The 71,813-nt window shown below is 43.2% G+C and overlaps 4 protein-coding genes across 4 annotated transcripts in view; 2 read left to right on the top strand and 2 right to left on the bottom strand.

The window, feature by feature from the left end:
- LOC138966051 (ribonucleoside-diphosphate reductase small chain-like) overlaps positions 1–9,687 on the top strand; it is a 17,127-nt gene extending 7,440 nt beyond the window's left edge. The window contains exons 6-8 of the mRNA XM_070338141.1: positions 1–144; positions 7,924–8,142; positions 8,659–9,687. The exon at positions 1–144 is cut by the window's left edge and continues 85 nt beyond it. Of these exons, the coding sequence (XP_070194242.1) occupies positions 1–144; positions 7,924–8,142; positions 8,659–8,817 (522 nt within the window). The 3' untranslated portion in view covers positions 8,818–9,687. The remainder of the gene's footprint in view (positions 145–7,923; positions 8,143–8,658) is intronic.
- A 14,567-nt stretch (positions 9,688–24,254) lies between these two features.
- Positions 24,255–41,332, bottom strand: LOC138966067 (E3 ubiquitin-protein ligase RNF144A-like). The gene is made up of 9 exons (XM_070338156.1): positions 41,228–41,332; positions 35,272–35,465; positions 33,695–33,799; positions 33,161–33,221; positions 32,595–32,719; positions 27,331–27,425; positions 25,514–25,643; positions 24,868–24,957; positions 24,255–24,628 (listed from the first exon to the last, which is right to left on the bottom strand). Exons 2-9 carry the CDS (start codon positions 35,407–35,409, stop codon positions 24,485–24,487), a joined length of 888 nt encoding a protein of 295 aa, XP_070194257.1. The 5' UTR covers positions 35,410–35,465; positions 41,228–41,332; the 3' UTR covers positions 24,255–24,484.
- A 961-nt stretch (positions 41,333–42,293) lies between these two features.
- LOC138966050 (protein DEK-like) lies at positions 42,294–55,417 on the top strand. The gene is made up of 12 exons (XM_070338140.1): positions 42,294–42,376; positions 43,497–43,725; positions 44,582–44,737; positions 45,495–45,571; positions 47,067–47,161; positions 47,884–48,026; positions 48,919–49,175; positions 50,011–50,131; positions 51,450–51,523; positions 51,764–51,847; positions 52,534–52,602; positions 53,047–55,417. The coding sequence occupies exons 1-12, from the start codon at positions 42,323–42,325 to the stop codon at positions 53,056–53,058; spliced, it is 1,371 nt and encodes a 456-aa protein (XP_070194241.1). The 5' UTR covers positions 42,294–42,322; the 3' UTR covers positions 53,059–55,417.
- Positions 55,418–59,838: 4,421 nt separating this feature from the next.
- LOC138965973 (uncharacterized) lies at positions 59,839–61,222 on the bottom strand. Its single transcript, XM_070338058.1, has 2 exons — positions 61,003–61,222; positions 59,839–60,425 (listed from the first exon to the last, which is right to left on the bottom strand). Exons 1-2 carry the CDS (start codon positions 61,220–61,222, stop codon positions 59,839–59,841), a joined length of 807 nt encoding a protein of 268 aa, XP_070194159.1.
- Positions 61,223–71,813: the final 10,591 nt, after the last annotated feature.

Genomic DNA, 71,813 nt, shown 5'->3' with positions numbered 1-71,813 from the left:
GCTCTCTACGGTGAGCGAGTGGTGGCCTTCGCTGCAGTGGAGGGGATCTTCTTCTCTGGGTCTTTTGCCGCCATCTTCTGGCTGAAGAAGCGAGGAATCATGCCTGGACTCACCTTTAGCAATGAGCTCATCAGCAGAGATGAGGTGAGTTTGACTTTGATGGATTCGTTTAGTGTTCTGGATTTTGGGGAGGAGCTTGTCATTTGGGGCCCTAGCAGGCTTCCCCGTATTTGAATTCGGTGGGTGATTGTGAACTGCCAACGGAAGCGTTTGCTTTCATGGATGTCGGGTATAGGCAAATGTCAAGCATTATTTCAGATTCCTCAAGGGCGGCTCTTTCCATTCCAGTGTGGACTTGCTTTGCCGTTGTTAGCGTGCCATGTACAAGTCTTACCTTGTATCGTAGTCATTTAATATCATATTCTTACTCCGAATCACATTAGCATTGAGTCACCTGAGATGCTTATCACTGAAAAACGCTTACCCGGCTAAAGAATTTAAAGGGAAGCAACCCCATCACCAAAACGAAAGTGAAAGTAGCTTTGGTAATGGGCCAGTACACCGGGAGTTACCTCCCATACGGGTGTATGCCACGTCACTTCCTCTAGGAACACGTGCCTATTATCATACGTCTTTTTCACCTCGGAGAGGACGGTTCACTTTTTGACGCTCTGTGGCTGACCTTGTGTGTTTGAGTGACACCCGCCGGCCACGTTACCCAGCTTGTCTGCTCGCCTTGCCTACAGTTTGGTGAGCTCGTTCCCGTTTGTTGTTGGTTGTTTGCGCTGTTTCGTTACTGTACGTTGTCCGTTTTTTACGGACTTGTGTGTCAGTGACTTGCGTGTTTCGCCATTTTGTTGTGTGAGTTAGTTAGCTAACTCGTGTGACTTTGCTAGTAGCTCTGCGTGCCCTCTTTCTGTTTGGGCAAGTGTAGCTTTAGTATTTTGTTAACGCGTAAGCGTGTGTGTTTACTGTGTTTTCAGTCGTTTTGACTTACGTTTCAGTAAATCTTTTTACTTTGCCACGTGTTGTTGACGTTTGTGTCAGTGTCTTGCGTGTCGCCATTTTGTTGTGTGAGTTAGTTTTCTAGCTCGTGTGACTTTGTTTGTAGCTCTCCGTGCCTCTGCTTGTGGGGCAAGTTTAGCTATAGTATTTTGTTAACGCATTAGTGCGTGTGTTTACTGAATTTTCCAGTCGTTTAGACTTATGTTTCAGTAAATTTTTTCGCGTTGCCACGTGTTGTTGTCAACATGTCTGATTCAGACAAGCGCCGTGGCAAGTCGGACCCCAAGGGGAAAATTAAGGCTAAGTCTTCCTCTTCCAAAGCAACGTTACTTGTTACAGACCAAGAGCGTAACACTTTGTTGGCTGTACCAATTTTGGCGCCTAGCGCTGTTACTACTTCTGCTTCTTTTGCGGCGCCTAGCGCTACTGTTACTTCTGCACCTGTCTCTACATCGGAGACTTCGTCTTCTTTGTTAGCACCTGGACAAGGTGCGTTGGTTTCCTCTCTGTTAAAGTCACTGGTTCCAGAAATCCGCAGCTTGGTGCAGGCAGAATTTCAGCGTTCCGTCGCCAGCAGTTCGGCGTTTCCGGCATCTGGCAGTGACGTCCGGGCATTGGCTTCCGTGTCTTTGTCCTCCACTTCCGGCTTGGAGCAGCGTCCTCCCTCTTCAGCGTCGGTTGGTAAGCAGAGCTGGTCCGATAGCCCTCGTGAGGCGCCTGGACGTTCTCCTTCGGGGGACAGCTCTTTCGCATCGGGTCACGACCGATACCTTGCTGATCTTTCATTTCCGGCGATAACCTACGAGGCCCCGGACTTGTTCGAACAGCGGCGGCAGTCGGTTTCGACTGCCGCATTTCCGGCACTTGCCGGAAGTGATGATCCGTCCGCTCCGGCACGCTACGGCGGTCGCGGCAGGATGGAGTATTCACTGACTTCCGGTCCTTCCGGATCGCGAAGTCAACCAGTGCAGTCTTCACTTCCGCATTTTGCGGTTCCGTTGACTACACTTCCGGTTTCGGCCGGAAACGCTTCTTCCTCTTCTGGTGGTTCCTTCCGGATACCAGATAGTGGATTACAGCGTGCGCCTTCCGGCTTTCAAGCGCCTAGGCTTGAGCAGGCATCACTCCACTCAGTCGGGGGAGTGACGTCAGCTCATCCAGCTCCGGTTTTTGCGGATGGTCGTCCTGCTTACCCTTTACCTTCACAGGGTTTTGGGCGGCAGGATGACGTTAGTGCTCAGGCTTTTCCGGTTTCCGGTTTGCCAGGGCATGCTTCTGCTTCCGGAACTGGTGACTTCGGTCATGGTTCCACGTGTGACTATTCTGATGCTCCATCAGTGGTCAGCGAGGAGTCGCGGGGCGTGTTTCCGTCGAAGCTCAAGTCTGTTCTTGACGTCGCGGCGGAAGTAACGTCTCGTTATTTTCCTGAAGGGGTGGTGGCTGCGGACTCTTCCGCATCATTCGTTCCTTCTGCCATGGCGGACTTCCGGCCGGCACAGGAGGATGTTTCTTCCTTCCGGTTCGCCGAGTCTCCGTCAGTGGCTTACCAACTTTTGCATTCACTGGTTCGTCCAGCACATGCGGGGAGTGGTATTCGGCCAGTGCCTGTTCCGTTACTGCTTCCTTTTGGTCCAGTTCCGGAATCAGCTCAGCAGTGGGTGGCTTCAGCTGCCCAAGCCTCTTCCTTCGTGCCTACGGCCAATAGGAAGCTTGGCATGCCCAATCAGAGCCAGAATTGGCTGGCGTCTTTTGCACTCCCTAGGGCTACCCTTCCGGTTTCCCGGGAATTGCTGCCTCTTCTGACTAAACCGATCAAGCGTGATTCGGTTTTGCCGGTTTCTGAGGCTTCCCTCCTCTCTGCTGAGGAGGTTGGACGTCGGCAGATCGAACTGTCCTCCATTGCGGAGACTCTCGTTCGGGCTCTGTCTCGGGCATTGACCGATTCGCTAGTTCCTTTCACTCTCAGTGAAGAACAGAATGCGGACGATGTCTCTGCGCTTTTGACCGCATTGGCCAAGGTCAATGAGGAACAATTGCGTCTTTCCTCCCTGCAGTACACCCAAGCGGTACTCTGCAGGAGGGATCTCTTCCTCTCGCAGTCCCAATTCACGGAGCTGGCTACTAGGGAGACCTTGAGAGTCTCCCCGGTCTCAGAGGAGTCTCTCTTCTGTCCGCTGGCACTGGATGCCAGACAGAAGGAGATTCAGTCAAACAAGGACAGTCAGTTCCTTGACTACACTCTGAAGGGGGTGAAACAGTCTCAGCCTTCTAAACAGAAGCAGGCTCAGACATCGTCTAACCCCAAGCCAGCTCAGAAGCGGCAGGCTTCGCCGGCCGCTCGTGGTGGGAAGAAGAGGACGGCATCGGGGAGGGGGCGTGGCGGCTCTGGAAGTAAGCCACACCCCCAATGAAGCGCTCCCGATCTCACCTCCCTCCCGCCCTCCACCTTGGTGATGGCGGGAGGCCCCTCCCGGGCACTTTCTCGTTGGATGTCGGTAGTAGACAGCCAATGGATTGTGGGAGTGGTGAGTTCGGGCTTCCGTCTACTCTGGCGGGAGGAAAAGGCGCCTCTTACCCGAGTGCCTCCGCGGTTCAAGCCCCCCTTCTCGCAGGAAGCACGTTCCGTCTTGCAGTCGGAAATTGCCTCCCTGGAGCAGAAGGGCGCGGTGGAGAGAGTTCGGGTCCACAGCTCCCTGGGATTTTACGGGCGTCTGGTCGCTGTTCCCAAAGCATCAGGAGGATGGCGTCCCGTGTTGGATTTATCTCTCCTCAATACTTTCTTGAGGGAGATAAAATTCAAGATGGAGACGCCAGCCTCTGTCCGAGACTCTCTCCGCCCAGGAGACTGGGTGACCTCGATCGATCTCACGGACGCATACTTTCACATTCTTATGCATCCGACCGACCGGAAATGGCTTCGTTTCCGGTGGGGAGATCAGATCTACCAGTTTCGCGCACTCCCTTTCGGGCTGTCTCTCGCACCGTGGATTTTCACCATGGTGGTGAGACAGGTCTGTGCACTGGTGAGGTCCCAGGGTATCCGTCTGCGGGCTTATCTGGACGACTGGCTCATCATGAACCAGTCCCAGAGCGGCTGTTCGCAGGATACCCTGACGGTTCTTCGAGAATCCAACTGGTTGGGGTTCTCGTTCAACCGGGTAAAGTCGGAGCTGACCCCGTCACAGACATTCACTTATCTGGGGATGTCTTTCGACACGGTCGCTTGGACTGTCCAGCCTTCTCAGAGAAGGGTGGACAAGCTCCAAGCTCAGATTCGCTCCACTTTACCTCTCCTGATGGCTTCCATCCGCTCGCTCGCCTCCATCTTGGGGCAGATGGAGTCTATGGCTCTTCTGGTTTCACTGGGCCGGGTCCACAAATGTCCGCTTCAGTTCGCGCTGAAGCCGTTTGTGGACTCTCCTCTGGTGGACTGGGACGCCCTCATCCCTTTGCAGGGATGGTTCCAGTCTGCGACCCTTCCGTGGTTGCACACGGAGTGGGTCTGCAGAGGTGTTCCGATCGTCGTGCCCCTCCCCGACCTGGACCTCTTTACAGATGCGTCCAGGGAGGGTTGGGGGGCACATACAGATCTTCAGACTCCTCCCTTTCCGTTACTCAGCCGAGTAATCCGGAAAGCGGAGATGGAGGAGCCGGCCCTTCTTCTTCTGGTCGCTCCTCTGTGGCCGTCGCAGGTCTGGTTTCCAGATCTTCTTCGGCTTGCCCAAGGGCCCCCCATTCCTCTCGCACTCGTGCGAGGGGAACTAGTGCAGCCCCGAACAGGCATTCCACACGAGGAGCCCAGTCTTCTGAAGCTTCACGTGTGGAAGTTGTTCGGGACTCGCTGAAGCGCTCTGGGGCGTCGTCTTTGACTCTGGACTTGGTGGCTCGCTCGCATAGAGCGTCCACCTCTTCAGTTTATGCTCCCCACTGGAAGGCATGGACTGCCTGGTGTTCAGCTAGAGGGGTGAGTTCGGTGGCTCCGCGCTCTATTCAGGTCGCTAACCACCTCTCTTTCATGTCTTCACAGGGCGCCTCAGTCTCCTCGTTGAGGGTCCGGCGCTCCGCTATCTCGGCGACTCTTCAGCAGATTGGTCGTTCTGTTCGAGTCGGGGGCGTTATAGCTGCAGTCATTAAAGGGGCTGCTCTTAAGGAAGCTAAAGCTCGTTTGCCCGCTCCCAAGTGGGACTTGTTTTTAATCCTGGAATTCCTTCGTTCTGCGGATTTTGAGCCTTTAAGCGAGGCCAGTCTGTTCAATGTCACTCGCAAAGCGCTGTTTCTCCTTTTGTTGGCTACGGCCCGACGGGGTAGCGAGGTCCACGCCCTGTCGGGTCAGCCTGGAGATATCTCCTTTGAGCCGGACGGTTCCGCATCTTTGCGTTTCCGGCCTGATTTCCTGGCCAAGAATCAGTCTCCGGGGCAGGCCTCTCCGCTGGTTAGAGTTAGGGCTCTGACCAGCGCGTTGGCCCCGGGTGACCCCGATTCGGTCAATTGCCCTGTGAGGGCACTTCGTCTGTACTTAGCCCGGACTCAGCCGATTCGGTCTAGTTCTCAGAAGTTGTTGTTTATCTCTCTCCTTACTAGGCGCGAGAAAGATTTGTCGAAGGTAACGTTGGCCCGGTGGGTGTCCTCGCTCATCAAGCAGGCTTATGAGTGGAGGCGCACAAAGAGGGGGGGGGGGGTTATGCCCTCCTTGCCACTTGACTCGGCCCGAGCCCATGAGACGAGGGCGTGGGCATCCTCTCTGGCAGTTCTGCGCTCCAGACGTCTAGAGGAGGTGCTGACAACTGCGTATTGGCGTTCCGAAGATGTTTTCATAAACTTTTATCTTCGGGACGTCACAGCTCTTCGACAGGATGGCTCCAGAGGCCTTCCAGCGCTCATAGCAGCAGGCCAGTTCCTGTCCAGAACTTGATGGTGAGTTTTGATTCATTTCTAGCCCACCGCCTTGTTGATGTTATCTGCTAATGTGATTCGGAGTAAGAATATGATATTAAATGGAAAATTTCCTAAATAAATTATCATTTAATTAATATACTTACCCGAATCACATACTGTATTCCCTCCCACCTGCCCCGCTTATGGTTTTAAGATTTTTTAAAGCCGTATGATAATAGGCACGTGTTCCTAGAGGAAGTGACGTGGCATACACCCGTATGGGAGGTAACTCCCGGTGTACTGGCCCATTACCAAAGCTACTTTCACTTTCGTTTTGGTGATGGGGTTGCTTCCCTTTAAATTCTTTAGCCGGGTAAGCGTTTTTCAGTGATAAGCATCTCAGGTGACTCAATGCTAATGTGATTCGGGTAAGTATATTAATTAAATGATAATTTATTTAGGAAATTTTCCATTTGTATTCAAGGACAAGGTTTGCATACAGTGCCTTGAAGTCAACAATTTTTTTATCAATCTATACTTTTTCATATCCACATCTCCTGGATAGGTTACCAGTCTTGCCCTAGTTTTTTGTGATCATAGCTAGTCAAACTTTTTCTCTGACCGATAACATCCTGAAGAAGGCAGTTTGCTGATATTGAATAAGAAAATATTTAACCTGGTTACTGATCAGGGCCTAGCATTGTAAGCCGTTCGGCGTATTTTACGCCGAAATAACATTTCCAGTACGCGGAACTCGATTTGGTGTACGCCGTAATGCAAAAACCTGTTATTCCCAAACGGTAAACCCAAACAGTCCCAGCTTTCGTTTTGTGCGCCGTTCGGTTCAATTCTCAATCGGTTTGACAGTTTGCTTGAGCAAGCACTTCCTCTGGCATCGCGCGAGCATGCTTTGTGCCGGTGTTTTGTGGCTCTAGACTTGATATAATATCTCGAAGCGACATTGTTGAACGTGGTCAGCCATTCAGTGACAAAGAATCCAGGTATTCCTGGAAGTGGGAATGGCTGGATTTCGTTTGGAAGGCAAGTCAGAATAAGTAATGTGCCGATACGGACCATGGCTCCGAAAGGTTGCTATTTCTGGCAAAGCATACTGTCAGTTGTGCCGGAAAGATATATTACGCGAACAAGGGCTTCGCAAGGCCAAGCAGTTCAAACTTGAATCTTAAAAACAATAAGCCAAGAAGGATCATCTCACAACATAGATCTGCTAAAGACATTGCCAGTGTGTAAAATTTTTTAACAACTTCAGTTTGTTCTCTGTGTATAGTTTTCAATATTTTCAACTTATATTAGGCCCCCCCCCCCAAAAAAAAAAAGGTGTGGTTATGGTAACATAGCCAAAAAAAATAGGGTAGGTAGGTAGGCAATCACTTTTTTTTTTTTTATACTTTTTTTTCTAATGTGTACAATTTAAACCTACTTGACAGGGAAATAAGTGTGCGACTCGGGCGCTTTCGCTTTCATTGCGTTTTTTGCACTCGGTTTTTTTGTTTTTTTTTTTTTTTGTTGACAAATGTAATAAAAAGTTATAGGATCGGCCCCTAAAAATAGGGTAGGTCGGGTTACCGTAACCACACATATTTTTTTTTTAGGCCTTAAGCAAAGGAGGGACATGCTTTATGCCCGAGACTGTGTATAGTTTTCAACAACTTTAAGACAAGGAGTGACATTGCTGACATTGAGTGACATTGTGTTTGTTTGAAGAAGGTAAGCATTTTTAGGCCAAATAACACAAGATTGTCCGTTTTCTTGTTTTCTGTCTGTGTTTAGCTTGTTGGTGAAGGCATAATTTAGTTGCTGCAATCTTCTTTGGGGGGGGAGGGGGGGGGGGGGGGGGGGGGGGTCATTTTAGGTAAAAAATCTTCAAATTCGGGGGCTTTGCCCCCCGAACCCCCACTGGGGGCCTCCTGCGGCCCCCAGACCCCCGCCTTTGTAAGCTGAACTCACTTTTTCCAATGCTAGGCCCTGTACTTATGTGTCCACTTTTTGTTTAAATCTTTCCCTAATGTTGTTTGTGTGCAGGGTCTCCACTGTGACTTTGCCTGCCTGATGTTCAAGCACCTTTCCCGCAAGCCCTCTCAGGACCAGGTCTACACCATTATCAAGGATGCCGTGCGCATCGAGCAGACATTCCTCACAGAGGCTCTCCCCTGCAATCTGATCGGCATGAACTGTGAGCTGATGAAGCAATACATCGAGTTTGTGGCAGACAGGCTACTCGTGGAGCTGGGGTGTGACAAGGTGAGCTTTTGGTTCCATTGCGATAAACAATTATGAGTTAGCAAATTTAGTATGATTGCTTTTGCTGCCCTGCAGATAGGAGGTATGTTGCAGCCCAAGGCTGAAGAGGGGATGAAGCAATATTATTTCATGTTCACCTGAGACATCTCATGCACTAAAGAATATTGAGCTAGTCATGGAGTTTGGTTGCTAAAAGTGGTCTCTGACATTGTCTTTTTGATGAATGGCAAGGTGCACTAGTGTATGATTATTTTTGTGTTTGAGAACCCCCTATCTTTGTTTTGTGTTTTTGATTTAATATCTTTTATTGCAACATGAACAAACTTGTACAATGTAGTACAACTGTTCTGTATTTCATTTAAATCTTGTTGCTCGCTGGCCTTTGTGCTGATTTAGTTCTGTGTTCAATGTAAACCTGGTTGCTGGCTGGCCTTTGTGCTGATTTAGTTCTGTGTTCAATGTAAACCTGGTTGCTGGCTGGCCTTTGTGCTGATTTAGTTCTGTCTCCCTGTGCAGGTGTACAGCTCTGAGAATCCCTTTGACTTCATGGAACACATCTCACTAGAGGGCAAGACAAACTTCTTTGAGAAGCGAGTGGGCGAGTACCAGCGCATGGGGGTGATGGGCGACAAGAAAGAGGATGGCCACACATTCACGCTTGATGCCGACTTCTGATCCAGCCAACAACTGTTGATTTCTGTGTGCAATTACCATCAATGAGACCTCCCATTGGGAAATCATGAATTCCTGGTTTGAACACTTATTTCCTGATGGATTTCCTGAGTTTTCAGTCTCCTAGATGGGGAGATAGCTGGAATTACTGGACAATAGGAAACATCTAGATCACCCAGTTCTTGATTGATGAGATTATCCGGTTTCATCCTTACAGCTGAAATGTGTGGCTGTTGCAGACCTCTAACGCCATTGGTTGTTTTAACGTCCACATAGATTGATTTTACCGTCCATTGCTTTTCAAGGGATTTCGTGTATACTCGTTGCAAAACATCTGCACTGCTTTAAATCTTCGTGTGCTCATTTTTACCTTAAGACACCTGTTGTGTCGTCAACGATGGTTCATCTTGGCATGCTCATTTTTACTGAAAGTTGAAAAGCATTGCACTCAGCACGGCTGGTGTTGCAAGCTGATCTTGGTATGCTCATTTTAATTGGAAGTTGAAAGAAATGTTTAAGCCCTGTTCATTTCCAAAGGGTATTTACTTGATCACATTTGTCATTTTATTAGTTCATAGCTAGATTGTTGCCTTTTTAGATGATCAGTGCAAAAATTGGCCTCAGTTTTATTGAGACAGGAATGTTATTGATCAATAATGGTGGTTCACTCGCTATTGCCTCGAACGTGTGAATGTGTTGAATGAAATAAGTGAATGACATGGAGATGTTTAAATGTCTGTTATGTGTTGGACTCTAGCTGCTATGTATCTAATCTGTATGGTCCTCAAAGTGTTATTGTGCATTACTTTTAACTTATTTAACTTTTTTTAATAATGCATAAATTAGTGTTTAATAAAATGTATTTTATGACAATTGATTTGTTGGTGTTTATTTGTCACTTTGTGCATGGACACTCTCTGGGAAGCTTTGCTGTTCTTCACTCATTTCCCTTCATCAATCAGGCATGGGAATTATCTACCAAAAGGCAAATTTTTTTTTCCCCCGCCAAAAAAGCAAGTGTCCACCAAAAAAATAATAGGGGAGGCAAAAATGGTTCTAAAAACTAATATAATGGCAAACTTGGAGCTAAGATTACACCAGTTGGGTTCTTTGGAGAGAAAAAAATTCCGCCCAAACCCCCCTAGCAGGGCTAGGTGTATCGCGCAGTTGACTTTGCTATTACTTACACATGTTCAGCCTTTTTTACTTTTTTCAATTCCCATGCCTGATCAATTCATGTGTTGCACCTTTCACTTGTACTGAACTGACGTGTACCCGTGGCGTAAGTATAGCTTTTAGAAGCAAAGCCAGTCGAAAGGTAAATTAATAGTGATGTCAAACAAATGCAAAGGTTCACAACCCACATCTTGGTCCAGACTATAGTTCACATTACATCATTTATTTGTTTACAAACATCTTTAAAAATGGGATGGTGTTAGAGGATTACATGAAATCTTGATCAAAAACTCCCCCAATGGTTTAAGAAATACGGACTATAAAAGCACTGAAGGTTAAAAGTTCTTACACTCAAAATGCCTTAGCTTGCCACCCACTCGCTTCAAGTGACATTTCTGTTTAGTCCTCGTCTATTGCGGCATCCACCTGCACAAATATAGCAGGGCGCTGATACTGGGTCCACATAAAGTGAAACTCGAGAACAATTCTTGCACCTGAATAACCACACTACCTGGGGCAGGGATATAGCTCGGTCGGTAGCGCGCTGAGTTTGTATCCAGTTGGCCGCTGTCGGCGTGAGTTCGGCGAGAGATTTATTTCTCGGAGTCAACTTTGTGTGCTGACTCTCCTCGGTGTCCGAACACCCCCGTGTGTACACGCAAGCCAAGTGCGCACGAAAAAGATCCTGTAATCCATGTCCGAGTTCGGTGGGTTATAGAAACACAAAAATACCCAGCATGCTTTCCCCGAAAGCGGCGTATGGCGGGGTAAAAACAGTCATACACGTAAAATTCCACTCGTGCAAAAAACACGTAGTGTACGTGGGAGTTTCAGCCCACGAACACAGAAGACCACACTACCTAAAAATACTGATAGCCCTTGGGATTTCTGTAAACAGTGGAACCCCCTTTGGCTGGTTGTCGCGCTACTTTACGTATACTGTCACCTGGTTGTCGCGCTACTTTACGTATACTGTCACCTGGTTGTCGCGCTACTTTACGTATACTGTCACCTGGTTGTCGCGCTACTTTACGTATACTGTCACCTGGTTGTCGCGCTACTTTACGTATACTGTCACCTGGTTGTCACGCTACTTTACGTATACTGTCACCTGGTTGTCACGCTACTTTACGTATACTGTCACCTGGTTGTCACGCTACTTTACGTATACTGTCACCTGGTTGTCGCGCTACTTTACGTATACTGTCACCTGGTTGTCGCGCTACTTTACGTATACTGTCACCTGGTTGTCGCGCTACTTTACGTATACTGTCACCTGGTTGTCGCGCTACTTTACGTATACTGTCACCTGGTTGTCGCGCTACTTTACGTATACTGTCACCTGGTTGTCGCGCTACTTTACGTATACTGTCACCTGGTTGTCGCGCTACTTTACGTATACTGTCACCTGGTTGTCGCGCTACTTTACGTATACTGTCACCTGGTTGTCGCGCTACTTTACGTATACTGTCACCTGGTTGTCGCGCTACTTTACGTATACTGTCACCTGGTTGTCGCGCTACTTTACGTATACTGTCACCTGGTTGTCGCGCTACTTTACGTATACTGTCACCTGGTTGTCGCGCTACTTTACGTATACTGTCACCTGGTTGTCGCGCTACTTTACGTATACTGTCACCTGGTTGTCGCGCTACTTTACGTATACTGTCACCTGGTTGTCGCGCTACTTTACGTATACTGTCACCTGGTTGTCGCGCTACTTTACGTATACTGTCACCTGGTTGTCGCGCTACTTTACGTATACTGTCACCTGGTTGTCGCGCTACTTTACGTATACTGTCACCTGGTTGTCGCGCTACTTTACGTATACTGTCACCTGGTTGTCGCGCTACTTTACGTATACTGTCACCTGGTTGTCGCGCTACTTTACGTATACTGTCACCTGGTTGCCGCGCTACTTTACGTATACTGTCACCTGGTTGTCACGCTACTTTACGTATACTGTCACCTGGTTGTCACGCTACTTTACGTATACTGTCACCTGGTTGTCACGCTACTTTACGTATACTGTCACCTGGTTGTCGCGCTACTTTACGTATACTGTCACCTGGTTGTCACGACATATGTTACGCTACTGGCTCAGTCTGTTTGGTCGGTTCCGATTACCTCCCATGGATGCGAAAACCTATATGACCGTTTTTCTTCATTTTTCTCTGTTAATTCACCAGTGGCTATGGAACGTGTTTCAGAATTGTACCAGTGTAAGGGTTCAGATTTCCAATTTAAGTCTCCCTCTTTTTTAAGATGCTGTTTTCTTTGATTTTTTGTTTTATAACCTGTGAATGAACCCCCTCTTTCAAGACTAGCTCCGTTTTAAGACCTGAGGTTTTTCAGGTAGGTTCCTATGTACACTATATTCGATCGCATGTTTTTTTGTATTATTTCCCTCAGACCCGTCCTGTCTTTCAGTATTCACTGGCTTTCTGCCAGTTGCACCCATGAATGAGGGTCAATAAAAGTTCTAGGGTCCGTCAGGGAAACATTGATTATTTTTCTGGCCTTAAAGCACACACTCGCACTCTCCCTGAATAAAAATGTGCACTTTTTTTTTGCAAACTTGCATTATTGATTTAATTTCATATATATATGGACAGCCCAAACACGCAAGAAAAATAAAGTACAGTTGTAAATTATCACAGGAAATAAATAAACACTATCAACGGAAAAGTACTTGCCACCAAAACAATAAATTAAATATTTGAGGTGTAAGATAAATATATAGTTTGAAAATGACTCGACTCTTGGCAATATTTCTATTCTTTGTTAAATAACATCTGTTACATATGCAGGAATAGCTATTTTTCATCAAAGCACATTTAAGTCGTACTCAAGTAAATGTAAATTCCTGAACAGAAACGGAAGAATATCTGAGGATGGTTTTTTTGCCTGTGAGAACCCAACTTTGTATCATTCACTATTTGTCAACCTTGTCGACATTTTCATTATTTATCATTGGTTAAGATTACAAAAGACAAAGTTCGCAAATCTCACTAAACTTTTGCTCTTAATTCCAAAACCAAACAATTCTCAATTTTCAGATCATAAAGTGGGGTGGGGAGGACTTGTTATAAGAAATATATTGTTAAGCTGAGAGTGATTCTTTAACAAATGTATGAATCTCCCATAAAATTGCGTATTAATTCAGTTCAGTTGCAAGTTCCCTTAACCACCAACATACTGACAACACCTACACGTGACTGTTTAAAAAATAAAGCATTTAACTAAATTCACCAAAAATATAGTAACATTAACAACCCAAGTACTACAATAATATTCAAAAGTGACAAAATAAAGCAATTCTTTATTTGGTGTTTAACGTCGTTTTCAACCACGAAGGTTATATCGCAACGGGAAAAGGGGGGAGATGGGATAGAGCCATTTGTCAATTGTTTCTTGTTCACAAAAGCACTAATCAAAAATTTGCTCCAGGGGCTTGCAACGTAGTACAATGCATTACCTTACTGGGAGAATGCAAGTTTCCAGTACAAAGGACTTAACATTTCTTACATACTGCTTGACCAAAATCTTTACAAAAATTGACTATATTCTATACAAGAAACACTTAACAAGGGTAAAAGGAGAAACAGAATCCGTTAGTCGCCTCTTACGACATGCTGGGGAGCATCGGGTAAATTCTTCCCCCTAACCCGCGGGGGGACCAGGGAGGGGTAAATCCTTCCCCCTAACCCGCGGGGGGTAAATGAAGCAATATCAACCAGACTAAACTATACTGAACACACAAAAAGAGAAACTAAAATATATTGATGGTTAAAATCATTCAATGTAAATACAAAGACAAAACTAGGGTCTTGCAATATCAAGACGTTATACAGTGGAACCCAAGTTTAAGACCCAAGTTATTAAGATTTTCTGTTACTTAAATAACGACTGTAAATTTACTTGCCTTTTAAAAAGACCTGATTTTTTTTTGTTTTTTTGTTGCTCCCTTGAAATCGGCGTATGCTGCCTGAACGGCGGGGTAAAAACGGTCATACACGTAAAAATCCACTCGTGCTAAAAACATGAGTGAACGTGGGAGTCTGAGCCCATGAACGAAGAAGAAGCAGAATTAGTTTTTTGCAAGACAGTAAAGAGGGGTTCCACTGTACTTAAAACTATATTTGACAGAACTGCAATTGAAGCACAACACATTGTCTGATGTTACAAATTGTATCCACAGTAAGCCCATGACTGGATTTCAACAGAGGAAATAATGATCACATGTAATGGCTCAAAAACTTGTCTCATTTTAGCACCGAGTTCAGACGCACTTCACATTTTCTCTTCTTCGCGAATCTGCCCCACTTTTGTCCCTTACTCTTTCTTTCTTTCTTTCTTTCTTTCTTTCTTTGGTGTTTAACGTCGTTTTCAACCACGAAGGTTATATCGCGACGGGGAAAGGGGGGAGATGGGATAGAGCCACTTGTCAATTGTTTCTTGTTCACAAAAGCACTAATCAAACATTTGCTCCAGGGACTTGCAACGTAGTACAATATATTACCTTACTGGGAGAATGCAAGTTTCCAGTACAAAGGACTTAACATTTCTTACATACTGCTTGACTAAAATCTTTACAAAAATTGACTATATTCTATACAAGAAACACTTAACAAGGGTAAAAGGAGAAACAGAATCCGTTAGTCGCCTCTTACGACATGCCGGGGAGCATCGGGTAAATTCTTTCTCGTCCCAACCAATATGGGACTCCCCCTAACCAATATGGGACTCCCCCTAACCAATATGGGACTCCCCCTAACCAATATGGGACTCCCCCTAACCAATATGAGACTCCCCCTAACCCGCGGGGGGTTGTCCCTTATCCATCCACACTGCTCTAATCATAATGTTCGTCATAACTCATACTTTGTGTCATTCTAAGTTAACCCCAAAACACAACAAACAGTGTAAGAAAAGATATTCCCAAGCCAGCCCATTGGTCTGCTTCATTATCCATGGCCACTGATCAGTGAAGGCAAGCGAACATTGGCCACGGTGAACTGAAAGATCTAATGTAAAGATTTTCAAAAAAATGGTTCTCATAAATTATTGAGCAGACACTGCACAAAATCAGAGATCATTTGTGTTCACTCCAACGCTCATGATAGCTTGCCTCAACTAATGCAAAGATTTTCAAAAGAAAATGGTGTCGTATCCAGCAGACAATGCAGAAAATCCACATCAGATATCATTGTTTACTCAGGATCGCTTTCCTCCACTGATCAGTGGTGTTGAGCCTATTTCAAGGGGCGGCAACAGCAAAATATAAACACAAACTGGCACAACATAAACTTTGAAACTGTTACCCCTGCCAGAATTTTTAACATGCACTCAAAAACACCATGCCCAAAAGTTAAGCTTTTTTGTGTATAGACAACACAAAATGAACACTTAACCTTAAACAAAGATAGCCATTGGCTGGATGGCAATCACATAATCAAGACTAAAAATACACACTTTTAATTAACACACAAGTCAGAACAGAATCTTCACAATGATTAACTTACACAACAATCAAAATTCGGCAATAAACTGTGTTGAGAGGCACCTCAACAAAACAAGCAAGACAACAACAACAAAACAAAGCAAAAAACAAATGACATACAACAACAAAACAAGAAGAAATAACACAACAAAAATCAGTCTTTACAGCCTCAAAAGCCAGTATGACATCAATTAAAAATTAAAATCTTCACTGTTCTTTTCATACAGAGGCAGAAAGTCCAATAGTTAGTTTGTTTATTTGTTGCTTAACGTCCAGCCGACTACGCAGAGCCATATCAGAACGAGGAAGGGGGGGGATGAAGGGGGCCACTTGTCAAGCGATTCCTGTTTACAAATGCACTAACCCATTACTTGTGTCCCAGCAGGCTTTAGTAAAACTAAATTAATACCTACTGGAAGATTACCAGTTTCCAGTATGTTAAAATAGGCTTAACCTAACTACTGCTGGACTTACATCAGAACACTAACAGATTAAACTATACATGAATCGCGAGACAAGCGGCAAGAGAAGAGATTTTTGGAAAAAATACAGGTGAATGAGCAAGAAGGCAGAAAAAAGAAAAGAATTCATGAAGAAAAAGAGAGCATGACAGGAAAGAGGAACCAAAAATCTACCTAACAGCAAACTAGAAAGCTCCTGCGGTTCCAAAAACAGGAGGGGCCTTTAATTTCATAACCGCAGTGCCCCACTGCGGGAAAAGTCCAACAGACGTTATAAATTTTGCAACCTTATGACCACAAGCAGATGATTAGATTGCAGTTGCTATGGCAAGCAATGATTGTGAATCATATCAAAACATGGTGAGGAGGGACCACACTCGTGGGTCAGACACATCATAACATCACAGAAAAGAAGCTGTCACTGATCACATCAATTAATCAAGCAATCATCGTCATGGTAAAATAACTTTCTTGGCAGGAAACGGTGCTGTAATTTTAAAGCCGAAGAGTAACGAATTTTAGTAATTAACTAGCATTTGACAATAGAGGGGCCCCCGTTTATGACTAAAATCGTTACGCCATCCTCAATAATGTCATGTTAGCTCTTACTCAGTGAATACGACAAGGGATATCTAAAAATTGTATAACTGATACATGATTTTACATAACATGATATTTTAGTCCACCTTTATAAAGAGCTTTTTGCATGATGCCGATCTGCATCTTTGAAGCATGTACAACAAATGTTAGTTATGCTCAATAGACAAATTCCAAAAATTAATCTTTTGGAGCTTTTATTCACTGTGTTGGAGTTGTGCCCCTTAATTGGAAACGGGCAAACATGCACAGCTGTTCAGTGATGATGGCATCACAATAACAAATGAGTTCTGGGTTGGTATGCAGGAGTCAAGTTTAAAGACTTTAGTCCAGCATTTACTGCATTGAGGGTCTAGGTTATCACTAAAGTCTTAAAACCACAACTCTTGCACACCGACCCTGGTGTGCGTGTTATGCCGTAACGGCTTCATATCATGCACGTTTGGTTCTTGTCTTCCCGTTAGAACTCAGTCAGCTTTAACTGTTTCTATGATTGCTTTAATCATTAGTCGGGTTGTTCTCCACAGCTGTGTACCAGTAGAAATCATGTAACGGACTTTTTGTTGCATGTCTTTATCATCATCTAACTGGAGTATTACCAAAAAAAGTAAAGAGAATACATTTAAGTTGCCATTTAATATATATATCATACATGTACCAAAATAAAGGACTGAAAATGCATGTGACAAAATGGCGAACAGCTGAGGAAAATAAGCCAGCAACATGCGTCTGCCTCATTGTTCTGAAGAGGGGCAACACTTCCACAGCCAATACAAAATCCAACAGCTATTTCCAGAATGTATCCATTTTATGTTATCACGGAATGTACTCAACAACAGACCCTGTGACTAGTAGCTCCTGACGTCCAAGATCAAAAGCTTAATGCAACTAAATTTGAAATGATTAACCAAACTGGCCAGATTGGAACAATGGCACTCATAACATAGTTTTCCCTACAAAACTGTACCACCATCTATGCTTTGAACTGATAAATGCATGTACATGTACAACAGTTAAGCCTGTGCATTTGCATGAATTTGAATATGCCTTTACTTTGTATCCATTCTTTATCACAAACTCCCTCTGCTGTTGTTTAAACCAGAACAACTTAAAATGCAGATAAAATAGTAATACGCAAGGCAGGCTACACATACAAAATATGACAAACATTTCAAACTCAATGAACATAAAAAAACTCTCATCAAAAAGGAACACACGCACAATGAATGAACAGGTAAACTGTGATGCTCCCCACCTACAAAAAAAAATGACAAAATAGGAAGGGGAGGGGGGGGGGGGGGGGGGAAGGGTGCAATAAAAACCACCAAGCAAACGGAACACACTTATAAACTTCACACAGACACACACACAATGCATATCACTAATATGACTCCAGCATTCCAATTTACAACTTATATAAACTTTTCACGGTTCCCAACACAAAAAGCACCATTTAAGTTCACACAGCGTACAACCCTCACCCAAAGCAAACAGCACACAAAATAAATATTCATAGGCCAGGAAAAAACCAGTCGCTGATTTTCAACACATGCTATCAAACGCAAGTGAAGAAACAACATTCTTGGAAATCAAACAACATAACATAAGAATAATTGTACTTCAAGGTTGCCACTGAAGCTTCAGTTAGCAATCTCGAAGTTATATTTCCACAAAATGGCAACCTGTTAAGCTTACATCACATAATGAGTGTCCTCCTTTTCATGTGTTTTTTAAAGGGAGGAAATTCAAAATAAATAAATTAGTCATATAGATACAAAAAAAGTCTTGCGCACTCTTCTTTTTTCAGGTTGCAAAATGCAAGAGACATACTCTGAAAACGGTAACATATGTTAATACATTTATCTTATATAGGTTTTCTAAATAATAAACAAAACATTCAACAAGCTGATGCAGTAGCTCAAGTACTTTCCAAGAAAGAATGAGAAGAGCTTACCAACCCACTACCTTCTTCTTGCCATGTTTCTGGCTTGTTTCTTAATACAGAAGATTCAAATAGTTAATATCAAAAGCTTCACAGACAATAAAGTCTATGTGTAGAACACTAGTAAATATCTCTTTAACTTCAATCATTCAAATGATTTATTTTTAGAAAAATGGTGTCATTTGTATGGGAAAATCAGGTGACCTTAGAAACACATCTTAATCACTAAATTTCAAAAACCATCAAATACCATGAAGAAATCTAAAAACATAAAGTCGTTTCCTCCCAGTGAAAAGCTAGCAGCAACAGAGTTACGCTACCCATGTGTGTGTGCGTTTAGGTGTAATCAGCCACTTATGGCAAAATAACCAAGGTCTTTTTTGTGCCACAGTAGTGACACACGGGTGGAACATGGAAACCTTCTCCGAGTCTGCACACAAAGATAACCCGTGTTCGTCCCGGTACGGATTTGAACCTGTGACCTGCGGATCACAAGTCCGGTGCACTACCAACTGAGACACCGGGCCCCCCACAGTAAAATCAACTTCTCCATGCAACCAAATTTCTAAAACCTACTGTACTTTCATTGAACATTCTTTGCTCAAGCATACAGGACTTTGGTTCAATTTTCTGTCAAAACTGCACGCTCCTTTATCTTTATATATATATATATCTTAATAAATATTATACTTATATTTAAGCACTACTACAAGGTGGAACTATAAAGGTCTCCACAAAACACATGACATAGAGGGGGATGTAAACACATGACATAGAGGGGGATGTAAAACTGGTTTGAGCACATACAGCCTACCTCATTAACTGAGAATAGTGAATGCTGGTGCAATTAGCTCAGAAGCTCTACACGGCACTCTTAAGAGCAAGCCCTGTTGAAATGCATTATCAAATTGTATCAAAAGAGTTAAATCGTCTTTCAGTATAACAAAATGTCCACATAACCAATTCTGGAATACGTACACTGTTATACAATAATGACTTCTGCAAATTCACTCTTGTGACATGTCCTAGTTCCAAAAACTTGATGGCATTAACTTGAGAGCAAAAGCAAGTAATGGACAGACAAAAAAAGCTCGCAGATGCCAACCCATTTGAAAAGCATTTTCCCTGTATCTTGAGAGAGCAAATGTATGCCATAAATGACTGATATGTGTTTTCATACTCAGAAGAACCCTCTTGTTTTCAATGATATGATGTAAAACCAAACAATAACCATCATTCGTCTCATACCACACCCTGCCGTTTTCTCTTAGTATGTCTTACAGTATGATGAAAAAAAACTTTGCGAAAATAAATAATCGGCCAGTAAAAAGCATTAGAAAATTGCAGCTTTTGACCTTGTTTTGCAGTCACAATCATATAATAGGCGATAACTGGATGTATCCTTTGCAAAACTAACAAACGTCTCACTTATAAATAACTGAACTGAAAACATCAAACCTACAAAATGTTCAATGAATCAAAACAATTCAAACAAGAGGCGAAGCCTTCAAGGCTCACGCATAGATGTGTTTATCTATGGCTCACGTAAGAAATCGACAAACAGTAACACAAACTCAATCACTCCGTCACACACACACACACACAGTACACACACACACACACACACACACACACACACACACACACACACACACACACACGCACACACACACTCACACACACACACACTCACACACACACACACACAGAAAGAACCTAGGTGAAACTGTGCAAGAAAGCGAGACACTAGATCTAGCGGGGATATAGCTCAGTTGGTAGCGCGCTGGATTTGTATTCAGTTGGCCGCTGCCAGCGCGAGTTTGATCCCAGGTTCGGCGGAAATTTATTTCACAGAGTCAACTTTGTGTGCAGACTCTCTTCGGTGTCCGAACCACCCCCCGTGTATACTACATTGGGTGTGCACGTTAAAGATCCCACGATTGACAAAAGGGTCTTTCCTGGCAAAATTGCTTAGGCACAGTTAATAATTGTCTACCATACCCGTGTGACTTGGAATAAGGCCGTGAAAGGTAAATATGCGCCGACATGGCTGCAATCTACTGGCCGTATAAAATTTCATCTCACACGGCATCACTGCAGAGCGCCTAGAACTGTACCCACGGAATATGCGCGATACAAGCCTCATTGATTGATTGATTGATTGATCTGTCTGTCTGCATGTAGCCTACTTACATGGACACGACTGCCAAATAGTCTCGGCCCGCTCAAAATAACAATCACCGAGACTTTCAGTAATTCCATCGCGTGACGTCTAACCCTCGTACGTCATAATGTGACGTCAATGTAATATGACGTCTTCAAATGTTAAAGTTTCTACCACAGACATACATACATACATACATACATACATACGCACGCACGCACAGACAGACAAAAGTTAGCATCGCATAGGCTACACTTCGTGAGCCAAAAATAACAAACCAGACAATAAAATCAGTAACAGGTAGAAATGCACTAGAGCAGAATACTACAAACTACAGTAGAAATGCACTAGAGCAGAATACTACAAACTACAGTAGAACTGCACTAGAGCAGAATACTACAAACTACAGTAAAACTCAATCCTTAGTTATTTCTACCCTCAGTTGTGCACTTGTATGGAAAACGGTTTTTGCTTTCTATGGCATTATCATTACAGAAACCTTCCTTCCCATGTAAAATGGTTGTAGCCACCACGGATCTCTGTCAAAAGCTTTTACACGGGACATAGACCAAATAGCCTGGACCGCCAACTCATCACGTGACCCTTCGAGGTTACGACGCTCGACTTTCAGGGGCGCTTAGCGTCTGGTTTGAAAGGCAAGCGATTCGAAGACAGTGAAAAGAAAGCACGCTCCAGTTATTTGTGACAATGGGAGGTGACAATGAACTGGATTTTCCAAAACTCCAAACTAAACTTAACAAAACTCATCGAAAAACATGTTCCATATGCACTTTAGCTGAGTTTATTTTAGCATTTTCAGAACTTACCTCGGCAACTTCGTCCATGTTTACAATCGACACCGGATATGACATCCCCCTGATTTCTGAAAGGCCATGTAACCGTAGGTTCCTAAATGCGAGAGGCCGCTACCTCGTAATAGAGAGAAAGAGCGGAGAGAGAGCTAGTTGGCGGTCCAGGATAAATGGTCTATGCACGGGATAAGAGCATTCTTGCACTTTAGCAATTAAAAAACAAGTCGCGTAAGGCGAAAATACAATATTTAGTCAAGTAGCTGAGGCTTACAGAATGAAACTGAACGCAACGCAACGCAGCAAGACCGTATACTCGTAGCATCGTCACTCCACCGCCCGTGGCAAAGGCAGTGCCCGTGGAATTGACAAGAAGAGCGGGATATTCGTTGCGCTGAGAAGGATAGCACGCTTTTCTGTACCTCTCTTCGTTTTCACTTTCTGAGCGTGTTTTTAGTCCAAACATATCATATCTATATGTTTTTGGAATCAGGAACCGACAAGGAATAAGATGAAAGTGTTTTTAAAACGATTTCGAAAAAAAAAATTTGATAATAATTTTTATATATTTAATTTTCAGAGCTTGTTTTTAATCCGAATATAACATATTTATATGTTTTTGGAATCAGCAAATGATGGAAAATAAGATAAACGTAAATTTGGATCGTTTTATAAATTTTTAATTTTTTTTACAATTTTCCGATTTTTAATGACCAAAGTCATTAATTAATTTTTAAGCCACCAAGCTGAAATGCAATACCGAACCCCGGGCTTCGTCGAAGATTACTTGACCAAAATTTCAACCAATTTGGTTGAAAAATGAGGGCGTGACAGTGCCGCCTCAACTTTCACGAAAAGCCGGATATGACGTCATCAAAGACATTTATCAAAAAAATGAAAAAAACGTTCGGGGATTTCATACCCAGGAACTCTCATGTCAAATTTCATAAAGATCGGTCCAGTAGTTTAGTCTGAATCGCTCTACACACACACACACACACACGCACAGACAGACAGACAGACAGACAGACACACATACACCAAACCCTCGTTTCGATTCCCCCTCGATGTTAAAATATTTAGTCAAAACTTGACTAAATATAAAAACACATCCTGGGTACTCCCTCAGGGTACCCCGCACTGTGTGTCCCTGTTTCCTGTACTCACTTGAAGCCGAAAAAAGCACCAACGATTCATAGAGGGGCCCCTGTGACGCACTAAACCTGAAACAATCCCATCTCAGGATGCACTTCATGACAGTTATCATGCATACCGTCGGTGCTGTTTTCAGAAAATGTTCTGCAAGATCTGTATTGACGCAAAATGTACAGAATTAGTCGAACCAATACAACCATAATGTTTTTGTGAAGGGCACAGAGAACTCACAAAAGTTGGCATCACATTGACATGGAATCATCTGTTCGTGTGGAATTTGCCGTCCGAAAACAAGAATATGAACTCTAAAGACCCTTGAAAGTCGAGGAGCCCTGTCCCTGCGCAGAGTGGTATTTTGGGGCTGAATTAACTTCTCAGACTGACGTAGCTTTAAGTTAAGAAATCAATGTAGCAAACCAAATCTTCGATGTACAGCAACCAGTCACGCTGGTGAGTTTTGGTATGTGTCCAGGCAGAAGAATGCTGGTATCCCAGGTAAGAGCCAAGACGGAGCTATCATGGTTAACATTATCCCAGGTAAGAGCCAAGACGGAGCTATCATGGTTAACATTATCCCAGGTAAGAGCCAAGACGGAGCTATCATGGTTAACATTATCCCAGGTAAGAGCCAAGACGGAGCTCTCATGGTTAACATTATCCCAGGTAAGAGCCAAGACGGAGCTATCATGGTTAACATTATCCCAGGTAAGAGCCAAGACGGAGCTATCATGGTTAACATTATCCCAGGTAAGAGCCAAGACGGAGCTATCATGGTTAACATTATCCCAGGTAAGAGCCAAGACGGAGCTATCATGGTTAACATAACAGTCTACGTGAGAAGGAAGGAACCTTTCATGTGGGAATGTTTTGCACTACTTCTTGTGATTACCTTAACAAACACAAAACAACATAAACAAATCACACCAAGCAGAGGCAACAAGCACATTGGGCATCAATACATACATTGTGACTCAAATACTAAATGCAGACTTCATTCTGTCTGCCCTTTGCTTCATTTTGCAGGCAAAGCAATGAAGATCATCTCTGCTGAAATAGGCAAGAAACTGATTTTGTAGATCTTTCCTGGTTCAACTGATTGCTTCTGAAAGCTTTTTTTTTTCTTGCAGACTAGATTTCTGCTTGTTCTTCTTAAAGTAACTTAACCATAACCAAAAATCAATGCAAATTGTACACATAATTAGAAAATGCCAAGTTTTACCAAGCTAAATGCCTATTGAGTAAAAGCAAATAATGAACATGAAAAATGCAACATTTTTATCACGCTTATTTAGTAAAAAAAACAACAACAACAACATCAAAACATGAATCATATATGGTATCAACATTTAAAAATAATCTAGCAAAGGAAAAAATGGTAACGTTTACAGATACATGAATAAATACATCAAAGATAAATTACCAAAGATAAAAATCGGTAAGCCACTCTGGTAAATGTACCAGCAAGAGACATAATCTTGATCCATTCCCAAACCAACCCTGGCACTTCCTTCCCCCTTTCGCTCCCCCCCCCCCCCCCCCCTTCCAACCCCACCCATCCCAAACCCACTCTCCCCAATCAATTGTCTCCTCATCACAGTATCCCCCCCCCCCCCCCCCCCCCCCCTCCCCTCCCATATCTTTTTGAGGCAATAAGTCCACACATGTTTTGCTGTCGGCACACTCAAACTGTCAACTGTCAAACACTGTCCACACACCAAACAGAAACAAGCCATAGAAGCCACAGCACCATTTCACCAAATCACTCACACCACCGACACTGTTCACGGTTTCAGTCCTGCCCCATGTGTGATCGATTGTGTCGAAAAAAGCCGCCGTTGTTGTGTTGTCTGGCGTTGCGGTGTGTCAGGTGGAGATGGCGTCGTTATCGTCATCGTCGCAACACTTGCAGATTTTGCACTTGCAGCACAGGATGCAGGGCGCCGCCAGCAATAGGAAAGGGGAGGCAACCAGGAGCAGGACGCCGAAGCCCGCAAAGATACCCACCACCTGTGGTTAAAAATCGTCATTTATTACAAATACATGTACTACCTTTTCATTTCTGCAGAATTTCCAGTTATATCTTACTTGGTTGTCAAAATAATTATTTTCATGAATGTTGATTACCTCCCTTTACCTGACGACACACTATGACTATGTTCTGCTTATCTGCTTCATTTCTTTCTTCTTAAATATAACTACACAGGAAGGAAGGTATCTTTAAACACTGCAAGGTGTGACAAACTCACCTGAGTTCGGTGCCAGATGACGGATGCTCTGGAATGTCCAAGCTTGTTCTTACAGGGGCCTTTGTCGTAGTGACGCAGTAGAAAGTCATCCTGAAAATACACACATATTTCCAATTCACCCTTGCTTCAATGCTGTGAAACTGTTGCAAATTTCCCATTTACAAGCTTTAGCAAGCATAAACTGAAAACAAGTACATGTATAAATGAAAGTGAGGAAATCAGTCATTTTCAGGGACAAAAGCAAAACAATAAACAGAAAGATGTTATTTCAGATGTTCCTTATATGCTGATTGGCACGGATCACACTAACTGGTAATTTCCTGTATTTTACCAGGAAAATCGAAAATACTTGAAATGAAAACGGCAACTGGCCATTCCATCCAACTGATATTTTGTCTAACAGATTTTCTGCTTGCAAATTAATGTGATCACTATGCTTTAAGTTGGCACAATAGGTTGACTAGTTTCTGAGAGCTAGGATTTGTTCTTTTTAAGAAATACGGCTTTCAAGAAAGTCTCGGAAGTTTTTAGTGCCATTCTGAACTGTAAGTAAATGAGATGTGTTTTGTGTTTTAAACCGCCCCACATTGCGAGGCAATTTTCCTGGTTTTTATAAGACAGTACAATCTTTGAGTCTTGAACTCACATCTAGGGACTGCAGGCAGTACCAGCAGAAGACGTGCTTGCAGCGTTTGCACATCATCTGAGCACAGCCATCGTTCCTCTCAATAGGCACTCGGCACATGGGGCACCGCTTGATCTTGGCGTCTTCACCGCTGTTGAAACAAACCATAAACATCAGCTAAAGAATGTACATGTATTGGAGTGCACATACATGTATTGGAGTGCACATACACATATTAGAGTGCACATACATGTATTAGAGTGCACATACATGTATTAGAGTGCACATACATGTATTAGAGTGCACATACATGTATTAGAGTGCACATACATGTATTAGAGTGAACATACATGTATTAGAGTGCACATACATGTATTAGAGTGCACATACATGTATTAGAGTGCACATACATGTATTAGAGTGCACATACATGTATTAGAGTGCACATACATGTATTAGAGTGCACAATGATATCCTGTATATGATTTTGCCTTTTGCCTTTGACGAGAAGTATTATTTTATCATGTTTCTTATGGTATAATCTTTAAATGTCTTTCTGAAATATCGATGTTGTTATTGTGAGGCAGGCCTAAAGACAAATTTCTGTTTTGTAAAGACAGATAATAAAGCATTTGTTCTTGTTCTTAAAACAAACTGTACTTTTTTCTGGTTCAGTTTACCTTTGTGGCCTTACTTTTTGGTTATCTGCACACATTCATCCTACCCTACATGTCCCTGGTAGGTGGCTTCTATGCATACACTCTTAATAACTTAAAGTCTTAATATGTGACCCGTTCTCACAAACGGGGGCCTAAGTCGCAGCGAGCCGTTCCGAGCTATCGGCTGGGAAAGGCAGTGAGGGCCTACTTGGGTGATTTTCATTTTTTTGCATTTCTGACCTCTTTATACCCTAATCTTTCATATTCCGAAATATTTTGTTGAGTTTTATTATTTAAATGTGTTAATTATGTCTTCAAAGACACAAATTCGCTCACAACACTATAATTAGGGAAGGAAAAAAATCGCGATTTTCTCAAAATGGCGTCCTTGAACATGGTCCGGTTGTAACTTACTTAACTTCCGCAATTTTTTTTTCACACAAACTTCTTTTTGGTATCAAATTAAAGCTTATTAAATGCAGTTTCCAGTGATATGCATAACTCCAAATATCCAAATTCCGACTTAGGCCCCCTTTTGTGAGAACGGGTCACATATAAGCACAGTGACAAACACCTTTTACTTCTCTTCATTTTCTTTGCTTCTTCGTCCGTTGATCTTCTTTTTCTGCTGGCATATACTTTAGCTACCTATTCTCAGTTGAGTTTTCCTAAAGAACCAGCATTTTTGCAGTTAAAGATAGCTGCCCCCAAGAATTTAGCTTCCTAATAATTGAAGGAAAAGTGCCACTAAAAATGCCTTCTCTTATAAAAAAAAAATGCCCTCTAGAATTTAGCTTCCTTATGATTGAAGGTAAGGAGCAACCAAAAATGCCTTTCCTTTAAAAAAAAAATTTTTTACAATAAAAATAAGGTGCTTGAATAATGTGGAACCTGCAGCTATTATCAACGGCCGCCATCAAAATGACCTGAAGGTAAGCACTCAGCATTCTCTACAAATAGACGATTTTTGAAAATAACTCTGTCGGGTTTGTATGGGGTGTGGAAGAGTGAATGCCCTTGCTTTTCCTCTGACAAACATTGGAGGGGCCAATCACTAGCGAGGGGTGTGTCGAAAACACGTGGACAGGAGCACAGAAGTTATTTCCGAAAATCGTCTCTTGAGCTGAGATATTGTATTACCAACAGCTGGTAAAAAAGATGCAAAAAACTACAACTTACGCTCCATCTTCGGGGTAGCCCAGTGTGAATGTGTCGTCACAGGCTGACGTCGCATGCCACTTGGATTTACACAGGGAGCAGAACTGAAGGCCACACTGGTATCGAAAGAAAACAACTGTTTTAATCAAATAATCACAATGTTTGCTAAGAAAAAAGCCCAGTAGTACTGGTAAAAACTTTCCACTACATGCGGACCTGCTCTTGCGACCACCTCTCAAAAGCGACCACCTGCCCTCAACGACAACTCCCAAAGATCCCAAATACATTTTTCTTCGATATAATTCACCTTTCCACAGCGACCACGTGTCAATAACGACCACTTTAGGACAGGTTTGGCTGTACAACAAATGTTGCCAACTATGATCATTTCAACTGAACACATTTTTCTTTTAAACCCTGTGTTACAAACAATTTAAAGAACTGATAAATAAAAAAAATAGATCAATTACTGCAGCAATTGATCAAAATAACATTTAGCTAGACGCTCAGAGCGCAGACAAAAAGGGTGATCTATACTCAGGGCTCCTTTTACCTTGCAGAAGATCCTGCTAAAATGACACATTGGCTGCTGTCAAGGAAAGGGGAAGGGAGTGCACTCTGCATTAAGATGAAGGGGAGGGAACTGGGACCCAGAGAAGGACAAGAGGTAGGTTGATTAAAGAGGTGGTAGACTAACGAGGCACTTAATAACACAGGCTGTGAGGCAGTAAGCACAGACTGGGATAAGAGTGAACATGCCTCTTCACTGCAGACTTCAAAGTACAGTGGAACCCCCCCTTTAAGGGGGGGGGGGGGGTGTCAATGGAGGAACTACAGCAAAGCACTGAAAGCATGAAGGTAGAGAAGTAGTACCACACCTGGGAACCCCTGTGTTGCACTTAGAGTATTCTCAAACAAGCTTGGTGTATTTTCAGAACAAGAAGGGCAAAGCCCATACGACTCACATGCTTGACCTTGACCCAAGGTCAAGGTCATCCAAGGTCATGCAACACAAAGCTGTTAATTCAAGACATAGGAAGTACAATGGTGCTTATTGGCTCTTTCTACCATGAGATATGGTCACTTTTAGTGGTTCACTACCTTATTTTGGTCACATTTCATAAGGGTCAAAGTGACCTTGACCTTGATCATATGAGACCAAATGTGTCTCATGATGAAAGCATAACATGTGCCCCACATAATTTTTAAGTTTGAAACAGTTATCTTCCATAGTTCAGGGTCAAGGTCACTTCAAAATATGTATACAATCCAACTTTGAAGAGCTCCTGTGACCTTGACCTTGAAGCAAGGTAAACCAAACTGGTATCAAAAGATGGGGCTTACTTTGCCCTATATATCATATATAGGTGAGGTATTCAATCTCAAAAACTTCAGAGAAAATGGGGAAAATGTGAAAAATAGCTGTTTTTTAGACAACATTTATGGCCCCTGCGACCTTGACCTTGAAGCAAGGTCAAGATGCTATGTATGTTTTTTGGGGCCTTGTCATCATACACCATCTTGCCAAATTTGGTACTGATAGACTGAATAGTGTCCAAGAAATATCCAACGTTAAAGTTTTCCGGACGGACGGACGGACGTCCGGACGTCCGGACGTCCGGACGGACGGACGACTCGGGTGAGTACATAGACTCACTTTTGCTTCGCATGTGAGTTAAAAATGAGATTACTCCACACAGCATTTGAACATCCATGATTAAAAAATGCTTCACACGCGTCCGTCACACCGTTAATTAAGTTTACCAATACATTTAAAACAAATGCTTTTTTCAATGTTTACTGACCAAAACAGTAATCATGTGTCAAAATACTGGATCGGCTTCGGGATGGGCTTGTGAAGAAGAGTAGTCTAGGAATTTTTCTCGTGGTATTTTTTTTCCCCACTGACCGTACTGATCGTATTCTCGACAACCATGCGTACGAAATACGGCAAAAACGTATGGGTTCCCAGGTCTGTAGTACAGTCCAACCTGTGTGTAAAGAGCACCAAAGGGACCGACCTAAACTGGTCTGTAGTACAGTCCAACCTGTGTATAAAGGGCACCAAAGGGACAGACCTAAACTGGTCTGTAGTACAGTCCAACCTGTGTGTAAAGGGCACCAAAGGGACCGACCTAAACTGGTCTGTAGTACAGTCCAACCTGTGTGTAAAGGGCACCAAAGGGACAGACCTAAACTGGTCTGTAGTACAGTCCAACCTGTGTATAAAGGGCACCAAAGGGACAGACCTAAACTGGTCTGTAGTACAATTCAACCTGTGTGAAACGGGCACCAAAGGGACCAACCTAAACTGGTCTGTAGTACAGTCCAACCTGTGTGTAAAGGGCACCAAAGGGACCGACCTAAACTGGTCTGTAGTACAGTCCAACCTGTGTGTAAAGGGCACCAAAGGGACCGACCTAAACTGGTCTGTAGTACAGTCCAACCTGTGTGTAAAGTGCACCAAAGGGACCGACCTAAACTGGTCTGTAGTACAGTCCAACCTGTGTGTAAAGGGCACCAAAGGGACAGACCTAAACTGGTCTGTAGTACAGTCCAACCTGTGTATAAAGGGCACCAAAGGGACAGACCTAAACTGGTCTGTAGTACAGTCCAACCTGTGTGTAAAGGGCACCAAAGGGACAGACCTAAACTGGTCTGTAGTACAGTCCAACCTGTGTGTAAAGGGCACCAAAGGGACCGACCTAAACTGGTCTGTAGTACAGTCCAACCTGTGTATAAAGGGCACCAAAGGGACCGCCCTAAACTGGTCTGTAGTACAGTCCAACCTGTGTATAAAGGGCACCAAAGGGACCGACCTAAACTGGTCTGTAGTACAGTCCAACCTGTGTGTAAAGGGCACCAAAGGGACCGACCTAAACTGGTCTGTAGTACAGTCCAACCTGTGTATAAAGGGCACCAAAGGGACCGATATAAACTGGTCTGTAGTACAGTCCAACCTGTGTATAAAGGGCACCAAAGGGACCGACCTAAACTGGTCTGTAGTACAGTCCAACTTGTGTATAAAGGGCACCAAAGGGACCGACCTAAACTGGTCTGTAGTACAGTCCAACCTGTGTGTAAAGGGCACCAAAGGGACCGACCTAAACTGGTCTGTAGTACAGTCCAACCTGTGTATAAAGGGCACCAAAAGGACCGACCTAAACTGGTCTGTAGTACAGTCCAACCTGTGTATAAAGGGCACCAAAGGGACCGACCTAAACTGGTCTGTAGTACAGTCCAACCTGTGTGTAAAGGGCACCAAAGGGACAGACCTAAACTGGTCTGTAGTACAGTCCAACCTGTGTGTAAAGTGCACCAAAGGGACAGACCTAAACTGGTCTGTAGTACAGTCCAACCTGTGTATAAAGGGCACCAAAGGGACCGACCTAAACTGGTCTGTAGTACAGTCCAACCTGTGTATAAAGGGCACCAAAGGGACCGATATAAACTGGTCTGTAGTACAGTCCAACCTGTGTATAAAGGGCACCAAAGGGACCGACCTAAACTGGTCTGTAGTACAGTCCAACTTGTGTATAAAGGGCACCAAAGGGACCGACCTAAACTGGTCTGTAGTACAGTCCAACCTGTGTGTAAAGGGCACCAAAGGGACCGACCTAAACTGGTCTGTAGTACAGTCCAACCTGTGTATAAAGGGCACCAAAAGGACCGACCTAAACTGGTCTGTAGTACAGTCCAACCTGTGTATAAAGGGCACCAAAGGGACCGACCTAAACTGGTCTGTAGTACAGTCCAACCTGTGTGTAAAGGGCACCAAAGGGACAGACCTAAACTGGTCTGTAGTACAGTCCAACCTGTGTGTAAAGGGCACCAAAGGGACAGACCTAAACTGGTCTGTAGTACAGTCCAACCTGTGTATAAAGGGCACCAAAGGGACCGACCTAAACTGGTCTGTAGTACAGTCCAACCTGTGTATAAAGGGCACCAAAGGGACCGACCTAAACTGGTCTGTAGTACAGTCCAACCTGTGTATAAAGGGCACCAAAGGGACCGACCTAAACTGGTCTGTAGTACAGTCCAACTTGTGTATAAAGGGCACCAAAGGGACCGACCTAAACTGGTCTGTAGTACAGTCCAACCTGTGTGTAAAGGGCACCAAAGGGACCGACCTAAACTGGTCTGTAGTACAGTCCAACCTGTGTATAAAGGGCACCAAAGGGACCGACCTAAACTGGTCTGTAGTACAGTCCAACCTGTGTATAAAGGGCACCAAAGGGACCGACCTAAACTGGTCTGTAGTACAGTCCAACCTGTGTGTAAAGGGCACCAAAGGGACCGACCTAAACTGGTCTGTAGTACAGTCCAACCTGTGTGTAAAGGGCACCAAAGGGACCGACCTAAACTGGTCTGTAGTACAGTCCAACCTGTGTGTAAAGGGCACCAAAGGGACCGACCTAAACTGGTCTGTAGTACAGTCCAACCTGTGTGTAAAGGGCACCAAAGGGACCGACCTAAACTGGTCTGTAGTACAGTCCAACCTGTGTGTAAAGGGCACCAAAGGGACCGACCTAAACTGGTCTGTAGTACAGTCCAACCTGTGTATAAAGGGCACCAAAGGGACCGACCTAAACTGGTCTGTAGTACAGTCCAACCTGTGTGTAAAGGGCACCAAAGGGACCGACCTAAACTGGTCTGTAGTACAGTCCAACCTGTGTATAAAGGGCACCAAAGGGACCGCCCTAAACTGGTCTGTAGTACAGTCCAACCTGTGTATAAAGGGCACCAAAGGGACCGACCTAAACTGGTCTGTAGTACAGTCCAACCTGTGTATAAACGGCACCAAAGGGACCGACCTAAACTGGTCTGTAGTACAGTCCAACCTGTGTGTAAAGGGCACCAAAGGGACAGACCTAAACTGGTCTGTAGTACAGTCCAACCTGTGTGTAAAGGGCACCAAAGGGACCCACCTAAACTGGTCTGTAGTACAGTCCAACCTGTGTAAAAAGGGCACCAAAGGGACCGACCTAAACTGGTCTGTAGTACAGTCCAACCTGTGTATAAAGGGCACCAAAGGGACCGACCTAAACTGGTCGATATAGACAGGTGGTCGTCTTCACAGAAGCAGACAGAAAGAGAAAGACGGAGAATGTAAGATCATCAGATGTAGAGACAGACAAAGGCAGACAGACAAGACATAAATAAAAGACAGGAAAAAAGAGAAAGACAGAATGTAAGATGCAGAGGCAGACAGACGAGAGACAAAGTGAAAGACAGCAAGAAAGAGAAATACTGAGAAAAGGAGATGATGAGACAAAGACACTGACTGTAGGACACTGGACAGGTGCAGGCTGGGAATGGACGGCAGCGGAGTTGGCCGCTGAGCACACGTGGCACACAGTCTCGCAGCCTGCCTCAGGACAGAAGGTGCGGTTTGGATCCATGTCCACCTCTGCAAAAAATTTGCTGAATCAAATAAACCACTGTAGCTTATTGGAACAATTAATTATTGACAAAACAAATCGTTACATTTACTAGTACGTCGATCCAGTGGTCTATGAAGTAGGCAGACAGACAAACACTTCAGAAACAAGTAATGAACTTATCTCAATATCGGCGATCAAACTCGCTTGCAAAATGCTGACGAGGTAACAATCGATGACAAATTGATTTCTTGTTTTTGGATTCTAAATTTTGGAACGTTAGCAGTTCATCTGTTTTTGGATTTAAATTTGCTGAGATTTTTGGGGATTTCTTTTTTAATACAACAATATGACCCCATTTTCTATGAGCGCCAATGGTACAGTAAACACAGCACAAGTTATATCATGACATTATGAAAGCATCAACATATGATGATACAGTTTCAAAGCAGAAGAAAACCAATACGCACCTCGTAAAAATCGCAATCTTTGATACCTTGTGAACTGCTGCTTGTCTACCAGTTTTTCTATCTGTTGAATGCAATAAACACAAGATGAAATCATGTCAGCAGCCAAACTGAAGGATTTGTAATAATAACAAATCTTTTTATATTACCTTCCCCCATTCCAATAGCTAAGGTACTTGCTTAGCAACAGCACAGAGAGAAAGTGCATCTAACCATCATATAAACAATCATAACACACACACACACACTCTCTCTCTCTCTCTCTCTCTCTCTCTCTCTGTCTCTCTCTCTCTCTCTCTCTCTCTCTCTCTCTCTCTCTCTCTCTCTCTCTCTCTCTCTCTCTCTCTCTCTCTCTCTCTCTCTCTCTCTCTCTCTCTCTCTCTCTCTCTCTCTCTCTCTCTCTCTCTCTCTCTGTCTGTCACGCACAGTCACCATTATTCTTCTGTACCACCACTGCCAAATTTCCTTGTATTGATGAGGACAATAAAACTTCTTGTATCTTGTAAGTTGTAACGCCACATGAAAAAAAGCTCTTACCTCTGGTGCCTCCAGCCTGCCCTGCTTTTTACAGTGGCCGTCAGGACATGTGATCTCCGACACATTGCCATCTGTGATGAGCACTGACAGGTACTGCAGCACGCACTGCACAGGCAACACAACATTCAATGAACCGTGACAGACCTTGGTTTTTGTTAAAAGGCAACATCCTTCAAGTGAAAACATGTCAAAACTGGCCAGGCTCTTACAACAGGGATAAGACCACCCCTCTCCTTATCACACTCCCCAGGCTCTTACAACAGGGATAAGACCACCCCTCTCCTTATCACACTCCCCAGGCTCTTACAACAGGGATAAGACCACCCCTCTCCTTATCACATTCCCCAGGCTCTTACAACAGGGATAAGACCACCCCTCTCCTTACCACATTCCCCAGGCTCTTACAAAAGGGATAAGACCACCCCTCTCCTTATCACACTCCCCAGGCTCTTACAACAGGGATAAGACCACCCCTCTCCTTATCACACTCCCCAGGCTCTTACAACAGGGATAAGACCACCCCTCTCCTTATCACACTCCCCAGGCTCTTACAACAGGGATAAGACCACCCCTCTCCTTATCACATTCCCCAGGCTCTTACAACAGGGATAAGACCACCCCTCTCCTTATCACATTCCCCACCCAGAAAAGAACTGAGTGCTTTGTGCGCACAGTGGGAATTTTGTGTTGAAATAATTGTGTAGATTTGAAATCAATTGATCACAAAATTCTAACTCAACCAAGCAGTCAGGTTGTTAACTTTGGGTATGTGGCCAAGTGGAGGGATAGTTTTATCTCATGAAACCGGCACGGTTGGCCTAGTGGTAAGGCGTCCGCCCCGTGATCGAGAGGTCATGGGTTCGAACCCCGGCCGGGTCATACCTAAGACTTTAAAATTGGCAATCTAGTGGCTGCTCCGCCTGGCGTCTGGCATTATGGGGTTAGTGCTAAGACTGGTTGGTCCGGTGTCAGAATAATGTGACTGGGTGAGACATGAAGCCTGTGCTGCGACTTCTGTCTTATGTGTGGCGCACGTCAAATGTCAAAGCAGCACCGCCCTGATATGGCCCTTCGTGGTCGGCTGGGCATTAAGCAAACAAACAAACAAATGTTATCTCATGCAAAAGCCTGAACTTCCCCAATTTTCACAAGAAGATAGTGCAGCTACAATTATAGATGCACTGAACAAGAAACACAATTTATAACATTAAAGTGAAAGAACTTGGTTTTTTTAAATGAAAAATTATGTTAAAATTAGTCCATTCCATAGCAAAATGTAGGCTTTTCCAATTATGTAATTTTTATGATGATGACTGAATGAGCAACTCAGCTGAATCATCATTGCAGTGAAATTGTGATTATTAACCCCCCATAACCCTTCACACCCCCATCCCAAAGGCAGATCAGGCATCATACAAAAGCACATTTCTCATTGCCACAACATAGTTGCTTTTAAAAAAAATCTTTTTGTTGTTGTCTGAAACATTTTTCTCTGGACCATGAAGAAATACATTTGTAATGCCTTCCGCTTTCAAAAAGGAACATATGAAAAAGAAAACAACATTTTAGTTACTGACTGTTTCACAGTAGAGACACTTGCAGTCTCTCAGCTCATACAGCTCTTGAAAGGGACGTTCTGCGAGACATAACTTGCACGTGATCAAAGGATCAATGGCCAGGTCCACAGAGTTCTTCGACGCAGAGTACGTCGCCATATCCACCGGGCAGTTTCCTCGTACTCAGCACCTCTCCCCTGTTCCTTTGTCAGCGCCTGCAAAACAAGCAGACACAATCAAGTTAATATTGTCTCCCCTGAATAGACAATGTTCAGACACAATCAAGTTTAATATTGTCTCCCCTGAATAGACAATGTTCTTTCTCTAGTGCAGTGTTGTGGTACACTGACTGCAAAAGATCAACAGGCAGCTAATTCCATTTCAGCCTGTCCGCCCTTCCACAAGCTGATCAATAAAAACAGTGACCTTGCGTTCGGTTATCTGAGATAATCGACAAACACATTAACCTTATTTTCCTATCAACGGTTCATCTGCCAAGATTATCAGCTTACGCCTCTACCCACATACAAATTACAACCGTACTGTTTTGAAATCAAACTGGTGAACATACGAAGGGGCATAAGGCACGAGCAGGCCTGCACATAAGTTGATTGGACAAAAATCGACTCAACCCACCAGGCGCGGTCGGGATTTGAACACTCAACTTTCTGCATGGAAGGCCAACGTCTTATCCACCAGGCCACTGCGCCCATCTTACCAGGTTATAGTAGGGTTGATCTTTTAGTTTCAGTGGAAGGCCAACGTCTTAACCACTAGGCCACTGCGCCCATCTTACCAGGTTATAGTAGGGTTGATCTTTTAGTTTCAGGCCGATAGGTTGATTAAATGTTTTGATACTGCTTGACGAGACTTGTTTTCAGTCTCAAAACAGTGCTTTCAGTTTCAGCACCTGCAGCTCAAAACCAGACAAAGCAAGGAAACAGAAATCGTGTCATTTAAAATCTCTTGACGTCAGGCGATAATGGAGAAGGGAGAGAAACAAAGCTAATGATGACAGGTCCCAGGTAAATTGGCCATCAAGACAGGTGATAATGGAGAAGGGAGAGAAACAAAGCTAATGATGGCAGGTCCCAGGTAAATTGGCCATCAAGACAGGTGACCTGGTGGCCAATTTGCGAAGTGACTGACACCAATCAATATATTCCAGAGGCACAGACCTTAAAAATCACAATCCTTTTTTTTTTAATGACTGAACGCAAATAAACATGTGATCTTTCAGCTAAGCCCCCTAAATATGAGTTTCGGTAGGCCTCTGACGCCACATGACTGAAAGAAGGAAAATCCAATGTTCAATCTTTCTTTCTTTATTTGGTGTTTAACGTCGTTTTCAACCACGAAGGTTATATCGCGACGACAATGTTCAATGCCAACTGGCAACTACCATATTACTTACTAGACAGATCTAGATGTGAAACTTTTCAACGCGTGTACGGGAACGTGTACAGGTAAGGTCATCAACTCTTGTTTTTATATCACGCATTTGCCAAGATCGACACGTCTTGGTGGAAGCAAAACAACGTGTGATTTGGAACATTGGAGAAAAATATCTACACCTACATGTACAGGTCTTTGCTACACGTTCACTCATCTAGCACACTGTAATCAGGGATCGCGTTTACGCACGATTTTTGCGTATTTGACGCATTTTAAAAGTCGCGGACGCGTTTTTTTCGCCGCGCCGCGTAAGCCATACGCAAAAATATTGTAACTTTTTCTTGTCTTCACGCAGCGCTTTTGCTCTTACTTAATAATCACCCGATCCTGAAACAGACTATAGGGCTCGAGAAGTGACGACACACATGAAATCTGCGCGTCAAAACTAAAGTCCATTTCTTTTTGCATCGAAGTATCGCAAACGAACGTAACGAGGGTATTACCAGATAATGTCTTGTCGGATAATGAAACAGACATTAGCTGCTCTCCCATCTCGCGCTTCCAAAAGGCGGAAAGTGTGTCTAGTCGTATTAGAGCGGGAAACAAACTCGCAAGGCCCGAAGGTTGGAGACAGCAAGGGTGTTATTCGACAGGCGTGCGCGGAGTTCGACAGGAAAACTCGCCGTATTTAGGTAAGGAGTGTCTTTAAGTCTTTCGTGCGTGTTTTGTTTGTGTCTGTACGTGTTTTCGTAGTACGCAAAAATATTGGTCCGTGACGCGTTTTTTTCGTTTCGTTGCGTATGACTTACGCGTTTTTTAAAAAGCTAGCGCGATCCCTGTGTAATATCTACACCTACATGTACAGGTCTTTGCTACACGTTCACTCATCTAGAACACTGTAATGTATTACTGACTGAAACAACTTAACAAGTGAACTGACGTACACTAGCAGTTGTTCAATTACAGTACGGTAGTTGTATACTAAATAGTGAGATTCACTTCAACTTTCTTTCTTTCTTTATTTGGTGTTTAACGTCGTTTTCAACCACGAAGGTTATATCGCGACGGGGAAAGGGGGGAGATGGGATAGAGCCACTTGTCAATTGTTTCTTGTTCACAAAAGCACTAATCAAAAATTTGCTCCAGGGGCTTGACATGCTGGGGAGCATCGGGTAAATTCTTCCCCCTAACCCGCGGGGGGTCACTTCAACTGTTAGACCGGTGACCATGTCACAAAAGAACCATTCGTAAAACTTGCACACTTGTAGAAGTACATGTACCACTACCACAACCGCACCACCATTCATAACATTAACAGCACAGCAAGAGAGTTCTAAACAGTTCAGTCTTCATACCGTACATACACAAAGACCAATACATTACCATGAGTGTACTCCAAGTCCAACATCTAAGCAACTTGTATCACACACTTCAACCATACATCACTTCACTATGACAGAATGAAGACACACTATAAACAAACCTGCTTTGTATAAGTTGTATTTACACCATGTACAATGCTGGTGCCTGTTAAACACTGAGTGTGTGTTGTTCACACATAAATGTAGCAATAACTGAACAATAATTTAAATTAAGAAAGAAGTTGCTGAGCATTTGGTGCCTGTTAAACACTGAGTGTGTGTTGTTCCATGTAGCAATAACTGAACAATAATTTAAATTAAGAAAGAAGTTGCTGAGCATTCCGAGTCCATCGCACCACGTTTTCCATTGGAGAGCAGCTTGAGTAGCTTGAGTGAATGCACAATGCAAACAACTAAGCAAAGGAAAGAAAAAAGGAACTGCTCCCTCACAAGTCAGCTTTCATCTCCGCCCCCTTGACCCCTGTGGAATGCCATTCATGACACTTGTGCAGAGCCCCAAAAAGTTCAACAGCAATGTGTGAAGTATTTGTGCGCACATTATATTGTCAAAGAAGACAAAAAAATGTAGTTTTACGTGTGATGATGTATTCCCACTGGGTACAAAAAACTAAAATAACAATAGCAAGTCAAAGGACTAAGTTCAGGGCTATACCAAATGTCACTGATTTTCCCCATTTTAACCCCCTATAGAACTTTGTGAAGATCATTGTACAGTAACTAACTTGTAGCATAAAATAAAATGCTACGATGTTGTTTGGCACAGAACCTGGCAATCACAACTTGTCAAACTTGTCCAATGACACTTCACGCCCACAGCACTACACTGCTTCTCTCTTTTATAACATGCTGCTGAAGGATAAGACTAAGTGCAGGAGAGAAAAACATTTTAATTATGGGATCAACTGGGAGAGCTGTTTCTCAGTGCACATGTGGAGGTTATGCCTTTTGCTGAGGCTGCATTTCTGTGTAGCTCTTCCATAAATACTACGACTGTGGCCAGAAATTGGGACCAGAAACTGTCTCAGTGAGATAGAACAGATTTTTAATCACAGTTTTCCTTATTTTTAATTAAGTCTCAAGAACTGAAAATGAACCAAGTACAGATGAACCCACGTTTAAGACACCTTCTTTTAAACCACAACCACCTTGCTTTCACAAATTTTCAGTTTATAACCTGTGTAAATTTAACTCTTGGTTTAATGCCAAAAAAATAACTGAGACACAAGAATTACTCAAAAACCAGAGTTATCCTTTTTTTCAAGCCTAGTTGAGACTGTCAGAACCACTATTGTACTGAATTACTGAGAAGAAAAATCAAGAAATCCCGCAGATTTGTTTTAATACATGTGTCTTTAGTTCTGTTCACTTTGTGTGTGTGTATGTTTGTGTGTGTGTGTATGTTTGTTTGGATGAGCATTACCCTTGCCACTCCATTTTTGGTTACATACATAGGAAATATGAAAAGCTAACATCATAATCGTTCTTGCTTCTGTGTGTGTGTGCGAACATGCATTGGTGTGTGTGTTTGTTTGTGAAACATATGTGTGTGTGAGAGAGAGAGAGAGAGAGAGAGAGAGAGAGAGAGAGAGAGAGAGAGAGAGAGAGAGAGAGAGAGAGAACGAACGAACTTTATTATTCAAGGATGGAGATTTTAGGCTCACGCCTAATCTTACAATCTGTCCCTGCTAAACTAAGACATAAAAATAAAGACAATAAAAGGACAATTGTCAATCGCAATCATACAGTATTACTAATTACAACATTACCTATACGAATACATAATGCATGATAGAACATTGAAATGTACGTATGTATGTATGTCAATATAATACAAAGAAAAAGAAAAGTCGACTCGCACACACACGCGCGCCGCATGCCTGCAATCACGTTCGCACTAAATACAACACACACACACACACACACACACACACACACACTCACACATATGCGCACACACACACAGACATATATGCACGCACACACACATACACACGCAGATGCACACAGAGAGAGAGAGAGAGAGAGAGAGAGAGAGAGAGAGAGAGAGAGAGAGAGAGAGAGAGAGAGAGAGAATAATCTTTTATTTACGAGGGTAATGATGTAAGCAGTACATGCTTTTTTACAATCAGCCCTCGCCCATGAGGGAACAAGAATAATACTAACACCTGGAAACATCGTAACAAGTAACTCATGATATCATAATACAAGTAATGATCGAGTAATAATAATAATAATGATGATGATGATCCGGTTTCTTATAAAGAGAGAGAGAGAGAAAGGAGAGAGAGAAAGGAGAGAGAGAAAGGAGAGAGAGAGAAAGGAGAGAGAGAGAGAGAGAGAGAGAGAGAGAGAGAGAGAGAGAGAGAGATCAGCCTGCAAAATAATTGTTCACTAATTTCCAAGAGACAGTTAAGTTAATTAAATAACAGCTGATTCATTTGTTGTTTTGACATCACTATGCCACAGGTGCATGTACATGTGTCTATGAATAGATCGATCAAAGGAGAACAATGAGCAACAACAAATGACTGCCGATACACAGGTCTATGATATGAAGGTCTGGGTTTGTTAGGCCTAAAAAAAAAATAGGTGTGGTTACGGTAACCCGACCTACCCTTTTTTTCGGGGCCGACCCTATAACTTTTTATTACATTTGTCCAAAAAAAAAAAAAAAACCAACAAGAAAATGAGTGCAGAAAACGCAATGAAAGCGAAAGCGCCCGAGTCGCACATTTATTTCCCTGTCAATTTGTTTAATTTGTACACATTAGAAAAAAAAGTTTTAAAAAAAAAGTGATTGCCTACCTTCCTACCCTATTTTTTTTTTGGCTATGTTACCGTAACCACACCTATTTTTTTTATTTTTTTTTGGGCCTTACTGTTCGTCTCTCGTGTTGGTTCTGCATTCAGATTCTTCGTCTTCTATTTTTGCATTGTTCGGCCTTGACCACACACAAAAAAACACCAGGAGAAACACACTTTCCGTCGAAGATGTTTGATGTGGTACTTCGTGAGAGGTGTGTGGCCAGTAAGTCAGTTGTCAAAGAGCTAGTCTTTTATTACACAGGCCACTAACACTGCCAGACCAAGGAAAAACAGCCGATCAAAATGTCACTGAACAAGCACCTGCTGATAAAATTAACAATACACAGACCACACATCAAACTCGCATAATCCTCGCCATTGAAACGTTTGCTTACCTTTTGTTTCAGCACAGAACACCCTTCATAGTCCTATTCAATCAGCAATTTGTGTAAACACATTGCTGGGTACATTTTATCAACATTAGATCGACTCTCAAGATGGGCAACTAAATAAACATGGGCTGGAGAAGGGACTCCCACGACCAAATCCAGTTTCGGTTACCGGAACGCTTCTGTCTGACTAGAAAATAAACTAGAACATCTAGAGCGTAGTGAAAGATACAACTCGTCTGGTCTTCTTTTTAGCTCTCTCCCTACAAACCAGGGACCTATATTTAGATCTAATATAGGTCTATGCTACAAACACACTCTTGCTCAAAATCAGCATTGCTAAATGCTAGATGCGCGTTTGAAAAAAAACAGATTTTAAAAGGACAGGGAAAAGTTTTATATCAACTATATTTATATCCCCTTCTATCTGATGTGAGGTTTGCATTAATAATCTAAATAATTTATGAGCCCTTTGAAAAGAAAGGGAGGGGGTGGGGGCATGTTTGCAAGCACGTGACCGGCCTTAACAAAAACAGACTTCATGTCAACGCAAACTATTGTCACTGATTCACTGTTATAATGTTAATGGTTAAAGGCAACAAATGGACGAACAAAACACACAATACAATGCAATAATACAATAATAGTAAAATACGACTGATCGATGGGACACTCCACAACTCTGAATACACGCGAATATAATGGATGACATGAAAGCAGATGATATCAAATGAATCAAAGATTAAATATCTCAAGAGGAACACTTAACTTCTCCCCAAGCTTCTTTTCATTCTACTGCTCTTTATTTTCGATGAATATTCCTAATGTGTATTTTCATGTGGGAGAAAAAACGGTGCTTGTGGTCCAACGCCAGTCCACATTTTATGTGTCTTGTTGAAGAGACATTTTTCTCCAGATGGTTACGGATGATATTTTCCTCATTTATTTTTTATAATTAAGTCAACATTATATTCTTTACTGTCATAATATGATTTTCTGTTGTTTGTTTTTGATTTTTTAATTTACTTTTGGATTCTGCTCTAAAATGTTCTCGCATTTCATTGGTCGATTTCAATCCGTACGCCATTTTGCCGCCATTTCATGTCGTTCACCATGTCAGAAAGCGATAATATGAGTTCTCCTGAAAAGGATGAGGTGAAATTTTACTCTTGTTGTTTGCGTATTATTCTTTTGTTTTATGCAGACCATTGATCTGTTAAGTTTCAGGTCATGTACCCGGGGGAGTTCTGAAATATTTGCGTTTAAAAGTGGTCTTCCGTAAGGGATGTCTTACTTGAGACAGAGATGTCAGTCCATTGTTTACTTTCCAGGATTTTGCGTGATCACCATGGGCAGGAATGTTAATACTTTTACGTTTTGAGTAAACTCATCAAAGCAAATTGGTGCAAATATTAGATTTTCTGTGTGTGTATGTTAAGGGAGAGGGAGTACAACCAAACTGGTACACGTCGCCTCGTGTCTGCAGCCTCGCTGTCTCTTCGCAGGTTGAGGCTGTATCATTGTATGACGCGTAGCATTGCGCAATTGTTCGTTTAGGCAAAAGCTGTCGTTGGAGAACTTAACCCAGACTGTAATCTTTGCTGCAAAATATTTGTTCGTTAGGCGATTTCATTTAAAATTGATGTGGCTTGGCCAGAATTACTTCCCCTGATGTACCAAATTCATGTTGGGTTTTTCAGAAATCGGCTGTTGTGAGAAAAAGCCAGGGTCTCGCCAAACTTTCACTTGGAAAGAATTGCATTGTGGCTGATAAATTGAAATGTTCCTCAAAGTTGGGTTTCATTTCATACACTGATAACAGAAGTTTTAGAACTGCTACAGTTAATTATATTATACTTATAGATTTACTCCAGAGGTTCTGTGGAGAGCATCATCATTGGTGCTTGGGCAACAAAAAAATAGGTGTGGTTAAGGTAACATAGCCAAAAAAAATAGGGTAGGAAGGTAGGCAATCACTTTTTTTTTAACTTTTTTTTTCTAATATGTACAAATTAAACCTACTTGACAGGGAAATAAGTGTGCAACTCGAGCGCTTTCGCTTTCATTGCGTTTTCTGCACTCGTTTTTTTTGTTTGTTTTTTTTACAAAATAATGTAATAAAAAGTTATAGGGTCGGCCCCTAAAAATAGGGTAGGTCGGGTTACCGTAACCACACCTATTTTTTTTTAGGCCCTTTTTAAATGTATACCGCAGTGTGTTTGTAGTTTTCACTTTTCCTGTTGTTTAAAGACAATTACTCATTGTACATGTGCAGATGGAGATAGTCTCAGAAAATGGAGACAACAAAGTAGCTGGCCAAAAAGAGAGCGGAGCAGATTCACCTGCAAAGACGAAAGTGGAATCGCCCACGAAGACAAAAGTGGAATCACCCACAAAGACGAAAGTGGAGTTACCTACAAAGACGAAAGTGGAGTCACCAGCAAAAAAAGAGAAACCCAAAAAGCAAGAGGAGGAAGATGAAGAAGACGAGGAAGAACCTCCATGTACGTAAATAGCATATTGATAGTGATGGCGCTAGTATTTTTTCAAACCGGTACCCAAACTTTTATGATGCAAACAGTCCAGAAAAAAAACCGGTAGGCTGGTCATTGGAACCATTAAGAGTCCAACTCAGAGTACTGGTTTTATTGTTCTACCAGCAAAAACAAACCGGTTCTAAAAATCAACCGGTAGGTCATACTGGCAGCCAATTTTGTTCCGGTATTTTCTCTGAATCTAAAACGCAACAAACGGCTGCGAGTCACACAAACTGAGCGGTGGCGGTTGAACGTTCAAAGAAATCTGGCGACATGCAGGACGTTCGTCTTGTACGAGAACCACGTTCTGCGGGACACACTTCCCAGTTATATTTTTTTTTAATTTCAAAACTTCGAGTTGTACTGATCTTGTCTTGATGAAAAAATAATTCTTTTATGATTTAAGAATGTTTGTGTAACAAGCTGTCGATTTATTATTTAGATTTTAAAAGTTTGGTCTAGCGCCAAAACGCGCCGCCCGATTGTCTGATCCGACAATCGGGCTCGCCATGCAAAAATAAATTCTTTCAAAATTGCTCGCTCTTTACATAGGGCACGTAGGATGTTCTCAAGGGGTGAGTGTTCAAACGAAAGGGTGTTTGTACTGTGTGTAAAAGGCTGACAGTGTCTGTGATGGTTTACGGAAGGCTTACTGTGCCTTTAAAATGGGGTAATTTTTCAGAGGTTGTGAACAGAAAGTCTGAGAAAACAAGGTCTTAAAAAGGAGGGAGTCTTAAATGAAGGGACCTAAAAGGGGGGTTACTCTGTCCTGGGAATTGAACCATCTTCCCCTTTGTTGTTACACACCCATCTTTCTGTGCAGTGGGCCTGTTGGAGAGGCCCGTTATTCTGACATCGGGCAAGAGGGAGAAGAAGAAAGTCGAGCGTCTCTCAATGACCATCACATTGCCAAACTCGGAGAAAAAGAAGGTGGACATCCCAGACGGAAAGGGGACAAAACTGGGAGATTGTCCAAGAGGTACTGTTGTTTCCTTGATTTTTAGGGTTGGAATGACCGGTGTCTTCCTGACATATCAAATGCAGTCATTATGCTTAGTTTAAGGCCCAAAAAAAAAAAAGGTCTGTTTACGGTAACCCGACCGACCCTAGTTTTTAGGCCCGACCCTAATCTTTTTTTTGGATCGTCTGAAGAAAAAAAAACGCATCCAAAATAGAGCTGTTTGCGCTCAAACAGCAGACGACAGAAGGGAGGTAAGCTCAAAGTACTGTTTATAGTTATGTTGGGCAAAAACAGGGATTGATGAGAAGAAATGAACTGTAAAACAACATAGAGAGGGGGGGGGGAAAAAATGGGGGAAAAAAGCCGACCTACCGACCCTATTTTTTCACCTTATGTTACCGTAAACAGACCTTTTTTTTTTTTTTTTTGGCCTAAGCTTGTTTTGACTGGTTGCTTTCTGAGTGTGTGAGTATGCATACTTACAAAGAACAGATAATGACTAGCTGGATGAATGTCCGTCCGTCGTCGTCCCCCCCCCCCCCCCCCCCCCCCCCCCCCCCCCCCCTCCAGAAGTAGCAGGTGAAGGAAGGTATATTGTGAAGTCGACCTGAACCAGGTACAATGATTTAATTTTTAATTTTGTTGGTTCATGGATCTTTTGGGGGTACCTTTTCTTTCACATGACTGTTCCTGTTTGCTTGTTCTTAACCCGATCAGTTGGTGCTGTGGCTTAATTAATAATTGTGTGCATGATGATTTCTTCTTTCAATTTCAGTGGAGTTCAAATTGGTCCAGACCAAGGCTGCAGACTTGAAGACGCTTCATCGAATCCTTTTCAACAGAGTAGGAGGTGTAAGTTTTGTGCTACTGTTTGATAAGGCATAGATAGAATGTTTGTTTTGGGTAACGTCTCCAACAAAAGTAGTGTTGGTAGGTAGTCTTTTTTTACATTTTTAAAATTTTTAGTTGACATAATAATATGAAAACGTCGAAGCCGCCATTGCAACTGTCACTTGTGATGTCGAGTTCAAAGGAGCTTACTTCCCTTAGTCTCAGTAATGAGTATGGTTCGTAAAATTTGCCCAAATTTTTTTGGAGAAAGGGGGGGGGGGGGGAGTTTTAGGGTTGGCGGGAAAAAATAGTCTGTCGTAACCAACATTTTTTTGTGTGCCTAAGGTAGCTGCTGGCCGACTCTTTTCATAATATACGAATTATGATTTTGCTTGAAAATGTATTCATTCCTAAAGATTCTGTGATCACAACAAGCAAAGTTTTATTTCAACTTCTTAAAAATGTCAACATCTAAACTATTTTGGGAAAATCCTGTGTTTTTATATTTAGTCCAAGTTTTGACTAAATATTTTAACATCGAGGGGGAATCGAAACGAGGGTCGTGGTGTATGTGCGTGTGTGTAGAGCGATTCAGACTAAACTACTGGACCGATCTTTATGAAATTTGACATGAGAGTTCCTGGGTATGAAATCCCCATACATTTTTTTTCATTTTTTTGATAAATGTCTTTGATGACGTCATATCCGGCTTTTCGTGAAAGTTGAGGCGGCACTGTCACGCCCTCATTTTTCAACCAAATTGGTTGAAATTTTGGTCAAGTAATCTTCGACGAAGCCCGGGGTTTGGTATTGCATTTCAGCTTGGTGGCTTAAAAATTAATTAATGACTTTGGTCATTAAAAATCGGAAAATTGTAAAAAAAAAAAAAAAAAAATTTATAAAACGATCCAAATTTACGTTTATCTTATTCTCCATCATTTGCTGATTCCAAAAACATATAAATATGTTGTATTCGGATTAAAAACAAGCTCTGAAAATTAAATATATAAAAATTATTATCAAAATTAAATTGTCCAAATCAATTTAAAAACACTTTCATCTTATTCCTTGTCGGTTCCTGATTCCAAAAACATATAGATATGATATGTTTGGATTAAAAACACGCTCAGAAAGTTAAAACAAAGAGAGGTACAGAAAAGCGTGCTATCCTTCTTAGCGCAACTACTACCCCGCTCTTCTTGTCAATTTCACTGCCTTTGCCATGAGCGGTGGACTGACGATGCTACGAGCATACGGTCTTGCTGAAAAATGGCAGCTACTTGACTAAATATTGTATTTTCGCCTTACGCGACTTGTTTTTTTTACATTTCAGCATCTTTAAAGATAATGGTGTGCGCAGATGCATAACACTTGATAGGATTGGCTTAATCCTTACACAGAGACAAAGCTCACTTTAAGAATACGTGCACTTGGACACTGCTAGTACTTTTTTTTTTTCAAAAGAAACATTTTAAAAAGTATTGTGCAGTGGTAATTGCTTTTGTCTTCTTTACAGAATACTGAAGTGAAAAAGAACATCCGGCAGTTCAGTGGGTTCACCTTTGCCAAGGGGGACAAGGAGTTTGACAAGCGAATGACGGCATTGAACAAGTATGTTATTCGTTTTATTTGTTGTATGTGTGTGAGGTGATTTTTTTTTTTGGGGGGGGGGGGGGTGTAACTCTTCATAAACTCTTTTGTGCTTGTCAACAAAAGCAAGGAGTTCTTGTTTTTTTTAGCCTGTCACACGGACAGTTACAGAAAACTTACACATTGCCATTTAGTTGGGGCACTATTTGTTGCATAATTAACTTGTGTCAAAATTCATTTCGTTAAGAAGTTGACGGTGGTCTGTTAATGTTACATGAATGGAGCGTCTCCCCTCTCCTCACATCCGCCCGACAACTTTCCCAGTCAAGGGACTAATTGTGATGATGTAGCCTCTGCCGAATTTCATCATTCCCAGCTTTGTCTTCATAACATGTGTGGATGCCTGGGAAAAAAAGGAGTTGAGCAACTCCTCTTGTTTTTCAAGGCATTGTGTAATGGCCCGTACACACCTTACCTGGGGGGAAAAGGAGTTGTTTCCCTTGCCGAAAAATGTTTTCTATCAAGTTAATTTGCTGTAAACTCAGCAACATAAAGTGGTGCGAATGTGAGCATAAATCTTCTTGGAATGGTGAAAAGTGCTGCAAATGTGAGCATAAATCTTCTTGGATGTATGAAAAGTGGTGCAAATGTGAGCATTTATTTTGGAGTGGTGCAAATGTGACCATCAATCTTCTTGGAATGGTGAAAAGTGGTGCAAATGTAAGCATAAATCTTTTGTGCAGGATGACGTTACCGGGCCTGAAGCTAATCTGCGAGGTCCTGGACGTGGAAAGAAAAGGAACTAAGCATGACATCGTGGAACGTATCATGGACTTTCTGCTAAAACCTTCAAGCTCGGGTCTCACAGTCCAGCAGAAAAAGAAAAGTGAGTGCTGGTTATCAGTGGAATAATAATAATGTAATTAAAATAATGACAGCTTATATGATAGATTAATTTCGGGGGAAAAAACTCTGGTTTGTATGGGTTGTGAAAGATTGAATTCTCTTGCTTGTATGAAGGCAAGCTTTCCCATGTATCATCATTATGCCATTGCCAGTCACTAGCAAGGGGTGTGTCTTGCCACATGCTCTTTGTTCATGTGTGGAGACAGACCCCTTGCTTGTGACTGGCCCGTCGCGATATAACCTCCGTGGTTGAAAACGACGTTAAACACCAAATAAAGAAAGAAAGAAAGAAAGCTTGTGACTGGCCTATAATGTCACATGGGAAAGCTTGCCTCAAATAAAGCAATTATTTCCAAATATCGTCTATTTGTTGTTCACTATTTAGTTTCAAGGCAAGCCGTGTCTTCTTCTTCGTTCATGGGCTGAAACTCCCACGTTCACCCAAACTCCCACGTTCACCCATGTTTTTGCACGAGTGTGTTTTCAATTTTACGTGTACGATCGTTTTTACCCCGCCATTCAGGCAGCCATGCGCCGCTTTCAAGGGAACCATACTGGGTATTTTCGTGTTTCTATAACCCATCCAACTCTGACATGGATTACAGGATCTTTTCTGTGTGCACTTGGTCTTGTGCTTGCGTGTACACACAAAGGGGAATAAGGCACTAGCAGGTCTACTCATGAGTTGACCTGGGAGATCGGAAAAATCTTCACCCTTAACCCACCAGGCAACCGCGGCCGGGATTTGAACTCACAACCTTCCGATTAGGAGGCCGATATCTTATCCACTAGGCCACTTCCCCCCTCGCAAGCAGTGTGAAAGAATGAATAAGTTTCTGTGGGTTAAAAATTAAAATTGCAGTTGTTTTCAGGGAGGTCCAAGGGTGATGGCGAGAAAGGCACCCTTAAGAGAAAGAGGACATCAAAAAAAAAAGAGAAGAAGTCACCAGCCAACAAAGACGTAGTGTCGGACATCTCCGACTCTGACGATGACGACGACAACAAAGAAGAGGAGGAGGAGGAGGAGGAGGAAGACAAGAAGGAAGTAAAGAAGGAAGCAAAGAAAGCAGCAAAGTCTGACTCTGAAGAGGAGGAGGAGGAAGAAGAGGAGGAAGAAGAGGAGGAGGCGGTATGCTTTTTTAAACGTTTTGTGTGAAAAAGAACTGACTTCATACTGATAGAGTGGTTTAGTAATGTTTGAAAACAGGCAGGCAAATTGAGAGAAATGTATAATTAATTATTTCTGTGTACAACGGAAGAGTTGTGAGGGAGAGGAAAGTGCTAAGAAGTAACTGCAGTGGAGATATAAGTACTAGTAGAACGAAGTTGAAAACAGATTCAATCAATTGAGACTATTGAGTATTCTTTCAAGACTGCAGTGTTAAAAAAAAAGGTATTTTAAATGTCTGCAACAGCCTTGTGTAAATAACTGAGCAAAGGTCATGCCTTAAATTTATCTGCTTTAAATACTAAAATTCCATCTTGCGATTGGATGTTCCTTGCATGAGAGACCATTGCTGATGGGTTCATAACCAACAAGCAGTCACAACGCTCAAATTCATTGTAAGCAAGCATACGCTTTTTGCCGAGGCAGATTGTTGATCCGCACTTTTAAAGTTCAAAAATCACTGTCATCCTTTCTATAAATATCTTTAAACAAAAGTTCAATTGTGAGTGTTCTGACTTACAATTATATTGTAGAAAATATTGAACGCTCTGTTCTCTGCAGCTACCACAGCATGGCATGCGATGCAATCGCAGCTTGATCCGCTTTGGAATGAAGTGTTGTTACAGTGAGCTAGTCATAGTTACATGGCTATGTGAGATTGTCTCATTCAGAAGTTGTACAGTTGTGAACTCAAACCCCTAAGATGCTAAACAGTTTCATGTGCCTTTAACAATAGTAATATACCAGTTGAAGGATCATTTAACATTTTCATCTTAACATGTTTATTTGTTCACAGCCTCCAAAGAAGAAGGCCAAAGTTGAGAAAAAAGCACCAGCGAAGAAAGCACCGGCCAAGAAACAGAATGGAAAGCAGGTTAAAGCGGCCAAGACAGAAAAGAAAGAGTCCAAAAAGAAAAGTAAGTCCAAGGGCTGAGAGAGAGCCTTATTTTGTGAAACAGAATCATTTGTTGTCATTTTTTAAATATTTATTTACTGAACATTTTGATCAGTTCAGGTGAAACCTTATAATTACCAGACCTGGGAACCCAAACAATTTCGCCGTATTTTGTACGCCTTTTGTCTAAAATACGATCAGCAGACCTGGGAACCCATAAGATTTCGCCGTATTTTGTACGCCTTTTGTCTAAAATACGATCAGCAGACCTGGGAACCCATAAGATTTCGCCGTATTTTGTACGCCTTTTGTCTAAAATACGATCAGTACGGTTGGTTGAAAAAAATTACAATGAGAAAAATTTCTAGACTACTTTTCTTCACATGCGCATTTCTGTCTATTGACTGGGGCACTGTATATAACTATTGACTGGGGCACTGTATATAACTATTGACTGGGGCACTGTATATAACTATTGACTGGGGCACTGTATATAACTATTGACTGGGGCACTGTATATAACTATTGACTGGGGCACTGTATATAACTATTGACTGGGGCACTGTATATAACTATTGACTGGGGCACTGTATATAACTATTGACTGGGGCACTGTATGTAACTATTGACTGGGGCACTGTATATAACTATTGACTGGGGCACTGTATATAACTATTGACTGGGGCACTGTATATAACTATTGACTGGGGCACTGTATATAACTATTGACTGGGGCACTGTATATAACTATTGACTGGGGCACTGTATATAACTATTGACTGGGGCACTGTATATAACTATTGACTGGGGCACTGTATATAACTATTGACTGGGGCACTGTATATAACTATTGACTGGGGCACTGTATATAACTATTGACTGGGGCACTGTATATAACTATTGACTGGGGCACTGTATATAACTATTGACTGGGGCACTGTATATTTTAATGCTTAAAAATAACTCTTGCTCGGAATTTGGTCAATGATTACAGCTTTTGTCATTAAACATTGAAAGAAGCATATGTTTTAAATGTATTGGTAAACATAATTAACTGTACAACGGACGCGTGGGAAGCATGTTTGAACCATCAATGTTCAAATGTTGTGTGGAGTACGCTCATTTTTCTGAAGATACGCCAGGTTTGTTTGAGAATACTCCAAGTACAAAACAGGGGTTCCCAGGTCTGAATTACAGAAAACATTCACTATTGGTACTTTTGGGTTTTTTATGTCTGGAAAATGGAGAGCTGCAAAATATTAAAACAAAACAAAAACATGAGTGGACTTGCTGATGGCTTTATTGCAATATTTCACATTGCCTTCTGTTCTTCTATCCAGGTTCAGTTTCAGACTCGGATGACAGTGATTCAGAGGACGAACCTCTTGTACCAAAGAAGGAAGACCCCCCAAGTGTAAGTTCTATCTCCCATCTCACACATTCAATGTTTGTTCCTTCTCCTCTTCCTCACCCTCCTCCCCCAACCCCCCCCCTCTCTCTCTCTCTCTCCGATAATTCTATGGTGTTTTTTTTGTCACGCACACACACACACACACACACAAAAGCCAAATCATAAACAATTCGTAAAGATAGTATTCTAACAAATAATCTGTACGAATCCTGTTAATGTTTGTATGTTTTCTGTTGTGTGCAGAATTCTGTTTTGAAGGACTTCATCAAGAAGATTTTAGAGGGTGCCAACTTGGAGGAGGTCACGATGAAGACGGTTGTGAAGCAGGTAACGTGGATTGTAACTTTACCCTTGTCATTTGTAGTGCTGTGGTTCTCATGATGGCTATGAAGTTTGCTCAGCAAAGGAGCCTGGTAGCTCAGTTGGTAGAGCGCTGGACTGGTGATCAAGGATCACGGGTTCAAATCCAGTCAACGGTATCCATGTCCCAGCCTCGTGTCCCAACGCTGGCATGTAAAAGACCTCAGTCATTCAGCCGTAAGTGTAGGTGGCTGATTAAACCTATAAAAACCCACACTGTAGTGCTTTTTAGCGCCACTCTTGTTCCTGCTAGCTTTCCACTGGGAGGAAGCCACCTGAATTTTCCAGCAGTGGAAGGATAAGTAATGAAATAAGAACAAGATAAAATGTTTGAAGTGGTACTTTTTGGGTGGTTAGTAAGAATAATATTTGAGAAGTATGAAAATGGATGGAAAGGGGGGGAGGGGGTTGGGGATGCTTTCTGTATTTTTGTTGTTGTTGCCGGTTCTTTCTTCAGAGCAGCTATACCTGTGTTGGTCTGCCTGCAGTATTGTGTCTATGCAAGGGTCAACATGATGTGTTTGTGTCTATGCAAGGGTCAACATGATGTGTTTGTGTCTATGCAAGGGTCAACATGATGTGTTTGTGCTGAAGATTCATAATGGTTTCATTAGATATATACCACAACCTCAATTTTGTACGCTTTTCTTCAGGTGTACGAAAAATACCCCAGCTTCGATCTGACGGATAGGAAAGACTTTATCAAGACAACAGTAAGGGAGGTGAGTGGTCATCCAGGTGCTCATTCTGCCTGCTGTCTTGTGCTTCACACTGCCTTTGTTCTGCTGTCTTGTGCTTCACACTGCCTTTGTTCTGCTGTCTTGTGCTTCACACTGCCTTTGTTTGTTCAAAAATCAGCTGCTGAGGAGCAGATCCATAGACTTGAAAGGGCAGTTATGTTCATCGACAGAACGGCTGAAGTTTGTTTCGTGCACAGGGATATCCCAGGAAAGTTACTGAAAACGATGAATTTTGTTGTTCTCTTGTCTTCAGTGTAAATCCAAGAATGTATTGCTTGTTGGATGTTACATGTTCTGCCGTTGTATTTGATGATTTACATTTCGTCTGTTCTTGTCATTGAGTATGACAATGGGATTGAAATGAGTTTACAATGCCACCCTTCAAATCTTGTTGCAACTTCACACGCATACCTTGTTGTGTTGCAGATCATCTCCTGAGAGCGAGAAAAGATTGGAGCAGACGTGGAGTTGTTTCCACACTCTTAATGGCAGCAGCAAGATTTTGATGTTGAGTTTCTCCCTGCGGGTTGTCAGGGAGACTGCGTGCAATGAGTCGAATGCTCTCCCTTCCCTCGCCATGCCGTCACCTTTATCACTCAGTCACCGTTGTTCTTTGCTTCACTGCTCGGTGCTAGGTGATACCAGAGATACCATAAAAGAGAGATGATTCTTTCGAGCCTGAAAGTGATGCTGTCTCAATATACCTAATATTTCACATCAGACATCTTGGTCACATAGTACAGGTGCAAAAGATGGGACATGCTTGAAGCATGTGATACCAGGGCCAAGCTGGTCAAGACCGCATATTGCAACAATGCATGTATCACAATTTGATGCTTTCAAGTCCCTCGGTTGTGCTAAAACTACGATTTCTGCAAAATGTTGATGCTTTGATATCTTTTTTACAGTATATCTGGCGCTACTGCCATTTCTGCACACATTTGATGATTCGAAGTCCCTTGAGTTTGCTAACACTACAACTTCTGGATTCCAATTCCATAGTATGGCCACCAAGACAGAGTGATCTCTTTTTTACAGTATCTCTGGTGCTACGCTCCGTAGCTGTGGGCTCTGGAGAGCAAGGGGAAGATGATTGAAGTTGTGTTTGCTGGTGTGGTGCTGATGATTGTGGCTGGTGGGTAACTGTGGATGATGCTTGGAGTGAGAGTGCTGCACACATTGTTGGTTAGCTTTCTTCTAAAAGACTTGATTTGCAAGGAATACACTAAAAGTAAATGGATAAATTTGTTTATTCTAGAAATGCCATCTGGCTTTGGAAGTTTGCTAGTTCTCCATCTCCCACTAAGGTAGTGCTAATCTGAAGGGCGTTATTGTAATATAACTGAGAATAACGATGACCAGGTAATCAAAATCTATTTTTTTAGATTTTTAAAACTGCAGAAGAAAATGATATAAGACTGTCCTTTCTAATTTCTGGTAATCGTCTACAGTTTGCATTAGGTTTCACAAAAGAAGATGAGTGCAAATCTGTCAGTTCAGAATCAACATTTAGTCAGTGTCTTTAGCTGGTAAAACTGGAGAAGTAGGGTTTGCTTTTATGGTTAGTTGTTTGGGTTTTTTTTTGTTGGGGGGGGGGGGGGGGGGTCTTCTCTGTTGTTCATGCTCTTTCGACCTCCACCATCTGGTAGAAGTAGCGACTCATTGGTTAGGAGGGGGGGGGGGGTTGTTTTTCAATGAGAATAGAGTTTCTGAAAATAACTTTGTCAGGGGTTTTGTGGGCTGTGGGAGAGTTGCCCCGCTTGAAACTGTGGCAAGCACACATGGCGGTATTGAAAAGAGCTCTGACAAGTGGCAGTGTTCCTTTGATATGCTTTCTGTAGGCACAACTGTGATGCGTCATCACATATCTCTGCTAATCAATGCTTGCCTCAGCTTCAAGTGACGTAAGCCCATCCACCGCAATATGACATGTCTGAATATCTATTTCACACAAAATATAAATGTCGTTTCGTCCTGTGTGAATGAAGCTTGGTACAAGGCATAGGAGTGTAAATGCAGAACTCAAAATGAAAATGTAGAAAATTGAATACTGGCGTGAGCGTTTGTTGAATGTAGTTGCTATTGATCCGCAAGCCTGTGTATATTTTGTTCATATAGGGGCAAGTGTGTTTGAAACTCTGTTTTTAAATATGCTCATGTTCTTAATTTTCACTATCACGTTTTATATTTTTGAATTGGTGGTTGAACTACATTGATCAAAGAGGTGAAATTACTGGAAAACCCATAATTCTTTAGTCACTGCCATACTTTTTATTGCTATCACAAATGAATAACTGGTCTGCCTGTGTGTGAATGGTTTCATGACCGTGTCAGTCACCCTGAGTGAATGTTTTCATCATCGCGTCAGCTGTTGGGTTACTTTGGAAAACTACATTTGTGCCTCTGATGGTGACGTCTTGGAAACTTATTTCAACTTAAAAATGAATGATTTCATGATGATGATACTGTCTGTACTTCACAGCATTAACACAAACATGCAGATATCAGAAGGCTTGTTATAACATTTTAATATATTTCTGCATAATGAATTCAGATTTAAGCAGCCGGTCTAGAAATGGTAATGCTTCTTTAGGATCATAAAAGAAAAATGTTTGTGTGGAATTGTTAGGAAAGGCACATTAGCAGCATGGGTTTCTATGAAACAAGAAATGTTGGCTATGCTATTTTATTACTTGTTGCAGTGAAGTCCTTGATGAATGAATTTTTTTTTTAATATCTTAATTGTACATGTCATGTAGAAATACAAATAAAATAAAGTTTGAATTTTAAATTTTCAGATTTTGTTGAGTGTTTTCCTCTTTTTTTCTCTCTCTCTAAACTCCATATTAATGTTTTTTATTTCAATTTTGACTTCTTAAGCATATTGGTGTTAGTATGATTTGATGGCGGTGTTTGTTTTGTTAGTTCCACAGGAGCTTGTATCCAATTGCCGGTCAATCATTATTTACTCCTTATTCCATACAGTCTCCTTACTACTACTATTTACTAATAAATAGTAGTAGTAAGGGTAAGCATGCAGCAGTAAGTAATAAGCATGCAGGAGTAAATAATTATCGACCGGTGGTTGGATACAAGCTCCTGTGGTTAGTTCCAGGGACAGATTGTATGACACCCAGCCTTAACCCCGCGGGTTAGGGGGAAGAATGTACCCGATGCTCCCCAGCATGTCGTAAGAGGCGACTAACGGATTCTGTTTCTCTTTTTACCCTTGTTAAGTGTTTCTTGTTTAGAATATAGTCAATTTTTGAGTCACTTGAGAAAAAGTGACTCTATGTAATCGGTCAGTGTTAGTCTGGCCGGCCGGCCGGCCGTAGACACCACCTTAACGTTGGACTTTTCTCGGAAACTATCAAAGCGATCCGGCTCATATTTTGTTTAGTCGTGACCTCCAATGACCTCTACACTTTAACGATGGTTTCGTTGACCTTTGACCTTTTTCAAGGTCACAGGTCAGCGTCAAAGGAAAAATTAGACATTTTATATCTTTGACAAAGTTCATCGGATGTGATTGAAACTTTGTAGGATTATTCTTTACATCAAAGTATTTACATCTGTAGCCTTTTACGAACGTTATCAGAAAAACAAGGGAGATAACTAGCCTTTTCTGTTCGGCAACACACAACTTAACGTTGGGCTTTTCTCGGAAACTATAAAAGTGACCGGGCTCAAATTTTATGTGAACGTGACTCCCAGTGACCTCTACACTTTGACGTCTGCTTTGGTGACCTTTGACCTTTTTCAAGGTCACAGGTATGTCTTGAAGGAAAAAAATTGAAATATCATATCTCTGAAACTATTCATCGGATTTGATTCAAACTTTATAGGATTATTCTTTACATCAAATTATTTACATCTGTATTGTGTTGTGAATAGCAATTTCTTCCTGTCCATCTGATGCCTCATATAATATTCAGAACTGCGAAAGTGACTCGATCGAGCGTTTGCTCTTCTTGTTGTAAAGATTTTAGTCAAGCAGTATGTAAGAAATGTTAAGTCCTTTGTACTGGAAACTTGCATTCTCCCAGTAAGGTAATAAATACTAAGGTGAGCAAATTTTTGATTAGTGCTTTTGTGCACAAGAAACAATTGACAAGTGGCTCTATCCCATCTTCCCCCCCCTTTCCCCGTCGCGATATAACCTTCGTGGTTGAAAACGACGTTAAACACCAAATAAAGAAAAAGAAAGAAATTATTCTGTTCACATTGAGAGCAGGCCGAGATAAAAACCAAAAATTATAGTAACACATAATCGCAACATCAGTCAAATCCGGACCAGTCTTACAAGAGATAATCCCTCAAATAGACACGGAAAGATCAATGACAACAATTTATGAGTATTACAAGGATGCAAACATTCACATTCAATAAACTCGGACTCAATCAATCAATCAATCAATATGAGGCTTATATCGCGCATATTCCGTGGGTACAGTTCTAAGCGCAGGGATTTATTTTTTTATTTTTTATTTTTATTTTATGCAATTTATATTGCGCACATATTCAAGGCGCAGGGATTTATTTATGCTGTGTGAGATGGAATTTTTTTACACAATACATCACGCACGCATTCACATCGGCCAGCAGATCGCAGCCATTTCGGCGCATATCCTACTTTTCACGGCCTATTACTCGTCACACGGGTATTTTGGTGGACATTTTTATCTATGCCTATACAATTTTGCCAGGAAAGACCCTTTTGTCAATCGTGGGATCTTTAACGTGCACACTCCAATGTAGTGTACACGAAGGGACCTCAGTTTTTCGTCTCATCCGAAAGACTAGCACTTGAACCCAGCACCTAGGTTAGGAAAGGGGGGAGAAAATTGCTCACGCCCTGACCCAGGGTCGAACTCGCAACCTCTCGCTTCCGAGCGCAAGTCAGTGCGTTATCACTCGGCCACCCAGTCCGTTCATTTGCTGCATGGTTCAGTCTGCGATTCAACGGTTACATGCCTACTGGCCGAACCCTACTGACCGAAACTCTACTGATCAAAACCCTAGTGGCCGAATAACTACATATCGATGTGGAATTCTGGCCTAACTCGATTCCTGGCGCCAGATTTTGATGTTTTTGTGCTTTAGATTAAGTAATTCATTCTACATTAGAAATATTCTCTCAAATACGCCAAAATTCAAAGACGACGTCGATATGAAGATGTGTTTGTGTACAGTGTTGGGGGGGGGGGGGGGGGGGGCTACTATTTGCGATTATTGGCAATATTAAGTTGCAATCACGCACGAACGCACGCGCGTACAAACACACACGCACGTACAACTTGAACACACACGCACGCACGCCGCGACATACACACACACACACGCAATCTGACACACTCAGAATCTGACACACTCACGCATGATGTATTCAGTCATATAATGTAGTTTTTCGGTCAGTAGAGTTTCGGTCAGTAGGCATGACACCGATTCAACGTCTTCCCTATCATGCAAAGTGCTGCAGACGAGTGTTTCAAACACGCGAGAATACTTGCGGCTAGCCTCTCGCTATGCAAGTCAGCGAGAGTGTATATGAAACAGTTTGATGGCTAGCTACGCCAGAATTAAACATTGTTTTATCTCCCACAAACTAAGAGGAATAGGATCACGTAAGACCGTGTGGTTTTATTCAGGGGAAGACGTGCGGTTCCCTTTCCTTCATAACATTTTCTCTTCGGTAACGAGCATGCTGAACTACAGCCTAGTGCATTAACTGATTTGATTATTTTGACCCCCCGCGGGTTAGGGGGAGTCCCATATTGGTTGGGGCGATAAAGAATTTACCCGATGCTCCCCAGCATGTCGTAAGAGGCGACGAACGGATTTTGTTTCTCCTTTTACCCTTGTTAAGTGTTTCTTGTATAGACGATAGTCAATTTTTGTAAAGATTTTAGTCAAGCAGTATGTAAGAAATGTTAAGTCCTTTGTGCTGGAAACTTGCATTCTCCCAGTAAGGTAATATATTGTACTACGTTGCAAGCCCCTGGAGCAAATTTTTGAATAGTGCTTTTGTGAACAAGAAACAATTGACAAGTGGCTCTATCCCATCTCCCCCCTTCCCCCGTTGCGATATCACCTTCGTGATTGAAAACGACGTTAAACACCAAATAAAGAAAAGATTTGATTATTAACATCTTCACAAGGTAAGAAGAATAACGTAATCCATTTCCTCTCTACATTGTGGTTGATAAAACCACAATTAGTCTTCATTTACTAAGGTAAGCTTCATTTATTTTGTAAGTTGATACTGAAAAGGTTGTCTGGGCGGGTCGGTATTGTACACGTTCTCCCGACCGTTCTGTTCTTTGTTCTGTACAGCACTCGGGGTCTTCACTTAGACCATTATTAGCGCTTAAGGATGCATGCTTGGTATTGGCATGGTTCTATAACCCACCGAATTCGGACATGAATTACAGGATCTTTTCCTAGCGTACTTTGTCTTGTGCACGAAGGGGGATAAGCCACTAGCAGGTCTGCACATAAGTTTACCTGGGAGATCAGAACAATCTCCCCCGTTAACCAACCAGGTGCGACCGGGATTTGAACACCGTCTTAACCGTCCGCATATGAGGCTGGCGTCTCATCCACCACTGAGGCCATTCAGCACGACCGTTCTCAAATGGCGTCCACTAGGCCATTCAGCACGGCGTCCACTAGGCCATTCAGCACGACCGTTCTCAAATGGCGTCCACTAGGCCATTCAGCACGACCGTTCTCAAATGGCGTCCACTAGGCCATTCAGCACGACTGTTCTCAAATGGCGTCCACTAGGCCATTCAGCACGGCGTCCACTAGGCCATTCAGCACGACCGTTCTCAAATGGCGTCCACTAGGCCATTCAGCACGACCGTTCTCAAATGCCCGCAAGGTTCATGAAGGACGAAAATATTTCGCCTCTTCAGTAAGGATCAGATATGGGTTATATGAATTATCAGTGATACGAGTTTTACGCCCTCGCAGCTTTTGATGAGATACACGTGTGTATGCGTGTTTGGGTGGTATCCGTGCACTTATGGCAGAATGATGACCGAGGTCTTTTACGTGCCATTGTGGTGACGTGGGATATGGCTTCCATCTCTGGGTCCCGTGTCCGGCCCGGCCTAAATTCGAACCTCCGACCTTAGGATCATAAGTCCAGTGCACTACCAACTGAGCTACCCGGAGACCCCAAGGTTCATGAATCATCGAACACATGTATCTAAACTACACAGGAGTTTCTCGACGTGGCAAAAGCCCTTCTAACGCAACCTGCTCGTTTTCAGTCTCAACGTGTTCTGGTGTAGCCAATAGCTGAAGGAGTTCTCTCTCGTCAAAATCAAACTCCTCCCCCTCCTTCTCTCCCTCCAGCCCCGGCTCTTCCTCTTCTTCCTCCTCTTCCTCTTCTTCCTCTTCTTCCTCCTCTTTTCCCCCCCTTTCCGCAAGCTCACATATCGTCTCTGGAATGCTCAGCCTGCCTTCAAGTTGAGGCATATCCGCCTCTTCATACGAACTCAGCTTCTCAGAAGCCGTTTGACTGGAAAACTCATCACTGTCACTGCCGCCACACCTCGGCTCCCCAGAGACCTCGTGCTGCGCCGCGAGATCTTTGCGCTTGTCCATGACGGTCTTCATGCAGATCTGGTTCCTTGCCATGGGAGAGGAGAACTGCTCACGGGCCACGAAGTCGTCGAAGTACTGGCGGAGGTAGGCCTCCTTGTTCTCGCGGCGGATGTACTTGACCATGAGCACCACGATGCTGAAGGCGTAGAACAGCAGAACCACCACGATGTACAGCAAGGCGTCCAGGGAACCTGAGGAGGGGGAAACATAGACGTTAATTATATATATACGATGCCGATACATGGCGCGGCTCAGCCTGGCTGTTGCTTTAAAAGTCATTTTCAACTGTTGATATGAGTAAGTCATCATCAAGAAATTGTCATTACCGAAAGTCTGTTATTTTCTCGGGAGACACACTAACAGAGCTGTCAACGGTTAGAATGCTACGTTTTAAGACAAATTCAGTGTTAGGCCAAGTTTAAAATTGCTACGCTCCAACAAATAATCACAAACAGTAAAGGGCGGCAATGTTTGGGTTTATTAAGTTAAGTGAATGACATTGTTTCTTGTTTTCCTCTCGTATCATTTAGTCGCAGACTTGCAACCAAAGAGCACGTGACCCTTTGAATTTTTGTTTGCTAGTGAACTGACCTAAAACGACATTGACCATGACATACTCAAAGGGAAGTGTGTGTGTGTGTGTGTGTGTGTGTGTGTGTGTGTGTGTTACACGAATCCTCGTTAACTTAATCAAGACAATGCAAATAGGACTTCAGCCACTGAATCCAACTGAGTCCAACGCAAAGCCACAACTCGCGCTTGACTAACCATCATCGTGTGACATCATCCCTCTAGTGGCGTTGTTGGTGTCCGTGGAGCCACACTCACACGCCACGGAGACGTTGTGGCAAGTCTTGTTGTTGTTCAGCGTGGGTAAGGTCGTTGTGTTGACCACGATTGTGTTATTACCGTACACCATTGTCGTCGTTGCAGTTGCTTCGCCGGAGATGATGGATGTTAAGGTCTGAAGCAGAGGCAGCACACCCATGGCCGTTCAGACGATCGTTGTGGTTAGTGTAGCTTTATGTTAACTGCGTTACTGGTGCATCGGTTTCATCTGAAGAAAAAAAAAGTTTTTTTATAATTTTAAACAAGAATGGTCGCACACACACACACACACTACACGCCGTGCGCGCGCTAGCACCGGCGCACGCGCACACACGCGCGCACCGTGACAAACACGCACGCACGCTGTAGAGGCGCTACTTGGCATGCCAAATGCTCCTCATTAAGAACCCCAGAACAATTCATCACAAATAACATCTACCGACATTTCACACGCAACGCCAACTTCTGTCATCAAATCGAGCCATGAATATTTCGTGATTTCACGCTGTGCAAACGATTCGTTTTGTGAGACAAACATTACTACTGACAATGGCGTTGTTAATGTGGGCGGATTAGTCCATGACAAAGACTTCTGCAAGTTGATTGCAGGAGCAATCAATAACAGTTCCCGTTCCACACACACAAAAAGAAGAAAAAGAAAGCGGAAACAGCATTCATATTTGCCAACATTGCGTTCTTCAGTAATTGTGAAGCCGAAAAGCAAACACTTTATTACAACATAATCACGATTTCAGTTACATTACGGGCGAGGATGTAGCTCAGTCGGTAGCGCGCTGGATTTGTATCCAGTTGGCCGCTGTCAGCGTGAGTTCGTCCCCACGTTCGGCGAGAGATTTATTTCTCAGAGCCTCAACTTTGTGTGCAGACTCTCCTCGGTGTCCGAACACCCCCGTGTGTACACGCAAGCACAAGACCAAGTGCGCACGAAAAAGATCCTGTAATCCATGTCAGAGTTCGGTGCGTTATAGAAACACGAAAATACCCAGCATGCTTCCTCCAAAAACGGCGTATGGCTGCCTAAATGGCGGGGTAAAAAACGGTCATACACGTAAAATTCCACTCGTGCAAAAAACACAATTCCAAGTTTCAGCCCACGAACGCAGAAGAAGAAGAAGAAGAAGTTACATTACAGAGAGAGAGAGAGGGGGGGTGTGTGTGTGGAGAGAGAGATTGAGAACAGGAGAGAGAGATTGAGAACAGGAGAGAGAGAGATAGAGAGGGGGGTGTGTGGAGAGAGAGAGAGATTGAGAACAGGAGAGAGAGAGAGAGGGGGGTGTGTGGAGAGAGAGATTGAGAACAGAAGAGAGAGAGAGAGGGGGGGTGTGTGGAGAGAGAGAGAGATTGAGAACAGGAGAGAGAGAGAGAGGGGGGCTGTGTGGAGAGAGAGGGAGGGGGGTGTGTGGAGAGAGAGAGATATTGAGAACAGGAGAGAGAGAGGGGGGGTGTGTGGAGTGAGAGAGAGATTGAGAACAGGAGAGAGAGAGATTGAGAACAGGAGAGAGAGAGCGGGGGGGGGGGGTGTGTGTGTGTGTGAAGAGAGAGAGATTGAGAACAGGAGAGAGAGAGAGGGGGTGTGTGGAGAGAGAGATTGAGAACAGGAGAGAGAGAGAGAGGGGGGCTGTGTGGAGAGAGAGAGGGGTGTGTGTGGAGAGAGAGAGATTGAGAACAGGAGAGAAAGAGAGAGAGGGTGGGTGTGGAGAGAGAGAGAGAGAGAGAGATTGAGAACAGGAGAGAGAAGGGGGGGTGTGTGGAGAGAGAGAGAGTACCCAAACAAAACGTCATAAATTGAACAAAAATAAAGCAATCTTCATAAAATGTATTTACACACACAAGTAGCCTCTGCATGATTTCAACAGAAAATGTTAGCGTTCTAGCTTGTCTTTCAGGAAAGTTATGCTCATTCTACAGAACATGCTCCAAATGGCCTCCCCCGGATTTAAATCCCCCACATTTCTATCTTTGGGGGTTCCTGAAAGACAACGTCTACAGGAACAACCAACAGACAATCGCAGAACTCAAGCGAGCCATCACAACAACCATTCGCGGAATCTCGCAACAGGAGTGTGTGCGGGTGATTGATAACTTTGCGCGGCGAGTTCAAGTTTGCCTGAATCGGCGCGGAGGCCATTTGGAGCATGTTCTGCAGAATGAGCATAACTTTCCTGAAAGACAAGCTAGAACGCTAAAATTTTCTGTGCAAATCATGCAGAGGCTACTTGTGTGTGTAAATAAATTTTATGAAGATTACTTTATTTTTGTTCAATTTATGACGTTTTGTTTGGGTACTCTTTTTTGGGGGTCACCCTGTATATACGACTAGTGTCTGTCTGTCTGTCTGTTCGCGATGCACGGCCAAAGTTCTCGGTGGATCTTTTTCAAATTTGGACACCGTATTCAGCTACACCCCGGACACAACCTCATCGATGAGATATTTCAACACGTGCTCTCAGCGCGCAGCGCTGTGCGCGCTGAACCGATTTTTTGGTTTTTGTTTGTTTGTTGTTGTCGGGATCCACTACCAGTAACTCTTCCTTATCTTCTCCAGTGTTTTCAGCCGCGATTATCTCTCTTCCTCCGTGTGGCGTCAATCCACATTCCCGTTACTACGTTACTATTTTTAGAAGGTCACCGCACGTTACTATTTTTAGAAGGTCTCCAGTGTTTTGCGCGTTTATCTCCTTTCCTTCGTGCGCCGGCGTACACCCGGCTCCCAGGCGCAGCCTGGTATTCGGCTCTACTTCTTCCCGGCGAAGCCGGTACCCGGCGAAGCGGGTAATCATCTAGTAGATATGATATGTTTGGATTAAAAACACGTTCAGAGAGTTAAAAAGAATAGAGATATAGAAAAGCGGGCTATCCTCCTCGGCGCAACCGCTACCGCGCTTTTCTGTATTGTTAATTTCACTGCCTTTGCCACGAGCGGTAGACAGACTGACGATGCTACGAGTGTACGGCCTTGCGGAAAAAATGCTTTGCGTTCAGTTTCATTCTCTGAGTTCGACTGAGCTTGACTAAATGTTGTATTTTGAATTTTTGCCTTACGCGACTTGTTCTTTTTACTTTCTTTTTATATTTAGTCAAGTTTTGACTAAATATTTTAACATCGAGGGGGAATCGAAACGAGGGTCGTGGTGTATGTGCGTGCGTGTGTGTGTGTGTGTGTCTGTGTGAGTGTGTAGAGCGATTCAGACTAAACTACTGGACCGATCTTTATGAAATTTGACATGAGAGTTTCTGGGTATGAAATCCCCGAACGTTTTTTTCATTTTTTTGATAAATGTCTTTGATGACGTCATATCTGGCTTTTCGTGAAAGTTGAGGCGGCACTGTCACGCCCTCATTTTTCAACCAAATTGGTTGAAATTTTGGTCAAGTAATCTTCGACGAAGCCCGGACTTCGGTATTGCATTTCAGCTTGGTGGCTTAAAAATTAATTAATGACTTTGGTCATTAAAAATCTGAAAATTGTAAAAAAAAAATAAAAATTTATAAAACGATCCAAATTTACGTTTATCTTATTCTCCATCATTTGTTGATTCCAAAAACATATAAATATGTTATATTCGGATTAAAAACAAGCTCTGAAAATTAAATATATAAAAATTATTATCAAAATTAAATTGTCCAAATCAATTTAAAAACACTTTCATCTTATTCCTTGTCGGTTCCTGATTCCAAAAACATATAGATATGATATGTTTGGATTAAAAACACGCTCAGAAAGTTAAAACAAAGAGAGGTACAGAAAAGCGTGCTATCCTTCTTAGCGCAACTACTACCCCGCTCTTCTTGTCAATTTCACTGCCTTTGCCATGAGCGGTGGACTGACGATGCTACGAGTATACGGTCTTGCTGAAAAATGGCATTGCGTTCAGTTTCATTCTGTGAGTTCGACAGCTACTTGACTAAATATTGTATTTTCGCCTTACGCGACTTGTTATATAATTATCTTAATTAACAGGCTAAGCACAAAGACAACCTTAAGAACTGAACACATTCTGATTTATATCTAAATCGACACGAGTTTACCGTTTACATGACAAGTATCAGCTCCTTAAACAGTAAAAAAAAAAAAAAAAAAAAAAATAGTAAAACTTTTTTCCTGAGGAACGAAATCCGATGCCGGATAGAAACTTAAGACAAAGACTGAGATAACTCTTACACACTGCCGGCCGGAGATTTCAAAGTAAACTCCCAGGTTGTAAAACTAGGTTTCCCCCTGGGATTGTTCGTTAGAGTGACATGCATGGATAAACCCCTTGCCAGATTTGTTTGTCATCTGCAGCGGACAATTTACCAAAGAGCACGCATGTAAGTTAAAATGCACCAAATGCAATACCTCCGTGTTTGGCTGAACTGTGACATTAATTAACCCGTCATTGCTGACTTCACACAGGAGCTCTTAGCCGCAAGGTGATTCGGTGTATGTATAAGCCCAGATGACGGCCTAAAATGAAGACAGCATGCACGAGAGTATGCCCGCACGTGCACATGACCTCATGGCCTCACAACTCCACATTGCCGCACTTCCTTTATAATGAGAGGGAATCATAGACGATGTTTGGAAATTACTCTGTTGGGTTTGTATGGATTGTGAAAGAGTGAATACCCTTGCTTTTTCTCGGACAAATAAATGCCCACGTGCCCCTGTTCACGTGTTTCCGACACACCCCTCGCTAGTGATTGGCCCCTCAAATGTTTGTCCCGGTAAAAGCAAAGATATTCACTAGTTTTTCTTCTTCTGCGTTCGTGGGCTGAAACTCCCACGTACACTCGTGTTTTTGCACGAGTGGAATTTTACGTGTATGACCGTTTTTACCCCGCCATTTTAGGCAGCCATACGCCGCTTTCGGAGGAAGCATGCTGGGTATTTTCGTGTTTCTATAACCCACCGAACTCTGACATGGATTACAGGATCTTTTTCGTGCGCACTTGGTCTTGTGCTTGTGTGTACACACGAAGGGGGATAAGCCACTAGCAGGTCTGCACATAAGTTGACCTGGGAGATCGGAAAAATCTCCACACTTAACCCACCAGGCGGCCGCGGCCGGGATTCGAACCCTTGACCTTCCGATTAAGAGGCCGACGTCTTACCACCCCGCCACAGCGCCCGTCATTCACTAGTTCAAAACCCATACAAACCATACACAGATATTTCCAAACATCATCTATGAGCTGTTGGAACTGTGGCATCGGACGACTCAAAAGATGCTGTGTATTCCATCACGGCTCCGTATTTTTACAGCTCAGTGTATTGTCTTTCCTAATTTTACCCTCGCCCAGAACACAATGACAATGACAAAGACAATGACAATGACAATGACAATTCCTTATTTAACAAGGGTGATGGAGACAGCACTAGGGGTCTGCTTTTTGGCATTTACTTAATTTTTCACTTCAATCAATCAATCAATCAATGACGCTTATATCGCGCATATTCCGTGGGTACAGTTCTAGGCGCTCTGCAGTAATGCCGTGTGAGATGAAATTTTATACGGCCAGTAGATTGCAGCCATGTCGGCGCATATTTACCTTTCACGGCCTTATTCCAAGTCACACGGGTATGGTAGACAATTATTAACTGTGCCTAAGCAATTTTGCCAGGAAAGACCCTTTTGTCAATCGTGGGATCTTTAACGTGCACACCCAATGTAATATACACGGGGGGTGGTTCGGACACCGAAGAGAGTCTGCACACAAAGTTGACTCTGTGAAATAAATTTCCGCCGAACCTGGGATCGAACTCGAGCTGACAGCGGCCAACTGAATACAAATCCAGCGCGCTACCAACTGAGCTATATCCCCGCCCCGCACTTGACCTCAAGCAGCCTGCATGGCCCCGTCTTGACCTCAAGCAGCCTGCATGGCCCCGTCTTGACCTCAAGCAGCCTGCATGGCCCCGAAGAAACACAGGGAAGAAAACAGAGGTTTGAATCTTCGATTCGCACTTTGACAGGTGTGACAGGGGAGGCTACCGCTCCTTTCACAGCAGACTCTGCACCCGAGTTGTTGGCCTTTTAAGTCAACACCTCTGGATTCCGATTGTCCGTATGTTCATGGAAACCTTCGGGTTTGCATAACAGTTTTTATAGGGCTAAGAAATTAGCCCTAACATTTTCAATCCTGTTTGATTGCCCTTCGCCTCCCGAGGTGATCGTAGTGTTACGGCACTCGGTTACACAGGCAAACAACAATTAAGACCACTTAACACCCTTTCCTCGTGTATACCACCTAATGGAACATCAAAAGCAAAGGCTGATGCGTCAGAGTGAACCCTGGCATTAGTGCAGCGGTCATAACTCAGTGTGGGCACTCTTGCAAGGATAACAGTTCTGCTCAGGTTCCCAGAATGACCCATGCTTTTACGTTGAATAAGACCAGCCCCTTATGTTGGACAGATACCAAATATCAACATCCTGACTGCATCATTCATTTAACAGATTGACACTAGTGCAATTTACAAAATCAATTCATGAAACACAGTTCCCTGACTGCACAGAAAGCATCTGGCGCTCTTTGTTTTCAATGTTTCCGAACGGAAGGACTCCATGTTAAACCATGGCCACATCTCAGATTGCTTTATCATCCCAATACTGGTCAATTCGGGTCGCTTCCTCCCAGTGGAAGCCAGGAGCAACAAGGGTCGCTTCCTCCCAGTGGAAAGCCAGGAGCAACAAGGGTCGCTTCCTCCCAGTGGAAAGCCAGGAGCAACAAGGGTCGCTTCCTCCCAGTGGAAAGCCAGGAGCAACAAGGGTCGCTTCCTCCCAGTGGAAAGCCAGGAGCAACAAGGGTCGCTTCCTCCCAGCGGAAAGCCAGCAGCAACAAGGGTCGCTTCCTCCCAGTGGAAAGCCAGCAGCAACAAGGGTCGCTTCCTCCCAGTGGAAAGCCAGCAGCAACAAGGGTCGCTTCCTCCCAGTGGAAAGCCAGCAGCAACAAGGGTCGCTTCCTCCCAGTGGAAAGCCAGCAGCAACAAGGGTCGCTTCCTCCCAGTGGAAAGCCAGCAGCAACAAGGGTCGCTTCCTCCCAGTGGAAAGCCAGCAGCAACAAGGGTCGCTTCCTCCCAGTGGAAAGCCAGCAGCAACAAGGGTCGCTTCCTCCCAGTGGAAAGCCAGCAGCAACAAGGGTCGCTTCCTCCCAGTGGAAAGCCAGGAGCAACAAGGGTCGCTTCCTCCCAGTGGAAAGCCAGGAGCAACAAGGGTCGCTTCCTCCCAGTGGAAAGCCAGGAGCAACAAGGGTCGCTTCCTCCCAGTGGAAAGCCAGGAGCAACAAGGGTCGCTTCCTCCCAGCGGAAAGCCAGCAGCAACAAGGGTCGCTTCCTCCCAGTGGAAAGCCAGCAGCAACAAGGGTCGCTTCCTCCCAGTGGAAAGCCAGCAGCAACAAGGGTCGCTTCCTCCCAGTGGAAAGCCAGCAGCAACAAGGGTCGCTTCCTCCCAGTGGAAAGCCAGCAGCAACAAGGGTCGCTTCCTCCCAGTGGAAAGCCAGCAGCAACAAGGGTCGCTTCCTCCCAGTGGAAAGCCAGCAGCAACAAGGGTCGCTTCCTCCCAGTGGAAAGCCAGCAGCAACAAGGGTCGCTTCCTCCCAGTGGAAAGCCAGCAGCAACAAGGGTCGCTTCCTCCCAGTGGAAAGCCAGGAGCAACAAGGGTCGCTTCCTCCCAGTGGAAAGCCAGCAGCAACAAGGGTCGCTTCCTCCCAGCGGAAAGCCAGCAGCAACAAGGGTCGCTTCCTCCCAGTGGAAAGCCAGGAGCAACAAGGGTCGCTTCCTCCCAGTGGAAAGCCAGCAGCAACAAGGGTCGCTTCCTCCCAGTGGAAAGCCAGGAGCAACAAGGGTCGCTTCCTCCCAGTGGAAAGCCAGGAGCAACAAGGGTCGCTTCCTCCCAGTGGAAAGCCAGGAGCAACAAGGGTCGCTTCCTCCCAGTGGAAAGCCAGCAGCAACAAGGGTCGCTTCCTCCCAGTGGAAAGCCAGCAGCAACAAGGGTCGCTTCCTCCCAGTGAAAAGCCAGCAGCAACAAGGGTCGCTTCCTCCCAGTGGAAAGCCAGCAGCAACAAGGGTCGCTTCCTCCCAGTGGAAAGCCAGGAGCAACAAGGGTCGCTTCCTCCCAGTGGAAAGCTAGCAGCAACAGAGTCCCGCTACCCAGGTGTGTGTGTGTTTAGGTGGTATCAGCCAACTGCACCTATCGCACAATGACCGAGGTCTTTTACGTGCCCTTGTGGTGACACGGGAGAGGGACATAAATACCGTCGGTCTGCACATAAAGTTGACCCGTGTCCGTGCCGGCCTGGATTCGACGACCCCCCCCCCCCCCCCCCCGCCGCCCACACACACACACACACACACACACACACACACACACACACACACACACACACACACACACACACACACACCCTTTTCATGTGATGATGGCGCATTTTAACAATTACGTTTGAAAAGGTTAAAAGCCTGTTACATATATACAGAACTCCATGGAACTAAATTAGATTTACATAACCAAGTCAAAGTAGATGATCTATCAATTTAAAAAAAAATACTGAGACAAAGCCTCTCTCCCTCCCCCCCCCCCCCCTCTCCACCTCCCCCCCTCCCCCCTCTATCTCTCTTACCACATTCCCCCTCTATCTCTCTTACCACATCCCGTTCTATATATCGATCGAGGGTTGTTCCAGATTGAGACACAAAGAGAAAAACATCCCATTTGTGTTTAACAGAGTCATTATGCCCTGACATTTTCAGAACAACTCTCATTAAGGTGCGATTTTGTTTGTGGCCTATTTTCACATCCTATTATATATTCTTCCCGTTTTTGCTTTTATATGATGTAATCGCTGTCGTGCGCTCGATAAACCAATGTTGAGAGATAGTGTGTTAAAGATACTGGAGATTTGTGTAATGTTGTACATGTATTGTTTTGGTCACGTGAAATAACCCATTGACACAAATGTTGTATTGTTTTGGTCACGTGAAATAACCCATTGACACAAATGTTGTGTTGTTTTGGTCACGTGAAAAAACCCATTGAGTTCGTGTCCATGTTTCTTACTATACTGTGAATTGTTTCATGTCATGTCTTTTGAATAACATTTTGTCCAAACCAAAGATACTGTCCTTCCTTCCCGTGTGAGCTATCATGTATACCATCTGTATGGGTCGAGTCCTTTACGTGTAAGCTATCAAGTATACCATCTGTATGGGTCGAGTCCTTTACGTGTAAGCTATCAAGTATACCATCTGTATGGGTCGAGTCCTTTACGTGTAAGCTATCAAGTATACCATCTGTATGGGTCGAGTCCTTTACGTGTAAGCTATCAAGTATACCATCTGTATGGGTCGAGTCCTTTACGTGTAAGCTATCAAGTATACCATCTGTATGGGTCGAGTCCTTTACGTGTAAGCTATCAAGTATACCATCTGTATGGGTCGAGTCCTTTACGTGTAAGCTATCAAGTATACCATCTGTATGGGTCGAGTCCTTTACGTGTAAGCTATCAAGTATACCATCTGTATGGGTCGAGTCCTTTACGTGTAAGCTATCAAGTATACCATCTGTATGGGTCGAGTCCTTTACGTGTAAGCTATCAAGTATACCATCTGTATGGGTCGAGTCCTTTACGTGTAAGCTATCAAGTATACCATCTGTATGGGTCGAGTCCTTCCCGTGTGAGCTATCATCTATACCATCTGTATGGGTCGAGTCCTTTACGTGTGAGCTATCATGTATACCATCTGTATGGGTCGAGTCCTTTACGTGTGAGCTATCATGTATACCATCTGTATGGGTCGAGTCCTTTACGTGTGAGCTATCATGTATACCATCTGTATGGGTCGAGTCCTTTACGTGTGAGCTATCATGTATACCATCTGTATGGGTCGAGTCCTTCCCGTGTGAGCTATCATGTATACCATCTGTATGGGTCGAGTCCTTTACGTGTGAGCTATCATGTATACCATCTGTATGGGTCGAGTCCTTTACGTGTGAGCTATCATGTGTACCATCTGTATGGGTCGAGTCCTTCCTGTGTGAGCTATCATGTATACCATCTGTATGGGTCGAGTCCTTCCCGTGTGAGCTATCATGTATACCATCTGTATGGGTCGAGTCCTTTACGTGTGAGCTATCATGTATACCATCTGTATGGGTCGAGTCCTTTACGTGTGACAAGAGCATCCTTCCGCTGTGACACATACCAACAAGTCGCGTAAGGCGAAATTACTACATTTAGTCAAGCTGTGGAACTCACAGAATGAAACTGAACGCACTGTAGTGGGGCGGCTTAGCCCACATGTTCAAAAGAATTGTGCATTTTGTTATACAAGCACCAAATTTGGTACATATGTACATTAATATGTTGTGAACATTTTCAGATATTGGGCCACTTGAAATTCTCTCTATATGTCCGCCATATTGGATTTCAAAATGGCCGCCACTTGAAATCTACATTTGCTATTATCTCTGGACATAATGGAGCTAATGACTTGGTTCTTGTGTCTAAATGTATGTTTTTGGGGGCAAGGAATCCAATGGTACCAATGTCAACTTAATATTATCTATCACAGTCTGTTATATAATTGTATTTGGAAATTAGCTAGGCAAATATTGGATTCAACACAATACTTTGAAAAGAATGTCTTAGTTCTGTAAATGTCTTAGGTATAATACTGACATGCTACAATGGTCTGGTATTTGAGGCTAGGTATGTACCGGTACTGAAGATACGTGTACATAAACAGTGTG

The sequence above is a fragment of the Littorina saxatilis genome, linkage group LG5 (genome assembly GCF_037325665.1).
Source record: "Littorina saxatilis isolate snail1 linkage group LG5, US_GU_Lsax_2.0, whole genome shotgun sequence".
NCBI lineage: Eukaryota > Metazoa > Mollusca > Gastropoda > Littorinimorpha > Littorinidae > Littorina > Littorina saxatilis.
This window is presented reverse-complemented; position numbering and strand designations above follow the sequence as displayed.

Bases quoted from the DNA above. Each gene is read 5' to 3' on its own strand.
- LOC138966067 (XM_070338156.1), bottom strand. From the start codon at position 35,409: ATGGCGACGTACTCTGCGTCGAAGAACTCTGTGGACCTGGCCATTGAT. The intron at 33,800-35,271 runs GTCAGTAACTAA...TTGCCTGTGCAG, and splicing joins AGTGTCTCTACTGTGAAACA to TGCGTGCTGCAGTACCTGTC. The intron at 25,644-27,330 runs GTAAGTTGTAGT...TTGTTTCAACAG, and splicing joins GGCTACCCCGAAGATGGAGC to CGGTGAAGACGCCAAGATCA.
- LOC138965973 (XM_070338058.1), bottom strand. From the start codon at position 61,222: ATGGGTGTGCTGCCTCTGCTTCAGACCTTAACATCCATCATCTCCGGC. The intron at 60,426-61,002 runs GTTAGTCAAGCG...CCCCCTCCTCAG, and splicing joins GATGATGTCACACGATGATG to GTTCCCTGGACGCCTTGCTG.
- LOC138966050 (XM_070338140.1), top strand. From the start codon at position 42,323: ATGTCGTTCACCATGTCAGAAAGCGATAATATGAGTTCTCCTGAAAAG. The intron at 45,572-47,066 runs GTAAGTTTTGTG...TCTTCTTTACAG, and splicing joins TTTTCAACAGAGTAGGAGGT to AATACTGAAGTGAAAAAGAA. The intron at 49,176-50,010 runs GTATGCTTTTTT...ATTTGTTCACAG, and splicing joins AGGAAGAAGAGGAGGAGGCG to CCTCCAAAGAAGAAGGCCAA.